The sequence below is a fragment of the Tenrec ecaudatus genome, chromosome 12, assembly GCF_050624435.1.
Source record: "Tenrec ecaudatus isolate mTenEca1 chromosome 12, mTenEca1.hap1, whole genome shotgun sequence".
Taxonomy (NCBI): Eukaryota; Metazoa; Chordata; class Mammalia; order Afrosoricida; family Tenrecidae; genus Tenrec; species Tenrec ecaudatus.
In genome coordinates, this window is record NC_134541.1 from 55,194,532 (window position 1) to 55,266,620 (window position 72,089).

At 42.9% G+C, this 72,089-nt stretch overlaps 2 protein-coding genes and 3 pseudogenes across 2 annotated transcripts; 4 read left to right on the forward strand and 1 right to left on the reverse strand.

The window, feature by feature from the left end:
* Window positions 1-4,103: 4,103 nt before the first annotated feature.
* LOC142422672 (zinc finger C2HC domain-containing protein 1A-like) lies at window positions 4,104-4,919 on the reverse strand (annotated as a pseudogene).
* A 6,947-nt stretch (window positions 4,920-11,866) lies between these two features.
* LOC142423378 (cystatin-8-like) lies at window positions 11,867-28,051 on the forward strand. The gene is made up of 3 exons (XM_075528660.1): window positions 11,867-12,097; window positions 23,005-23,118; window positions 27,968-28,051. Exons 1-3 carry the CDS (start codon window positions 11,867-11,869, stop codon window positions 28,049-28,051), a joined length of 429 nt encoding a protein of 142 aa, XP_075384775.1.
* A 5,916-nt stretch (window positions 28,052-33,967) lies between these two features.
* Window positions 33,968-34,937, forward strand: LOC142422673 (Y-box-binding protein 1 pseudogene; annotated as a pseudogene).
* An 8,704-nt stretch (window positions 34,938-43,641) lies between these two features.
* LOC142422674 (cystatin-13-like) lies at window positions 43,642-53,285 on the forward strand. Its single transcript, XM_075527984.1, has 3 exons — window positions 43,642-43,869; window positions 49,543-49,656; window positions 53,202-53,285. Exons 1-3 carry the CDS (start codon window positions 43,642-43,644, stop codon window positions 53,283-53,285), a joined length of 426 nt encoding a protein of 141 aa, XP_075384099.1.
* Window positions 53,286-68,017: 14,732 nt separating this feature from the next.
* The window catches only part of LOC142422675 (Y-box-binding protein 1 pseudogene), a 4,180-nt pseudogene continuing 108 nt past the window's right edge, over window positions 68,018-72,089 (forward strand).

Here is a 72,089-nt window from a genome sequence, read left to right on the forward strand (position 1 = left end):
GTTGTTTTCTCCTCCAGATTGTTTATCCAGCCTATATTATCTAGACAGACCTGCAGAGATAACAATAAGCAGAAAAACAAGACAAAGCAAAACAAAGCAAAACAAAACAAAATAAAACAACAATAACAAAAAGCCAATACAAAAAAGAGAAAAGTCTGTAAATAGTTCCAGATCTGTTTGTTGACCTATAGGAGTGTTTTCCGATCAAGTCTGATGGGGTGCCATGCCCTGGCCCCCAAATCTACTTTTGGTATTCCCTGGGGATTTTGTTGTTCTGCTCCCCTTGCTGTTCTGTTGCGTACCCTTAGTGTTTGCCTGGGTGTGGTGGGGTCAGATCAAACACAATTCCCACACGGTGTCTCCAATATTGTCTCCTGTAGGGCTATGGGTCAATGAGGTATGTGTCTGTTAGTGGGGCTGGCCATATGGTCCCCTCTGTGCATTGGTTTCTCTGAGCAGGGATATCATCCTCAAGGCTTGGTGAGCCATGTTGTGCCCCACTCTTTCTTCCTCCTTCTTCATTTGCTCCTGTGTGTTCTGATCAGACATGCCCCTCTCCCTGAGCTGTAGCTTTAGTGCTGTCCTCTGAAGTGAATTCTTCTGGTAGAGGGGTGGGTTGGGGTGGCTGTCTATGTAGTTTGGATTGGGGCTGGCCCCTCACACCTCTCTACTGGTTCCCTGTTTCATGCCAGTATGTTGCATTCACATCTTGGAGCACCAAGTTGAAGTCTGGTCCCTCTTTCTCTGTGGAGATGTAAACAATGCTCTCCCCTTGGGTGGGTTAGTGCACTGTTCCCACGCTAACCATTTCTTTTTTTTACTCTCCCCCTCCTTTTTAGTTGGCTACCATATGTATCTCTGGATTTGGTGTGGACCCTGCCATACTACCGGGACCTCATCCCAGGAATTCCCTAACTTTAAACACACACACACACACACACACACACACACACACACACACACACACACATACACACACACACACCAAGCTAATCATTAATAAAACTATAAATTAAAGCAGAAATAAATGTCTCAGTTAGAGAATTCTAAATCACAAATTTCTATGTTGATAATGACAACTGATTAAAAAGTAAAGAAAAAGTAACTGATTGTCTATAATATAAGAGATGTGATGTCTGTACTTTGAAAATGATATCCAAGTTCTTTTAGTTTTGATAAAAAATAATTATTGAATAACTGAATATGATTGCACAAGCAATCAGAAATATCATTACTAAAAAGTACATTATATCGTGACAATGGCTGAGACCTATATAAACCATAGAAGCATGAACGGATTTTGGGCTTGCACTTAATTCTATCATAAATCCAAAAACAATTTGTTCCTACACCACACCACTGCTTGATGCTTGCCTTCAAGAGATCACTCAAGATATAGGTGCCACAGCATAGTGTGGTGAATGGATTTGGGGCTTGCACTTAATTCTATCATAAATCCAAAAACAATTTGTTCCTACACCACACCACTGCTTGATGCTTGCCTTCAAGAGATCACTCAAGATATAGGTGCCACAGCATAGTGTGGTGAGGAAACCAGATGGTGCCTGCCTATCAGAAAGAATAGAGTCTGGGGTCTTAAGTGCTTGCCTTCAAATCAGCAGCCATCTAAGTGAGGCATCAACCAAGTCCACATGGAAGAAGCACACCAGCCTGGGTGATCCAAGGACTGTAAATAATTTAATCCAAATCTAATGAAGGGAATGGTTTCAGAGCTCAAATTGTGAACACTTGGTCTTCAGAAGGCTATGGATGGCAGTGAAAGCACAGAATCCACTGTCAGGGTCCACATATGAGTTAAGTCTCCAGTGAAATCCTTCTGATCACAGTTGAGGATGTGAACAACCATGTTATTCCACAGAGAGCACAGTAAAGTCAATTATAGAAGAAGTGATATCTTATCATTTGATCTTCCTTTTGACCTATTTTCAAGGTGTTTCTGTTTTAAAAAAAGTTCAGGGGAAATCCATGTGGATTAAGTCCCCAGTGAATCCCCTCTGACAAGGGTGTGAAGAGCCCTGCTACCACACAGAGTGCAGCAGAAGGTGGATTTCTGCAGGCGCAGTAAGAATCAAATAGAGCAGCCTCTAATTTCATCTTCTGTATGGCCCATTTCAATTTGTTCAAGTTTTCAATATTTTCTGCTTTCTTTTGGATTGAGGTTTTTATCTGTTTTACTTTGCTGTGGTTAGTTTACTGTTACTTAATGTTTCTCTGTATATTAAATCCAGAACAGGTAAATCTATGAGGGGAGGGGAAGTTGGGGAGATAAGGGGAGCCAATAGCAATGAGTACAAGAATGAATAAAATGTTCTAAAACTGATTGTGCTGATTATTGTACAGCTTTCTTGATGCGATTGAATTATTAAATTATACAATATCTGATCTATAAGCCAATAAACTGTTCAAGGAAATGCTGTATTTTAGTCAAAGTTAAGGAGAAACTATAGTGAAATGTTTGTATGTATCAAGTTATAAGTCAGCTACACATTATAACAATACATTCAGTGACTTTTAAAAGACATTTTAGTAGGAGCTCTTATATATATAATTACAATCCAAAGGTCCATTAGATCAAGCACGGTTGTACAATTACTATCACCATTTATAAAACATTTTATTTTTTGTTTCTTGAACTCCTTGATATCAGCTCCCCTTTATCCCTTCTCTCCCTTACCCTACCACCCCCTTAACCTTAAATACATTATATACTATTATTATTATAGTTTCACCTTCCAATGTATCCATTCATCTAAAATTATGATGTCCGTTCCCCTTGAGTGGGGTTATACAGTCATCATTTCTATTAGTTCTTCATTCTCCCCATTCCCCCCGCTCTTTCTGTATCCTTAGGGAATCATTACTTCCATTACTGTTTCTGAGGGGTTTATTATCTTAGATTTTGTATATCAAAAGACCTTAATAATGCCAATGTACATACTAAGATCTAGCAAGATTAGTGAGGAAAATCTACTAATCATAGTAGTGGGAGGAGGAAATTAAAAAAAAATCTAGAAGACAGTGTTATGTTTCATCAATGCTCTACTGCACCCTGGATATATTGTCCCTTCCATGTGGCCCTTTTGTGAAGAACTGTGGGCTTTGGGTCTCCACTTTGCCTATGCTCCTTCACATCAATATGGCTGCTTATTGTTGACCTTCTGATACCTATTCCAGTCAACACCTCATAATCATGCAGGCTGGCATGCTTCTTCCATGTAGGCTTTGTTGCTTCCCTGTTGTAGATGGACGCTTGTTCAACTTCAAGCCTTTAACCTCAGATACTATGTCTTTTCATAACCGGGCACACTCAGCTTTCTTCACATTTCAGTGGCATTGTAAGCATCTCAGCGGTGGCAGGGGTCTCTATGTGGCTTCTCTGGCTTCAGAGGTCTGGTTGCATTAGGGGTAGGTCCATGTGGCTTCTTCAGTTCAGGGCACTATTGTAGTTCCATGTGTCTTGTCGGCTGCTATGTCTCCCAGGGAGTCATCCTTGTCAGCTGAATGTCTCCAAAGGAGTGAGCCAAGAGAGTAGAATGTCTCCTACCTCCAAGGAAGAAATCCAGGAATTCCCAGGATTCTCTAGAGAAGGCCATGCCCACACAGAGAACTCATTGGCTATGACCTGATTGACAGACAAGACCCCACCCCTTCACACTTAATCCTATCAAGCCCCATATTGACACCAGATTATGTAACTATCACACCATTCTTTTATAATACTATACAAAGATAGGCATCGATTAAAAAGAAGTTTATTCTGATATTTTTTTGCTGAAAGTTAAATTATCCTAAAGACTGGAGGGATATTAGAGTTTACATTTTCAAAAATATACCTAATGATTCTCTGTGAAATTATTTTCTGACATGTATGTGAGCACTTCCTTGAATGGCACAGAACTGAATGTCAAGTATTTAATATACACAATATATACATATATATTCACACATACACATGGCACAAAGAATTATGCTCCAAAACTTACTGGAAAAGGTATTTTGAATATTTTAGCACAACATTTTCTATAGAAGTGCTCTAGTATCCAAGTTGCTCAAGTCATACAGCTGAGAGCCTTGGATTTTGTTCACAGAACCATTCTGTGATTGCCACATTCACAGCAGAACTTCACCCATTCTACGGGGCATTTGATCCACATACATGACAGAATTTTGGTAAATGTCCAGATGAATTTCCTTTACTGCTTTTAAATGTTTCCACCATTAAGTGAAAACAGGTAGTCTCCATCTGGCCTACTTATGTAGTTAATGGTATAATATTTTTTGTTTGTTGGCATTCCAGAGGCAGGATTTTTTGCTACACTAGGTGGTGTGGGATTTAGAGATTTGACATTATCTCCTACATGAGGGGCTGCTATCCCTCTATGGGAGGGAGATAAGGTCTGAAGTTTGTTTCAAGAACTGCTAACTTCAGGCTTTGCATCTGGTGGCACACCAACAAGAGTTTGCTTAGTGCTACTAGGCTGTGGTAATGGTGAAGATCCTGATGATGTGATTCCAAGGGAATTTGATTTTTCAAGTGCAGGCCACTTATCCTGTGCCCAAGAGGTTGGTGTTCCATTGATACCATCAGAATATATTCATTACTAATATGTGCTTCCCATTCTTTACCAAAATTGATATGTCTAAGAGCCACATTTTCATTGAATCTCCCTTGACAATATATATTTGGCATTGTACATAATCAGGATCATTTGGAAGATGGAGAAGGAGGTGAAAGTTTTCTCTTTAAGTGCTTTATCCAGTCCTTTAGCTGCTCTTATGGTATAATCCAAAGATGACAAATAAAATCCAAATATGATGTAGGGAAAGGTATCAGAATTTAAATTGTGAACACCCAATTTGTAGCAGGCTGTAGAAGACAGTAGGGACCCACAATCCATCTACAGTATACCTATGAGGATTCAGCTTCTGGCAGATCCGCTCTGAACACGGTTGAGAGCATGAATCCCCTTACAATCAGACATAGGTGGGCCTACCTCTCAAAATCCGGAATATTTTTCAAAGCGATGTATTTAAAAATTTTTTTTACAAAACAACCTTATTACCTTCAAAATACTCTCCATTATACTTAATACAATTAAGTCTAATTATTCCATTCTTGAAAACACTTTTCAAACTCATCTGTTTGGATGGCTAACAGCACCTCCTTTGTTTTTAATTCCCCTCTTCTAAGTTGTTAAATTGCTTTACTTTCATTTCCCTCTGAATTTGAGAGGTCAGGTGAGTGAAGTGCATGAGGGCAAGAGAGGCATGCTGGGTGTTGTTTGTTTGTTTGTTTTGCCAAAAACTGGCTTACTGAGATGGCCGTGAGCCAGTACATTGTCATGGTAGCAAAACCAGTCTCTCGCCTACCACAAATACGGCCTTTTTTGTCAAACACTGTTGCAGCTTATACAGAATCTCTCAAAAGAAACTTGATTAACAGTTTGATCTGGTGGAATGAATTACAAATACACTCCCCCACCCATAAAAAAACCCAAATGGGCATCGTATTGATCACTGATTTACTTAGCAAGCTTTGCTGTGGGAATAGCACCAGGTCCCATCACCAGTAATGACCTTGGAAAACAAGTCTGGGTCGCTTCAGAGCTCTTCTTTCAAAGCAAGGCGTGTTTCCAACTCAACGCTCTCTTTCCTGGTCAGTCAGAACCCGAGGCACAAATTTCACAGCGACCCTTCTCATTCTCAAACCTTCAGTTAAAATTCGCTGAACTGAGCTCCAAGAAAGTCCAGATAACATTCCCACCTCTTCAACGGTCCGTTTGAGTTTGTCAACATTTTTGTCTGTTTGGGAAGTTGAACCATGTCCAGAACAAGGTTTGTCATCAATCAGCATTTCACCTATTTTGGAAAGAGAAAACCCCTCATACAGTTGAATTTTCCCTATTACATCAATATTTTCCCCATCACAACTGTCCAACAAAACTGTTTTTGCAGCATTTTCCCCAAGTAGGAAACAAAATTTCATAGCCATATGCTGTTCTCTTAAATTGGCCATAATAAAAAATGAAGTTCAAGAGAAACTGCTTTTACAAAAAATTCACTATGACCAGAGAGGATCTTCCTAGGTGACACCACTGGGTACACTAATTCAGAGCTAGTTGCTTGATGCTCGCCTAGTGGGGAAACATAGGAAAACTCTGCCTACCTGTACTTTTTTCCTTTTTTGAAGGATACCCCCTCATAGATTATTATAAACTTAATGATAGTAGATGGAACTATGCTATAATAAAATACCTGGTCATTTGATCTTCTTGACCCATTCTGGGTTTGTTCTAGTTTTAAATATTTCTTTTTTGTTTCTTAATGGAGATTTTCTCTCTGGATTATTTATTTTATACATGGATAAAGTGTTTGTTCTCTCTCTCACTCTCTGTTTTCCAGTTTATGAAGCACAGAAGGGATGGGCATATAGAGAGAATAATTGATGTAATTACTTATAGTGGGTGTGGAGAGCTTGAATGGGATTGGAGAGCAGATAATGGATATGGGAATGGGGAGGATGCACTAGAACTGATTGTGGTGATGTATATACAGCGCTTTTTACATACTGAGCTATGGAAATGTATAATATGTGAATTATATCTCAATAAAACTATTGGGGGGGGTGTCTTATACAGTTGTAGAAGACATTAAGTCCAGTCTGGTTCAAGTCTGTGAGTCAGATGTTAAGCTGATTCATGCAGCTGATGGACTGATGAAATAGGAAGACAATCCAGAAAGCAGGAAGACCATAGACTAGTGGAGGCAGGGACAGATGTACCCAATAGAAACAAATCCAGCTTGTGGCTGTGGAGTTGAAAGAATCTGAGGTTGGCAGGCAATATGGCAAACCACTGACAGCACCCACGGTCCATGGGTTGACGAATCACATGCATAATCCTGACAGTTGCAGTGAGTAGTGGGGAGCCTGCTCCCAGAGTCTTCTAACATAGGAACAGGTTTAAAAAGTGACATAACTATCGAAGTATATGACAGGTGAATTTTATATCAACAAAACATTTCTTTTTAAAAAGAAATTCTACTTTAAAAAATTCATCTGATGCTTACTTTGATCCTCCTGATACTAAGGAGTCCATGGGTTGCAGGCAAGGTCACTCACAGATAGGCTTGGCTCTGAGTTGGCTCACAGAGATCCAGGCCCACCATGTTTTCTTTATTTTAGCCCACTCAAAACTATTTTGAATATGTTATGTCTAGAACTGTAGAATTAATGTGTTGTGTTAAAATACTAAGTGTGTGTGTGTGTGGGTGGGTGGTGATTTGTTAAAAGGAGCAATAGAGAAATGAATACAGATGCCATACACTTTAGGTTACCCAAAGTTACCTCCTTAGGAGTTAAAGGTGAATCTCTCACCCAAACCATTGCTTGAGGGAATGGCAACAGAAGAAGTGATAAATAAGAAAAACAATACAAAGAATGGGATTTCCCAATAGTTCATTATGTTCACATGGGACAATTACACAGATCAAGAAGCAGTCATTCGAGTAAAACAAAGGGCTACTATGCTTTAAACTCAGGAAAGGTGTATTTCTGGGTTGTGTCTATTTGCCATATTTATTCAATGCTGCATATATTCTAGAAGATGAACTATATGGAGAGCTTGGCATCACGATGGGAGGAAGGCTCTTATCAAGCTGTGATATGTAGAAAATACAACCTTTTTTGTTGAAAACAAAGAGAACTTGAAGCACTTACGGATGAGGATCAAAGACTATACAGCCTTCCTATGGATTACAACCATACAGCCTTCCTACGGATTACAACCATACAGCCTTCATATGGATTACAATATGAAGAAAACAGAATTCCTCATTGGAAAAACAGACAACATCATGATAAATGGAGAAAAGACTGAAATTATCAAGGATTTTATTTTACTGGAATCCACAATTAATGCTCACGGAAGCAGCAGTCAAGAAACGAAACCGTGTAATCTACAGATAACTATAATTCCTAACAAGGATGGCACTACTAACTCAATAAAAAAATGGCACAAGCCATGAAGAAACATGAAGAGACAATTTACCAAAGATAACATATGAACTGCCAACAGGCATAAAAAGAAATATTCAAGTTCATTAGCAATAAAAACACAAATTAAAACAATAATGAGATGCTACCTTACACTGACACTTTAGCAAAATTCAATAAACATAAAATAATAAATGCTGGAGAGCATGCAGAGAGATTGGAATGGCTATTCATTGCTGGTGGGGTTATAGAATTATACAATCACTATGGAAATCAGTATGGCTCTTCCTCAAACAAAAGCAAATACATGTACCTTATGATCCAGCAATTGCTCTATTGGGTATAGAGTCTAAATAAATCAAGAATACAGCATGAACAGACATGAACACTCCTTTTTTGCAGCAATTTCCATAATAGCAAAAATATGAAAACAATAACAAATCTCAATTATAGAGGAATGTGTGAACACATACTACTACATTCATACTATGAATATTATGCATCAATAGAAAACAATGACAACTCTCTTAAACACCCAAGACATGGACAAACCTAGAGAATATTATGCTTATTAGCAAACAGTCAATTTCACAAATATAAATATTTAATAGCACCATTATTATAAGGAAAACAAAGAAAAAGAAATGTGGTCTTTAGATCAAAAGGCAAGACTTTGATGCCTACAAGGGAGGCCAGAGATGGGGCTGGGAACAGGAAGAGGGAGGGATAGGACATTGAGGAGGGTAGGAGGAAGGATGCGGGGAAGGAGAAAGCTAACCACATAGGTGAAGAGGTTAACAGACTATAGTGTTGGTTTCATTCCTTGAGATGGGCTTTGTAAATATATACAGTATGTTTCTTAAAACAAACAAATAAAATCCTCAAAAAGTCCTTCCAGATTGCCTATCCCTCAAACCTAAATAGTGGTCTGAGTGCCTAAAAGAAAAAACAAAAAAGCCCATAAATAAAAAGGCAGGAAAAGTAAAACTGAAATGGACTGGAGTCTTTAATGACAAGTTCATCTCAAACAAAGAAACAAAGAAACCAATTAGCGCATCACATTGAGCTAAAGCCCCACTTCCAATGTTAGGAGCAAAGACTTCACTCTGAGAACTAAGGTGTGTCTGACCAAACCCATAGCCTTTTCAATCACCTCATGAGAGACAATGGAAGCTGGACAGTGACTAAGGATGCCTGCAGAAAAATTGATAATTTGAACAATGAATATTGGGCTGCTCACTGTCAGAAGGACAAACAAATCTGTCTCGGCAGAAGGAGAGCTTCAATGCTCCTTAGAAGTAAAGATAGCAAGACTTCATCTCATATACCTTGGAAATAGTATCAGGAGAGACCAGTCTCTGAAAAAAGGACATCAGACTTAGTAACAGAGATGGTCAGCCCAAAGAAGAAGCTCTTGGATGAGGTGAGCTGGCCCTGTGGCTGCAACAATGGGTGCAGGCATAGCAACCATTGTGAGGGTGGCTCGTTCTGTTGCACATTGGGTCACTATGAGTAAGAGTCAACTCCACGGCCCCTAACAGTAGCAAGGGTGCCTTGAATTGGGGGTCCTTGCCTTCTCCTTCTTAAACTTATCCAGACTACCGCCTTAAACCAGGGTACAATTCCAGACAGAGCAGTTTACTCAATATTAACTATTGCCTTGACCGATGTAAGATCAGGGGAACCTCAGGAGTCCTTTCCTGTCTCCTCTAACGAAACAACTCTCCTCATCATGGAGGCAAGATGCAGTTCCTACTTATCCCCAAGCAGTGGCCTTCATTTCTTTACCCCCTTATAGAATTATGCGAACAAATAACAAACATGAAACTACATCCTCTCATGGAACCCGTGTCATGCTTGGACTATCCCCATACCCCTAACTAAGGTGCGTACACAGGCAGCATATTCTCTAGTTAAGCCTGCTCACAGTGCCAATCCAGGGAACTCGCATCTCAAGATCCCTTATCTCTTTGATACTTAGACATGTGGGTGACAACCCCCGTCCATATGCCAGCTGTGTTCTTTGGAAATCTGAGCTTCGCTTCCCCTTTCAGTCCAGATAGCAGCTGCTCCCCTTGTGTCCTACCACCTGGGTGTCCATTTCAGTAGCCTCGAGCTTTGGAGGCAAAGTTGGTTATGCATTGGACTGCCTATGGCAATGTTGGAGAAATATGAGGTTTTCTGCTCCCTCTGAAACTCCAAGGGGACAGGGGCAGGTCTACTCTATCCTACAGGGTTGATGTGAGTCAGAGTCAACTGCATGGTGTGCATTTTGGTAAGTTTGTCTTCAAGTTCAGAAGTCCACAAGAGTCTTTCTCCTTCAAACTGACTGGCACCCTGCTCCTTTGGATCTGATCATTCTCTTTGATAGCTCACAGGAGTCATGGGAGAGGTTAGACCTGTCACAACAGCTTAACTATACACAAAGATACACACACACACACACACACACACACACGTGAAAAGTTCCATTTGTCTAGGAGAGATCCCAGAACAGAACTTCTACTTGTCAAAGAAGATGCACTGCTCTTCTGTGCAGATGCTTGCTCTCTCCAACCCATAAACTCCCTGAGTCCTCACCATGTGGTTGCAACAAATTACATTCTGTTTCAAGAGGCCTAGACCCTGTGAAAGCTCTGTGCTTGGAACTCTCAGGGACCCAGAACAAAGGGATGGCTTTGCTCTCTACCTTAGAGGGAGCCTTAGCGGGAGCCGCTCCTTTGCCAATAGGGTGGTGAGAAGGCAGCCGACACATTGCTGAAATCAGAAAATGTCACCACTAAGTAGCTTAAATGCAAAAGGGTGTACAATATATGCAGTCTCCAATTAAATTTATCCCGTTTCCTGCACATAGCCCTCTTTCAAGATCAAGAACCTATTAATTAATAAACCTATTAATCAAAATGCCTCCTCTAAGTACCCCTAGGAACTTGCTTGACACTACACTATTTAAGACCAAGTCTAGGGAATTAGTGCAGTTCATGTGATCCATGCCCTGTCTGGACTATGCCAAGAGGTGTCCTTGATTCAAATGATTGGAGCCCTGAGGGTAGAAATGTAGATGGCTAGGGTTATAGTGCCTGTGGGCAGGAGGTCCCTGATAGGCTCTCCACCCCGAGGGAAGATGCAGGAGACATACACATGCTGCCTGGGCCCACAGATCATGGGCCTGCAGATGAGTAGTGTCCTCACTGGGGCTGGGCCAGTATTCTATTACATCACAAAGGGACTTCTGTGTGACTTTCCAACAGGAAGTGAAGTCAGGTAAAGATACACCAAAAATCAGGGCTCCTGACTAGACCACAGGTATGAACTGAGAGTATTGGCAAGTCAGTGGGTCAGGAGCAAGTAACAGGAGAGAAGAAGGGGCACAATGGGGTACAGCAGGTTGGAAAGTGCATAGAAGGTCTGGAGCCAAGAGGTTTATAAAGCACTGAGGCTCGAGAGGAGCCTCTCTCCCAGCAGCAACTTCCATTCCTCACGTAGGACGGAGAGACAGCTAACAGGAGTGGATGGTCATCCACACAGCAATCTGCATAGAGACGCCTGCGCTCAGATGGAGAGGAAGTTCCCTAGAAATAAAGCCTACACTTAGTATTAGAGCAAACGAGAGGTGAGCCCTAGAGGCTCTGCATTGAATACAACTAGACTAAGACGGAGATAGCTACACCCAGAATTGGAGCAAGAGAGAGGCGAGCCCTAACAGTGATCCCAGTGACCCTGCCTCGAATACAACTAGAGCAACACAGGAGCCCCCTGTGCTAGTGACCTTTTTGAACCTATTCAGGCAACAACAGTACCCCGCCCCAAGAGGAGGCGGCGGCACATCTGTGTCCCCTTGACAGAAGGACCATGACCAGGCTTCAGCGGCTCTCTCTGCTCCTGCTGACCATTCTGGTGGTGGTGGTGGCTGCAACAGATCCAGCCAAGCATCATGTGAAAGTGCTGAGGAAACTCAAACCAGTCAACTCATCAAACGCTAACGTGAAGCAATGCCTGTGGTTCGCTATGCAAGAATACAACCAAGAAAGCCAGGAGAGGTACATCTTCAAGGTGGTCAAGATATTGCAAGCCCAGCTTCAGGTAAAGGGGTTTTCTCCAAATAGAAGGGTATTTAAACATGTGCCACAGGTTGAATCTAGACTGGAAAGCACGGGCACATAGAAAATTGATTGATAACCAAAAGTCCTAAATAGGTGATCGCTTAAGAACAGACCCACTTGGAGAAGAACCCCAGCAGTGTACATAGGAGAGGGCTTTCAAAAGTTCTTGGACAATTCCACTTTCTTTCCATTCCATTTTCCAGGAATTGTTGAAGTCCTCTTACATGTACTTGACTATTGTCCTAAGGACTTATCATAGTCATTGATTTTCCAAATGGTAAATCAAGTGCTCATTATTTGTATTCACTATTTTTGAGAGAAGACTTAAGTGTTTTGAATATTTTTCAATGATGTTGCTATAGGTAATATTTAAACCTATTCATATAACATGAAATCTGGGGTGGAAGAGAGGCATATGGTACTATCTAACGTATCTGTAAACAAAATACCCAAGCTCATATTCTTTAATCCTTTTAATTCAAATTTTATTTGGAGACTTTCTATTTATAAAAATATATCCATTTTCCAGAGGTAGAGGAACTCAAGGAAGTGTTATTGTACTTAGCTATTATACTACACAATCTATTTCTAAATGCATATTTTGGTGAACCTTTGAAACAAATCTGGCCTGAAAAGCCAATTACAAATAGCAGAATGGTGAACAGTGTTCTGGAGCTTATATGCCTCCGATGCGCAGCTTTAGTATGCATGTTTCCTTCTGGATAGCACTGAAACACTGCTAGACACGGAAGGCTAAAAGAAGAGAAGCAGAATGGTGGCAGCGATAGTGCAAGATGAGCCCCTCGGGTCAGAAGGCCCTCAAAGCTTGAGGAAGAGCTGCCTTCTCAAAGTAAAGTTGACCATACTGATGGGGGACTAAAGCCTTTGGGACATTCATTTGTGATAGTCCATGACTTAAAATAGAAGAAAAAACCAGTTATTAATTAGGACTTGAAATATATAAAGTAAGAAGCTAGGAAAATTGGAAGTCATAAAAAATGAAATGGAGTCATAAAGATCGATATCTTAGGCATTCGTGAGCCGAAATGAACTGGCTTTGGTCATTTTGAATGAGAAAATTCTATGGCTTATTATGCTGGAAGCGACGTAGTGAAGAATACTGGCATTGCATCCACCATCAAAAAGGACATTTGAAGATCTATTCTGAAGCACAATGCTGTTTGGGTTCGAAGCAGATCTATCCACCTTCAAGGAAATCCAGTCCGTACAACTATTGCTCAAATTCACGCACCAGCAATGTCTTCATAGGGTCACTATGAGTCAGAATTGACTCAACAAAACCTAACAACCACAGCAGTATTTGCATATGGACGTTTTTACCCACCTATATACTTTTGGATATTTTGTTATTGTTTGAAAATTAGATGTTATTGTATTAAGTGTCCAACGACTTTTTCATGGAATAATGAAAAAATCCGATTCTTTATTCCAGAACTAAAATTGAAAGACACCAATGTTGTTGTAGGTGCCACTGAGTCTGTTCCCACTTGGAGCAAGCGCCCGGGCAACAGAACTCGCAGCCATCCTCGCACTTGTTGCCAAACCGCTGCGCCAGCCGTCCTGCCCGACGGTTCCTCCCGATGGCTGGTCTGAAGTACACGAGACCATGTTGTGCCATTCTTGCTTTGAAGGAGCATCTTGGCTACCTTTTCCCAAGACATTTGTTCATCCTTCTGGTAGTTAATGGTATACTCAACATCCTTCACCAACACTCTAAATCAAAGGCATCAACTCTTCTTCAATCTTCCTTATTCATTGTCCAGTTTTTGTATGCATATACGTTTATAGAAAAAAAACCCATGACCTTGGATCAGGCACACCTTTATCTTTCATGCACTGGTTCTTTTTACTTGTGTAAACCTTCATCAAGCTGTGCATATGAAGGGACTTCAAAAATTTGTGAGACAATGGAATGAAAAGATAATGAAAAAATATTTTGGGGAACTTTCTGAAACCCCTTTTACATTGTCCTCAGTCAGTCTTAGCTTTCTCATTACTCCAAATAACAAGCAGCAACCACTAATGAATGTACATTTCCTTGTTTGTTATTTCATACATGTGAAAACATTCGATATTTATATTTTTGTCACTCTTTTGGCTTAACATAATGTCCTCCAAGTTCACTCATGTCCCAAGGATTTGGGAACCTCGTTCTTCTTGTTTGCTGAGTAGTCGTCCACAGTATGAGTGTAACACATTGTACTTATCCACTCACTGGTCGACGGCACTGAGGTTGTCTCCATCTGGTTCTGCCCTTGTGAATAATACTTCGGTAACTGTAGAATTGTATAGGCCTTCGTAGCAATTCCATTAGATCCAGAGGTCTGTACCCTAGAATGTAGCTCCATGTCTAGTTTGTTTTTTCACATTTTGCTGTGATTTGGGAGGTGACAGATCAAATTGGGCATCAGTTAAATAATTTATGAACATTTTGTTTTGAGATGTTGACTGCAAATGTAGCACAAGTCCTTCAACTTGATTTTTGTGTTACCTTTTCTATTTGCCTTTCTTTCTCACCCTTCTCACCTCCTGAGCTTTATCCCTGGGCCATCGCTGCCCTTTGGATCTTGTATGGTTGAATGGCCTAAGGAGTGGATACCTCTCTGATGTTATTGCTCCGCTTACAGGTCTATTTGGCAGAAAGTTGGGCAAAGTAAAGTGAAAAATTGGAAGACTCCAGGAGACAGTTAGAATGAAGGACTGCAAACTCCTAGATAGAGTGGGGGGAAAAGAATGGTGATTTTGTTCCAGACTTGAAGGGTGTCGAAAGGTGTAGTCTGTTGGCTTCCATAAGTCTCTATGATACAAACTAAATCTGATCTTTTATATGATTTCGAGTTTTCGATCACATTTTTCTGCCAACCTATCCAGCAAATCCTTTTATGAGCCTTTTCAGAGCAGTCAGCAGGGGTAGCCGGGCATCATCTCTCTCCTTTTTCAGGTCTTAGGGTTATGGAGGCAGGTGCTTGCAGGGTCTGTTAGTCTTTACATGAACCATTTCCTCAAGTCTTAATCTTCTTCACTTTTCTTTGCTCCAGACTGGGAGAGTCTAGTAGTTGAACATTGTATAGCGACTTACCAATCTTTTAGACATTTGTTGGTTCTTCCCAAAGTAAGATGTAGAACATTTTCCTTGACAACTCTTATGCAAATGGACCTTAGTATTCTCCAGGCTGTAGCTTTGAGCCACCAAGTGCAGTGACTCATTCAATATGTTTGGTTACGGCTAAGAAGTTTTCATAACTTTGCCCCTGTATGCAGCACACATGCTATGTAGAAATATCCTAGGTCCAACCTATTTAGTAGGTATAGTCTCACTTGCCATCCTCCACCTGTTGAACTTGCATTTCTATCTATGTATCCGTTCATAGATTATAGCTATTACTGCTATTTCAGGATTGCATATAAGGATAAATAAAAAAGTATTACTACTAGTGTTCCATGAATTTAAATGCATGAATTTATTTCATACAAAATAAGTTTCAACATGTCTCTGCAAACTGTGAGTGGCTGCAGGAAGTTTCTGTCAGTGTTACACTTGTCTTCGCCTGCTATTATGCCTTTAGCAACAAATATCCAAACCACACAGGGGCTTCCCTGGGCAAGTGATGGAACAGTTGAATTCAAGGCAGATAGCTCAGTCAGGGAGGATATGTCCACCAATTATTTTGGATTCCAAAAGTGTCATCTCGATAGATTTTTCTCAGGAAACAGATGATCATGTGCCTTATAAGGAAGAAATATTTAAATCCATTGAAAATTGTTTTGGTGAGAAAAAGGCCAGGAGTGTGCACTGAGGGATGTCTCCCTATTATGGAAAAGCTCCTGTTCCTTCTTCAGGCTAGCAGGACTCTCTTGTGAGAATTCCATTGGGAAACTTTACTCTCACCACAATTTGTCCCTTCCTGACTTTGTTTCCCCCTCCCTTCAAACTCAAAACAGAAAACAAAAAAAAATGCAAACTCACTGCTTTCAAATCATTCCAATTGAGAGGAACCTTTCAGGATAAAGTAAAAGTGCCCAATGGGTTTCCAAGATTGTAACTCTTCATGGGAATAGAAAGCCTCCTTTTCCTCCCATGGAGTGACTGGTGGGATTAAGTTGTTGAACTTATGGTTAGCAGGCCAACTATGCCACCAGGATCTCCCACCCCAAACTCAAAGGACATTGACTTTTCATGATTTAAGTCCCTAGATGATTCCAGAACAGCTGTTTTGATATGATATAAATCAGTGCAAAGTTAGTTGGAAGAGGATTTAAGATAAAAACACCACCTTCAGTCATGTTCAGACCTAAGTGGAGGATGTGATGAGATGCAAGAACTTGACATTTCATATGTTTTATTTTATCTCAAATGGTCGATTGTTCAAACGTGTCGGTGAGTTCAGTTCTCAGACCCAAAAGGTGAGCTAGGGTCTTGAGTGTTCCACCAGTCTTTCCACAACCAATACACTCCATCTCTCTTATGATTTTGAGTTCTGCACACTTTCCTCCCACTCTATCAAGAATCTTCTAATGTGATCCTTTTCAGAGCAGTTGGTATTGGTAGCCAGGCACCATGGGGTTCTTGACTCAGGGTGATGGAGACTGTTGTTGCATGGCTCAATTGATTTTGCTGTCCCCAAGACTATGGTCCTGAGCCCCACAGTACAGTGACTCATTCCATAAAAGTGGACACATTTAAGAAGCTATCATAACTTTCCCCTATGTTTGTGCATTTATTTGTAACAATAATAAATCCCTACCCCAACCCACTAGGCAAAGGTCCCAACACACGCTAGTACCACTGATCCCATGGAGAACCAACAGGTGCTCAGCCTAAACTTGGTTACTCTGAGATTACCAGTAATCACAGACTTTCAACCACACATCCACTACCCATTACTAAATCCATCAATAGACACGTCACCACCAGTTCCAGAGTTGCCAAGCTAACAACCAGAGAAGCAATCCTCTCCTGTTTCCCAGATATATTAGAACAAAAGAAAAAAATCAGGGTGAATCAATCCAATATTCAATTAATAAATAAAAATAATGGCAATATAATATATGAAGCATTACATACAACTTCAAGTTACATGCAAAGAAAGAAAGAACAGGATGACTCAAACAAACTGACCAAATATATGGAACGAGAATATTTTCTAGAGTAAGCTATGACATTGAAACTGATAATAAATTAATAATATTTATATTTATGTCCCTAAAATAAGTTAGGAAAGAGATCAGGAAACCACAGACCAAAATCTAGAAGAATTCAGGAAAGCAAAACAAGTATAAATGGATAATATAAACGGAAAATAAGAAACACATATAAAAACAGCAATACAAATCTAGAAGTTGATAGCAAAAGTTCAGAAACAGCTATCACATTGGAAAGAGTGTGAACTGAATACTTGATACTTGGAAAAATATTAGATAAATTGAAGACAAATCTCTTAATACAAATTGGTTAGGGGAACAACGAGGAAAAACACACAACAAGAACAAGAATGAATAAAGACTAAGAATTATGGAGGCTATCTTCAAGAGGAATGATTTACTTCTCATCAGAATTCCAGAAGAGCATCATTAACAACAACACAAAAGCACCGAGAAAATCATCAAACATTTGTTGGGAAAAAATCTTGCTACTATCATGAAAGACAAAGAGATGATTCAAGAAGCTCAAGCTGCATAGACCCCAAGAAAAATCACTGAAACATATAATAATCTAACTTTAAAAGCCAAAGACAAAAAAATAATTCTGAAAGCACATCAAGAAAAAAAAAAGAAAAGTTAACCACAAAGGAAAATCAATAAGACAAAATTCTCTTTTCTCACCAGACAAGCAATGACATGGCATCTATAAAACCTTGAAAAAAAATGCCAGCTAAATTTATATTTTCAACTAAACTGTCTCTCAAATATAATGGCAAAATTAGGACCTTTCCAGATAAGCATACATTAAGGGAATGTGTAAAAATCAGATCAAACTTATAAGAAATACTCAAGGGTATTCTTCGGACAGAGAATGAACAATTGGGAGACAACAACATGAGATCTATATGAAGCATTACCTAGGGATCAACCCAGATCAGATGGATGACAAACAAAATAAATGCACATATTTGAAATCCAAAGGCATCATTGTAAAAATTGTGATAACTACAAAGCACAAGAAAGCAATAAAGATGTAGTTATAGGATTTCCAAACAGAGAGTAAGTCAAGACAATATTAAGATAGACTGGACTATTTTAAACTTAGAAATTTAATGGTAAATGCAGGTTAACTTCAAATAAAAACAACTAACTTTCCCTTCAAAACAAAAGCACAAAAATTTAAAGAGCTGGTAGACAATTAAACAGTAGCAACAAAGGACCTAATAAGAAAACATATATGTTAGATTTGTGTGTGTTTACATGTATATTTAAGATTGTTTGGTACATGAAAGTCAAGATAGATAACCCTGCAGAGACAGTAATAGGAGTAATGGTTCCTTGAGAGTAGGGGAAGAGAGAGAGGGTGGGGAGGAGAAGGGGGTCTGCATGGGGAGCTGATAGCATTGATGATTATGTAACTCCATTCCATGGGATTGAACAACAGAATTGTATGTGAATGGATATTTCAGATTGTGTAAGATATGTCAATGAAACTATTATAAAAATGTATGTTAGGCTGGGCTCTCTCAAGAAGGAAAACCAGTGACACTTATAGGTGTATGTATATAGAAAGAGATTTATATTAAGAAATGGCTCACATTGTTGTAGAAATTACTAAGTACAATCTGATTCACATCTGTGGGTCAGACATAAGCTGAAGGCTTCTCCTGACTCCTATAGCTGCAGGGGCTGACAAGGAAGCAGGAAGTTGTAGCAGAAAGATGACAGGCTGGTGGATGCTGAAGCTGAAGGAATCCGAGATCTTCCCAGTGAATCCAACCAAGGTCAGCATTACACTGATGGCTCCTGGGATCAGTGATTGACACAATAGGAGGGTGACAGACCAGATGCCATATTCAAATTCAGCAGTAGAAACCAAATAGCTTCCACACTGCCAATTTATACAAAGATAATGTCACACTCTGAATTAAACCTCTCTCAATTCTGTGAAGGTTGTGACCAGATTAAGAGGTCTATTTTCCCCATGGAGTCCTGGTGACATAGTGAGTATGCATTGGATTGCTAAATGTAAAGTCAACAGTTCAAAACCACGAGCTGCTCCTTGAGAGAAAGAGTACACTTTCTACTCCCTGAGAGCTATAGTCTTAGAAACCCACAAGGGAAGTTCTACCCTGCCCCATAGCATCTCTATAAGTTGGAATCATAACTTGATGGCAGTGAAATATATTGTTTATTCTCTCCACAACTTGTTGGCTGCTTCATAGAAAATCTAATCATGGAATTGCCTATACCATGTTAGATAACATAACGGAAGAATTCTGGCCCACCCAAGTTGATATAAAGCCTATCAATGTAATCACAATGAACTTAGCACCAAATAATACATAAAACAAAGAAAATAACAGTCCTACAAAAATATTACAAAACAAAATAAGACAGTACCTTCATACTTGTTGATAGTTACACTGAATTATTAATGGTTTAAATAACCAGTCAAAGGATGTAGAATGTATAATAAAACAGCACATGATTATGTTGTCTATAATAGACATAACTTAGAGATAAGGATAAAAAAGAAAAATAAAAGTATAAAATCTATAACAAGCAAATGGAAACAAAAAGGACCAGGAGTGAAAATATTAATTTTGATAAGATAGATCTTATTGACTACTGAGTCAAATTAACATGCAGACATAACCAATACTTCCTCAAACAATTGGGAATAGAAACATCATATGCGCCAGTGTTCCCTCTAGTCTGGCACATGCCCTAAAGAACCAAGGAACAAAGTGTGATAAGCAGACCCATGCTGGTTGCAGCACTATTCACAATAGTGCAAGACTATGAAAAACATGCCCATCAGTGGAAGAAGGGGTACATTGTGGTGCATTCACACAAAGGAATACTACACATTACTAAACAATAAAGATCAAACTGTGAAACACCTCACGACATGGATGGATCTGGAGACTATTATGCTTACCGACATTCATCAAAGAAAAGTAAAAATCCTGTATGAGACAAATCTTATGTCAGAGTTAGGATACAGGTTATGGTGTCAAAATGATGGTGACCAGGATTAGCGAGGCAGGAAAGACTGTGGAAGTCACAGGACAGAGAGTTGACAAGTGTTAGCTTCATGAAGGGGAAGATAACATCTGACAACAGAGGATGGGAAGGCGGGGAGCAGGGCAAGCTCTTGGGAGTGTCGATAAATCATTAAAGCTGTTGATCTGGTATGCAAACCTCCATCTCATTAACAATAAAAAGAAACTACTGGGTAATAGAAGCTATTTCAAAATTTTCTTGATTAAAGGAAAATGAAACAAGCATATATATACCTTTTGTACACAGCAAAAGTAATGTTCAGAGAGAAATTTATTTCAGTAAACATACATTGAAAATGAAGAAAGAACCAAAATCAACACCTGTAGTCAATGTCTCCAACAATTAGAAAAAGAACAGCAAATGAAGCCTATAGTAACCAGAAGAAAAGATGATAATTATTAGCACAGAAATACATGAAACAAGAAAACAATAGAAAGTGTGAACAAGACTTGAAGCTGGTTCTTTGAAAATATTAATAACACTGATAAACTACTGGCAAACATAACAAAATAGAAGATGAATATCATACAAATAAGTGACATGGGCAATGACACAATAGAATCAACTGAAATAAAAATATAATAACAAAATACTACAAAGAAGAGCATAACAATCTTTCAAAATACAATGTCTACCTAAGATAACATAGACGGAAACAATACATTAAAAAATGAGCAGAACTATAACAAAAGGAGAAAATGATCAAGTAATTTTAAACTTCCACTAAAAATGAATTTGGTGAGCAGCTATCTAAGGTTCAACTATTAGCTTCTCCCCATCCAGAGGAAAGAAAACGGTGACAACAGAAAGACTTATAGAAACATTTAGTCCCATTGAAAAATGAACCTCCATGGTCCTGAGACCAGAAGAACCAGATGATTCTCTGAACTGCTACCAACAGCTCTCAAAATGAGCCTAATAGAAGATATGGGGAAAAAACCCAATTTAGGAACATGACCAGGCTTACTGGTCAGAAAGTGACCAACAGATCCACTGAGACTATGGCCATGTTAGATCTCTCGTGGGGGCAATATACCTCGGTCCTTGGCTTTGCACGAGAAAGAATTCACACCGAAGACTGGTTTGTGATCCAAGTGAGTTTTGTGAAAGTTAGAAGCAGTTTCAGGTTTTACAGTAAATGACACACTAGCCAGACAGGCCTCAGCAAGGTTGCAGAACTGCTCCAGAACTGCTCCAGACCCCAGCCCGGCTGTGCTGCCCTGTGAAACAGTTGCTGGGAGAGAGCGCCAGAGCAAAGCCTCTGGATTTTCAGGGACCCATTGGGAGGTGAGGTGGACGATACAGGTCAACCCGATTGGCTGAATCAAATTCACCTGCCTTAGATGGGCCAATCCAGGTGCAACGCCCACCTAGGTGTACCACCCCTTCCTGGCCAGAAGCTCAAACCTCTGAGCATGTATAATGGACACCCCAGTCCCTATGCTAAGTTACCTGTGTTAGTCTACGTACATTGCAGAAACTAATCCACAGAAACTCATGTATAAGAGAGAGTTTTATATAAAGGTTAATTGGGCATCAAGAAAACATCCCAACCCAGTGCTGCCCAAGCCCACAGTTCCAACATAAAACCGAGTCAGTGTGCGTGTAAACATCTAAGTGCTGGCAGGGATCTCCACATGGCTGCTGCAGCACCCAGGGCTGCATCAAGATAAGTCCATGTGGCTTCTCCCCAGGGATGTCTTGCAGGAAGTGAGCCTTGCCAGCTGAAGCAGGGAACTGGCTAAGGCAGCTGCACCCTGGTCTGAACATCACAAAGCAAGAGACCCCAAAACTCGAAAGGTGAGGCTCACGGAGCCATTTATACCTCTGCCCTTCAATTAACCCCACAAGTGTTTATCAGCCAGGTTGGCACAATAAACTAACTACCTCACTACCTAACAGCTCTTAGTCACCTGGAAGTGAATTCACTCCTGTGTTAGAATAATCATCCACTTGAAACCATGGGGCAGCATTTAGCCAAAGACAAAATGCAGAGGACTAGGTTAGATGGAGGGGATGGAAACAGGAAACAGAGGAAGGAAGTTGGATAAGTGATGCTACATTTAGAGGGCTGTAATTGATAAGTTGAAACAGAGTGTAAAAATTGTTTACTATGAAACTGATGCTTTGCTCTGCAAACCTTTACCTAATTCACAATACAAAGTTTTAACAGAAAAGAGAAAAGGTAGAAGACGTGAACAGGTGCTTCTCCAGAGAAGACATTCAGGTGGCCAAGGGAGTTGACCCCTGTCTGGCCCATGTGAATCTGTAACATCTTGGCATCTGCTGACGTTATCCTTCATCAAGCATGGTGGTCTGCTCTGTGCTTGAGTTAAAAAGAGTAAAAATGAGGAGGTCTTGTCTTCAAAGAAACTCACACTAGAAAGGGTCTTGGTAGTGGTTCTAGGTACTGGCTACCATGTTGTTAAGCAGGTCTCTGTAAACCCTGCATTCAAAGCAGTGAGTGTTCCTCTCCTACCTAAGATACGTCTGGAGAGCTATAGCTACGGGGGGTGAAGGGGGGTTGGTCAAGAAGGAGAAGGCATGAGAAAGGAGGAAATAGGAAAATAATAAGAATAAGTGCTAATTTTAGTATTTGTTAAAACTAAAACAAACATTTTTTATGAATAAAATTGCATGGTTGTTAACCAACAGGTCACAGATCGCATGGAATACTTCATTGATGTGGAAATTGCCCGCAGCACCTGTAAAAAGCCTTTGAACTACAATAAAAACTGTGTCATTCAACAAAGCAACAAATTAGGAAAGGTAGGTGACAAACCAGCGGACAGTGAAGGCATGGTTGTTCTGAGACTAGACAAAGAAACTTGTGGTATGCACACCTCTCTGAGGTTAAACATGTGACTTTTAGAGCTGAGATTAGGAGGAAATACTGAAGGTACTAGGATGCTCTGAGCCCTCTTTCACTGAGACCACGTGTGGCCAAGTTCATTCTGAGAACAAAAGTTCCACATCTAAGGACGTTGACAAAGCAAGTCTTTGCTATGATGGTTGCACGTTCCCCTTGGATTTGAACTACATCCATTGGCCCTATGCTAGCTCATTGCTCAGGGAAGGCACAAAGGATGAGCTCATTCACTCCATTCACTCATCTGCTCATAAAATACTTTGTGTCAGCCGCTATTCCTGTAGCTGAAGGCTCAGCAATGACTAGGTCAACAGTGGCCTGTGCTCCCAAGCACACATTAACATGTTTTGCTAAGCTCAACTAGGGTTTCCATGAGGATCAGAAAACAGCCCAAGCGCACTGGGCCCAGGGGTTTTTAGTCTTAAGCCTGCATTTCCTGACCACAGAATGGAGAGAACCTCAGAAAATCCACAGACAGCTGCTTAGTCCAAGATGGAAGGACTCAGACTTCTGGAAGTTTGTCCACCAGGGAACTTCAGTGACTTTGCCCTTTTCTTTAGTCTGGTGGATCTCACACTTGAGCTGGCATGAGAATCACCCGGAGGCTTTGATTAAACAGAGACAGTTGGTTTCCACTTACGTTTCTGATTCAGTGGGCCTGAGTGAAATCCACGACTCCAATGGAGAACTGGTTTACATATTGCATAGCACAGAGAATTAATTGAAGTTAAAATGAACAGAGTTGGCATGCTCATTATTTTTTGACTAAATCTGCCTACCTTGCTAACAATAGACAAGTTCTATCCATTTCAAATTAATAGTAGATACTCCAGGAACTAACTTAAGCAGAGAGCTTGCCACCTGATCATTTATATTTATGCTTTTTCTGTCTTATGTTTATATATATTGTTATTAGGAGTGCGTCATTGTTAGGTGCCTCTGGTCAGTCTGACTCACAGTGACTCTATGCACAACAGAACAAAACACTGTCCAGTCCTGTGCCATCTTCACAATTAATTGCTCCTGTGCATGAATCCATTGTTGCTGCCACTATGTCATTTCATCTCATTGAGGGCCTTCCCCCTTTCCACTGTTCCTCCATGTTACCAAGCATGAAGTTCTCCAGGCAACTAGTCTCTTCTGACAATGTGCCCAAAGTATGTAAGGTGATGTCTTGCCATCCTTGCCTCTAAGTACCACCCTTGCTGTACTTCTTCCAAGATAAATTGGCTTGTCCTTTCAGCAATTCATGGTAATTTCAATATTTTTGTCTAGCACCACAATTCAAATGCATCGGTTCTTCCTTATTTATTCAAAGCCCAACTTTTAAATGCATATGAGGCAATTGAAAATAACATGGCTTGCATATAGGGCACAAGTTTGTCCTTGATTTTTCAATACTCTAAAGAGGTCTTGTGCAGTAGACTTACCTAATACACTCCGTCTTTTGATCTATTGACCGTAAGACCTTTCAACCCAAGTTTAGAGCCTGGTTATACATGTTTGGGGAAGAATAAGATTAGTGGAACGCAAAACATTATAAGTTCAAATATGCCAGACAGGGGGACAGGCCCCTTGGCCATCTGAATGCTGCTTCAATGAGCATGGATTGTGGATCCAAGCAAGACAAAATCTTTGACTACTTCAACCTTTTCTCCATTTATCATGATATTACCTATTGGTTCAGTTGTGAGGATTTTGGTCACCTTCACATTGAGGTGTACCCTATACTGAGGTGTAATCTTTACTTGCTTGATCTTCATCAGCAAGTGCTTCAAATCCTCCTCATGTTGAACAGGCAAGGTTGGGCGATCTGCATATCAAAGGTTATTAATAAGCCCTCCTCTAAACCTGATGCAACATTCTCCATATAATCCAGCTTCTCTGATGATTGCTCAGCATACAGATTGAATAAATAGGGTGAAAAGATACAACCCTGCCACACCCTCCTCTGCTGATTTTTAACCATTCAATATTCCCTTCTTCAGTTCACACAACTGCCTCTTGATCCACGTATAAGTTCCACACGAGCACGATGAAGTATTCCGGAATCCCCATTCCTCTCAAGGTTGTCCATAATTTATTTATAGTCCACATGGTCAAATGCCTTGGCATAGTCCATATAACACAAGTAAACATTTTTCTAGCATTCTCTGCTTTGAACCAAGATCCAACTGACATCAGCTGTCTTCCAAATTTTCTGGCAGAGATGAGTAAGTACTTCCAGTACTTCATCAGTGTGTTGAAACATCTCAGAAGGTATTCCATCGATTCCTGGACCCTTGTTTTTGGCTGATGCTTTTAGTGCAACTTGAACTTCTTCCTTCAGCAACAATGGTCCTTGTTCATATGGTACCTCCTAAAATGAGGGACTGTAGACTCTTCTGTGTTGGTGTAATGACTCTTTGAATACTTCCTGCATTATTCCATATTTATCCCAAAATATCTTTCAATGTTCTAACTTGAGAGATCATTTTGTTTCTTGAATTCTTGCAGTTCAAGATATGGTGAGCGTGCTCTGCCTTTTTGATTTTCTAACTTTTGCTCTTTTACACATTTCATTATAATATTTGACTGTGTCTTCTAGAGTTGCCCTTTGAAAATTTCTATTCAGCTCGTTGACTTCATCATTCCTTCCTTTTGCTTTAGCTACACTACTATTAAGAGCAAGTTTCAGAGCCTCTTTTGAAGCCCACATTGCTCTGTTATTTCTACCCTATAGTTTTAATGACTAAACACGTTCTTCCTGCATGCTATTCTTGATGTCCTCACACAGCTCAAGTCTTCTACCATGAGTGTTCAATGAGGCACATCTGTTCTTGAAATGTTCTAGATATCCAGGTGGGATAGACTCAAACTGGCATTTTGGGTTTCATGGACTTGTTTTAGTTTTTCTCAGCTTCAACCCGAACTTCCATATGAGTTATTGATGGCCTGTTCTACAGTCAGACACTGGCCAGATTTTAGCTGCCTCTATTGAGCTTCTCCACCATCCCTTCCTACAAATGTAGTCAATTTTATTTCAGTGCACTCCACTGGGAAAAGTCCATGTGTATAGTCACTGTTCATGCTTGTGAAAGAAGATATTTGCTATGCACAAGTCGCCTTGCAAATTTCTGACATATCGCCCCACCTTCGTTTCTATCACCAAGTTCATATTTTCCAACTACTTTTCTTGCCTCTTTGCTTCCAACTTTTGCCTTCCGATAACCAGTAACTATCAATGCATCTTGGCTGCATGTTGGATCAATTTCTGACTAATTCAGTGGTAGAATTTTTCAATTTCTTCATCACTGACTTTTGTAGTTGGTAAATACATTTGAATAGTAATTGGATTGATTGGATTTCCTACAAGGTGGATAGAATCTTGAAATGTCTTTTTTGAAGATGAATGCAACTCCATTCCTCTTGACTGTTTCATTCCCAGCAGAGTAAATCGTATGATTTTCTGATTCAAAATGACCAATACCAGTGTCAGCTCACTATGCATCCCGTTTCTTTTTTTACAACTTCTAATTTTCCTAGATTCATACTTCATAAATTCTAAGTTCTGATCATTAGCAGCGTTTTGCAGCTGTCTCTTCTTACATTGAGTCATGTCCCATCCGCAAATGAAGATCCCAAGTCTCCACTCCCAGAGTCTTTATTCCATTCAAGTCATCAAGGTCGATTTCACTCCCAGAAAGTAGCTCTTCCTCAGTCACGTTTCAAGTGCCCTCAGACCCTGGGAACCCATCTTCCAGTCCTGTCTCTGACAGCATTCTGCTTCCATCACCTCTGACAGCGTTTGTAAGCTATGCAGAAGGTTTTCAGCAGCTGCTTCCTCTGCAGGGACAGCAGGTTCCTTCCTCGTTTTCTGTGCTTAGTCTGGAGCCTGCTCACTGTGGGTGACCCTCTGGACACTTGGAAGACCAGGGACATAGCTCCCAGCGTCACAGCAGCACAAACTGACAGACAAGTGGTGGCTGTCTTTTATAGCGCGTATATTTCCCCTTATATTGGTAGTGTTTATTTCTTGTGTGATGGTCCTTAATTTTGTCCCTATTTTTTTGTTGATGGTCTTTGTGATTGTGTGCTTTTCATTTAGGTCTTTGATCCAGCTGAGTTTGTCTTTGTACCTAGCGTGGGTATGAGTCCTGTTACATTCTTTTGCACTGGAAAACTCAGTCCCCCCTATTTAAGAATGTGGTTTTTTAAAATTTAATGTTTCCTGATTATTGTTTCACTATAAGTTATAACCAACTCAGTAGCCATGATATCTATATATGTATCTTACACACATGACAATATTTTATTCACCAGTTCAATAGTATTTTGAAAGAAAACCCACAGAATTCTCTATATTGCTATTATCCTGACACATTTGTGGGAGCAAAAGTAGTCATTGTTACTAAAATAACATATATTTGCCTAGATGTACCATAGAATTATATCATTTGAATGATAGAAAATATTAAAAGATAATTGAAAATGAAAATAAGTTTTGCATGTCATATTCCACAAAATATTATTATTTTTATCATTGGTTGTCCCTCCGTGATGCATAATTAAACAAGCATTCCTCTGGGACTGCTGATGACAGCTATAAAGCTCTGAAGCCGCCAGCCCAGCATATGCCTTAGACTATTCTCTATGGGTCACAGCACACCTTCCAGAACATTGCTAAATGGAAGTCTGGAAAACAGGAAGCCTTTTTTGACTTTATCGTGTGACACTGACTTCAGTTGTCTTTGTCATTGTCTTTTTCAGAACTTAACTTGCAGCTTTTTTGTACGAGCGCTTCCTTGGAATGGAGAATTTACCGTGGTGAAGAGACAATGTGTGGATGCCTAGGACGCACCTCTCCCCCTGGCTCTGTTTTTCTTTTGTGAGAGAAGGGAAACGCTGTACACAGGCTGATATCAACATGACTTCCTCACACCTTCTCTGCTTGTCTTTTGTTTCTGGTTTCATATTGTGTAGATATGCCAATTCCTATTTTATGGAATCAAAGGTGAGGAACAGCTTGTACACCACCGGGGATATTTTTCACCAGATACAAAGAATGGGGTGAGGGTCTGATTTTATTCCCCACAGATCTAAATATGGATTCCATTTGATTAATGACACTGAGCCCAGTGGGTACTAACTGTTAGATTTTTTGGATGCCTCCCTGGTGTAAGGCTACTTCCTATCTGCTAGTCCCGAGGGGACAAGTGATGTGTCTTCCCTCTCCAGTGGGGCCTCTGTGAGGGGAACAGATTTGTGTGATTTCTTAAGTGAACTTCAGCAATGGTCACAAACCGAGAAGGGTTCAGGCAATAGAACTTCAAAAGCAAGTTGATTCATGATGTGTGTCTGTGCGGGCATGCACACGTGCCTGGAAAAGAAATTGAAATTGTTGAACTTATGGGAATAAGGGGAAGGAAAGAGGTGCGTGAACAGAGAGGAAAGAATGAGGCAAAATTCATGGAAACAATAATTGTTGAAAATGACGTGTATATAAAAGGACAAATACGGAATGAGACTGCTATTATGAAAGTCAAGAATAGATTTTCACACGAGAACACGTGCTCTGTGATGTTTCCCAGGGATGGGTGGTGAGGAGGGAGGGGAAGTCATGGACTAGGGGGTAGACAAGTATTAGCTTTGGTAAAGGGGAAGGCAATATACAATAAAAGGGAGGCTAGGACAAAATTGAGGAGACAGGGAAGAGCACTGGGAGGTTTGCAAGTGTTAGAAGACAGACAGATATTATATGCAATCCTGCAACAGCAGGCATCTGTGAGTAGATACTTGGATAGGTACACTGAATGAAGCAGAGGGAAATGGGGGTGAACCATGGCTATTTATAGGTCTACTAAAGGACATTTTATATGTGTTTTTACTTATATATTTTACATATATCCATGAATGCAGTGGAGCATAAAAGGAACAAAGTTATGAAAACTTCTTAGATATAACCAGACACTATGAGGGAACAAGTTGTTGACACTTGGGAATCAGGGTCATAGTCTCAGGGGACACCAAGGTCAACTACCATAACATCATTCAAAAGGAAATGTTCTGTATCCTATTTGGATGACTAGTGGTTGGTGGAGGGTGTTTGAAAAGCTTGTAAGCACCCTATCTAAGGTGCAGCTGTTGGTCTCTTCCCATTTTGAGAAAAGAATATTGAAAATTGAAAGATATATGGAAACAATTAGTCCAGTGAACTAATGAATAAGAAAACACATCAGTGCCCACAACCGTGAGACCAGAAGAACTAGCTAGTGCGTGGCTACCATGTTCTGCCAAGGTTCCCATTAATAGGTCCTGGATAGCCTGGGAGAAAAATGTGCACCAACACTTCAAAATGACAAGACAAATAGAGACGGGTGGGCCTACTTCCCAGACCCTTCATGTCTGGGACTGAACGCACCTCCAAGTCAGAAAAATCCATTTAAAATGAAAAGGGCAGCATTTACCCAAAGAAAAACTTCAGAGGTTTGGAAAGAAGGAATTAAATCAGGAAACATCCGGAGGAAGTGGGATGATTGATGTTAAATCGAGAGGATTACAATGGTGAACCGAATCAGAATGTTTACAAATTGTTAAATGTAAAACTGATGATCTGTTCTGTAAACTTTCACGCAATTAACAATAAAATGTTTTAAAAATTACTTGTCTGTTTCATTGAAGAGATCCCTGGTAGCCTGGTGGGTTAGGCATCGGGCTGCTAACCAACAAGCTGGTTTGCACCAGAAGCTTCATGGGAGAAAGATAAAGTAGTTTGCTTCCATAAATATTGCCAGCCATCAGATCCTAAGGATCAATTCTCCACTGTCTTAGAGGGGTCATTATGAGTTGGAATTGCCTGGATGGGAGTGAGTTTGGATTCTGAGTATTTTAAATGTAGTGTTGGCTATCATTTAGGAGGCCAATTGCATTTTAATAGTACATACTCTTTTATATTTATATAAATCATTTTACTGGGGGCTCTTACAGCTCTTATAACAATCCACTCATCAATTGTATCAAGCACATTTGTACATATGTTGCCAACATTTTCTTTCTATTTGAGCCCTTGGTATCAGCTCCTCGTTTTCCCCTCCCTCCCACACCCTCCCACCCTGTGACCCCTTGATAAATGATTGTTATTTTCATATCTTACACTGACCCTTTACCCATGTTTCTTCTGTTCATCCTCCTGGGTTGGGGTGAGTGTGTGTTATATGTTGATCCTTGCAATCGGTTGGTTCTCCCTTTCTCCCTCTTCTCCCTTCACCTTCCCCCTACCCTCATGGTATCACTACTCCCATTACTGTTCCTGAGGGTTTTGTCTGTCTTGGATTCCATGTGTTTAGAATTCTAATTTGTACCAGTGTACATGCTCTGGTCTAGCAAGATTTGTAAGGTAGAACTGGGTCATGATAGTGAAGGGGAGGAGGCATTAAAGAACTAAAGGACTGTTGTGTGTTTTGTCCATGCTACACTGCAGCCTGGCTGACTCATTCAATTGTCCACAGATGAGCTTTGGGTCTCCACTCTGATTCCCCTCATTCAAATTGGTATAATTGTTTGTTTGGGGTCCTCTGATGCCTGATCCCTGATCCTGTCGACATCTCATGATCACACAGACTGGTGTGCTTCTTCCATATTAGCTTTGTTGATTCCCTGTTAGATGGCTGCTTGTTTATCTTCAAGCCTTTATGACCCCAGATGCTATATCTTATAATAGCCGGGTACCATCAGCTTTCTTCACCACATTTGCTTATGTACCCATTTTGTCTTCAGTGAGTCTGTCAAGGGGAAGGTGAGCATCACAGAATGCCAGGTTATTAGAACAAAGTGTTTTTGTGTTGAGGGAGTACTTGAGTAGAGGCCCAATGTCTGTCTGCTACCTTAATACTTAACATTTCAATACATGCAGATAGTCTTATATCCCTATTGTTATATGTTAATATATTTACATATGCAGTAGCATATAATCTTGAGCCAAGCTATACCTCACATGATCTCTGTAGGTAGTGGGGATTTCAATATTTCTGCGTCAGACAGGATAAAGCCACAGAACCCTATGGATGTTACATTTTTATCTAGTTTATCAAATTTAGCCTTTTTGATTTTTTTGCTTCAAAATTTGAAGACACTACTTGAGACAGCAGGGAATGAATGGAAACCACATTTTCAAGGCCCTTGCTTTCCTTCTGACTATGTTGTCTCTTTCCTTCCTCAACCTTTACCTATAATTCTCATTTCTTGGCCATTGGCCATTTAATGCCCCCTGGGGTTTTATCTGTAATGAGGCCTCTGCTTCCCTCCTCTGCACCTATGTTTGCACAACTTGAAGTTAGTTCATAGATTGTTAAAAACTTCTATTTCTTGTGACTCAATGGACTCCCACCACACCTCCATCAATACATCCTGATGCACTGATTCACATGGGTGTAACAGGGAGAGGAGACTACAAATAACTCTACAAGGGCTTGCACATACTGAAGCAGCTCTTGGTTTTGTATGCCTCTCTAGCTTTGTTGTATGTCTTTAAGGTAGTTAACTGATTTAGGGAAAGATGAGATTTTAGGTCAACGACTTGGAACTGTCTTTATTGACTTCTGTGTGGGAATGTCTGAAGAAGGCATGTGTTTGGCAATGTAACCTCATGAATATGCAGGAAGTGATTGCCCACCTGTGGTTTGCATAATTCTACTTCCCACGGCTCCTGAACACCTACAATAGCATGTTTATACACTGTCTCTTTCAGAGTAAAATATTTTTACATCAAAACTTTAATTTAGCCCTATTGCTTTTCAATCTGCCTCTCCAAAGTGCATCTCTTTCAACTTCTTTTTCACTAAACCTGGCCCAACTGTTTCTTTCTTTATTGAAAATCATTTTATTGGGAGCTTGTGCAGCTCTTATCACAATTCATACATAGATCCATTGTGCCAAGCACATTTTTACATATGATGCCATGATCATTTTCAAAACATTTTCTTTCTTCTTGAGCCCTTGGTATCAGCTCATTTTCCCCTCCCATCCTCCCTTACCCTCCCTCCTTCATGAACCCTTGATAAATTATTAATTATTTTTTCATGTCTTACACTGACCAATGTCTCCCTTCACCCACTTTTCTGTTGTCTGTCCCCATGGGAGGGAGTTACAAGTAGATCATTGTGATGGGTTCTCCCTCGTTCACCTCCCCTTCCCCTCCTGGGGTCACTGTGCTCATTATTGGTCCTGAGGAGTGTATCTGTATTGGATCCCTGTGGGACCAGCTCCCATCTGTACCAGTGTATGCTCTGGTCTAGCCAGATTTGTAAGGTAGAATTGGGATCATGATAGTCGGGGGGGGAGGGGGGGGAGGGCTGGGGGAGGAGAGGAAGCATTAAAGAACTAGAGGAAAATTGTATGTTTCATTGGTGCTATTCTGCACCCTGACTGGCTCATCTCTTCCTTGTGACCCGTCTGTAAGGGGATGTCCAATGGTCTGCAGATGGGCTTTGGATCTCCACTCTGCACTCCCCCCCATTGACATTATTATGATTTTTTTGTTTTGTGTCTTTGATGCCTGATACCTGATCCAATCGACACGTCATGATCATACAGGCTGGTATGCTTCTTCCATGTGGACTTTGTTGCTTTTCAGATAGCCACTTGTTTATCTTCAAGCCTTTAAGATGCTATATCTTTTGATAGCATGACCCCACTATTTCAACAAGTGAATGAAGCACTTATTCATCTGTGCTAAGAAATTTGCAAGACAGTTACTTGGCAAACTTACTTGTAAAGACCCATATTTTCACCCATTCCAAAGAAATGTGACCCAACCGAATGCTCAGATGATAAAACAATATCATTACTATCACATGGTACCGAAGGAAGAAGTCCAATCTGCACTAAAAGCATTGGCCCGAAACAAGACTCCAATTTGATCAGTAGTGGAATAGTGTGAATCTCAGAGAGCCCTGAGAAGCCCCACTTCCACCAGCTTAGCTACCATCACACCCCAGGAGGAACAGCAGCTGCTACAGCTGTCCCCACTAACCATCACCGCAACCACGAGCAATGAGGTGGAGACCCAGCAGCCACCCACCACTCCACTGCACCCCCTACTCTCAGCTCCTCCACACACAGAGACATGCACACCAAGCCTTGATCTATGAAACTAAGTAGCCAAACTGTCCCATGTGGGGGAACTAGTAAGCTCCCAAACTGTGGTTGCTAGGATCCAGAGATCGGCTGCACACACACCCTCGCCACGACCAGCAGCAAAGAGTTAAGTCAGTTTTATTAAAGCCCAGAGTCACTGCACAAGAAACGAAGCAGGTCCCTCTTGTGCGTTGAGAAGTACGTCTTAAGCATAAATAGCTACACTTCTCGCTGGAAGCGAATTCCCCTTGACAGGTGAGAAGGGACCTTGTTTATGTTTCTAGTTTTCAAATGGTGCTTTCAAAGGAGAGGGTATTGCCACTCTGCAGACCATCAGGCGACTTTGCGCTTAGTTGTTCCGTTCGTCCGTGGGTCTCATACATTGTTTCTTTCTAGTGTATCTAGACTGCAGCTCTGGGCCAGCCTGTCTTCAAAGGATCTTCAAGTACAGTCCCATGTCAGGATTTTCACTAGGGCTTGCATCAAGGTTAAGGTGGTTTCTGTCTACTCAGTTCTCTTTTTTTTTTCTTTTCGTGTGGTGTGGTGTGTGGTGGTGGTGGTGGTGGTGGTGGGTGGGGTGGTGGTGGTGGTGGTGGTGGGTGGGGTGGTGGTGGTGGTGGTGGTGGGTGGGTGGTGATGTCTGTCTACTCAGTTCTCACAGAGCCCTGTGTTATAATTTGTTTGCCAAGGCCCTTTGTTCATTCCCTGAGCAGGCAGGGCAGGCGCTCCTGTTCCATCCCACGCAGCACAAGGACAGCAGCCAGCAAGTGCAGTTCAGGCAGCCGCACATTGGTGGCACCTGCTGGTGGGGACAAGAAGGCCATCCCAGCAAAGATTTGGGGAACAGTAAAACAGTTCAATGTAAGAAACGGATGTGGTTCCATCAAAGAAGATGTGTTCGCACACCAGACTGTCCTAAAGAAGAACAGCCCCAGGAAGTAGCTTCACAGGGTAGCAAATGGAGAGACTGTAGAATGTGATGTTGAAGGAGAGAAGGGTGTGAAGGCAGCAAATGCTACAGTCTCGGCGGAGTTCCAGTGCATGGCAGTACATATGCAGCAGACTGTAACCGTATACATGTGACCCACGTCGTAGGGCTCCTCCCCTCACTTACCAGCAGAATCACCAGAATAAAAACAGGGGGGAAAGAGAGATTGGAGCATGCTCCTGAAGGCCAGGCCCAACAGCACAGGTCCTACAGCAGGTGACAGTTCCCACCTTCCTACACGCAGAGGCCCTGTGGGCATCGACCAGAGCTTTCCAACCTTCCTCCCCTTCAGGAAGAAGTGATGGAGGGTGCTGACAACCAGGGTGCAGGAGAACAAGCAGACCAGTGAGACAGAATATGTGTCACGGTTGTAGAATATGGTTTCGCAGGGACCCTCCTCACCAACCTCATCGCAGAGAGGACAATAATGAAGAGGATAATGAAAATCAAGGTGAGAACCAAGGTCAGAAACCATCAGTGTTGGTACTGCACAACTTTAATTACGGATGCAGACACCCAGATAAACCTAGACCACAAGATGGCAAATAGACAAAAGCAACTGGTTCATGAGCTGAGAATTAGTCTGCCTCTGAGGGTGAGCAGGGCGGTGCTGAGTAAGTGCCCCTTTACTATCTCTACCATCATCCGTTTTAGTTGTCCAACCAGAAGAAATGTATATGAAATATCAGCAACAAGACAATTTGGAGCTGCTGAAAATGCCGGAGTCCCCACTTCCCTGTACTCCAATGTGCATGAATGTAGTGTTCCAGTCCCAGAAGCCCATTATGGCCAGAAAGAAGCTGCCCAGGAGGTGGGTGCAGTTGCTGCGGCTACGCCTCTTAGACACGGAGTAACCGATGCAGAAACCAAATAATCCCTCCTGGATTTCAGCTCAACTAACTTGTCCTATGGATCCCAACATCAATTACCAAAAATTTAAAACTCAATGGGTTATTTTGTATTAAAAGAAATTATGAAACACCGACATTTCTCCACCCCCCAATTATACAAATCCATCCTCTGGGCTCTGCCATTGCCTAGATAATATTAACTTACTTTTCTATTATGGGTTTTGATATCATCCTCCTGAAATTTTTCAAGATTTTCTTTGATGTAACTGAGTCTTGCATTCCTCAATAAATGAATAAAGAACACATACCTGAGGTAAAAAGGAAAGACACTAGAAATTGATGGAATACCCTCAGAAATATCTCATCAAGTTGATGGAACACTGGAAGTACTTACTCATCTATGCCAGGAAATTTGGAAGGCAATTAGTTGGCCAACTGACTAAAAGAGATACATATTTATACCTGTGCTAGGCTGGGTTGATGAAAGAAACAAATCAGAAACCCACATATGCATATAAGACAGCTTTATATTAAAGAACAATTTTATATTGAGAAAACACCCAGTCCAGATCAAGTCCCTAAGTCCTATATTAGCCCATATGTCCAATACTAGTTCATAAATTCCTCTTTTGCCAAATGCAGGAAGATAACAGGCCCGTCGGTAGAAAGTCTTGTGGATCCAGTGGCGGTGGAAGCATCTCAGCGCTGGCACGGGTCTCCATGGGGCTCCACTGACTTCAGGGCTCTGGCTGCCGTCCTCAGCAGGCTCCGTGTGGCTTGTCAAAAGGAATGTGAAGCAGAGAGAGTATGTGGTCCACCTCCAGTGAGGAAGGGCGGAAGTTCCCAGAAGCCTCATGAGAAGGCCACGCCCACAAGGAGGGGTCATCAGGCTTTCACCTGATTGACAGGCTTGACTCCACCCCTACACTTATTTATCAAGTTGACATGAAATTATGTAACTGCCACAATAGCTATTCCAAAGAAATGTGACTCAACAGAATGCTTAAACTACAGAACAATACCGCTGATATCACATGCAAACAAAATGTTTTCTGAAAACAGTCCAATAAGCATTGCAGCAGTATATTGATAGGAAAATGCCAGCGATTCAGGCCGGATTCAGAAGAGGACATAGAACAAGGGATATCAATGGTGATGTAAGATGGATCTTGGCTCAAAGCAGAGAATACCAGAAAGCTGTTTACTTGTGTTTCATTGACTCTGCCCAAGCACTGGACTGTGTGGATCTTAACAAACCATGGATAGCCTTGGAAGAACAGGGATTCCCGACACTTCATTGTATTTATGTGGACTTTAGAGATGTATCAAGAGTTACTGTGTGAACAGGACGAGAAAATACTACGTAGTTTAAAATCAGGAAAGGTGTGGGTCAGTGTTGTATTCTAGCACCGTATTTATGCAAGCTGCATGCTGAGCAAATCATCAGAGAAGATGAACTGCACGAAGAAGAATGTGGCATCAGGATTGGAGGAAGGCTCATTAACAACCTGGGATATGCAGATGACACAACCTTGCCTGCTGGAAGTTAGGAGGACTCAAAGCACTTGCTAATGAAGATCAAAGACTGTAGCCTTCAGCATGTTTTCCAACTCAAAGTAACACATCAAAAATCCTTACAAGCGGGCAGTAGGTGTGGTAGGTACAAAATCTCCTGTAAATTTGCGGGTGCTAAGAGTGAAGGGGTGAAGCCTAGCCTGTCAGGTCACAGTCTGATGATCCAAACTTGTGGGCGTGTCCTTCTCATGAGGATTCTGGTAACTCTCTTTTGATTCTGCCATCAGAAGAGGGAGGCCTCTCTCTCCATCTCTCTCTCTCTCCTATACATTCCTGTTGACAAGCCACATGGAACCACACTGATGGCAGCCAGAGCCCTGGAGATCCATCCACTGCCATTGGATTCACATGACTTTCTACCCACCGGCCTGTGATCTTCTTGAATTCAGCATCATTGCATGTGAGTCTGAAGAGGAATTCGTGGGTTAATGTAAGCCATATGGGCTAATGTCAAACTTATCGACTTGATCTGGACTCAGCTGGGGTGTTTTATTGATGCATAATTTCTTCTTGATATAAAATTCTCTCTTGCACATATATGAATGTCAAGAATTTGTTTCTCTAGTCTACCTGTACTACCACAAGAGGTAACATAATGATAAATGGAGAAAAGTTTGAAGTTGTCAATGATTTTGTGTGCTTGGTTCCACAATCCATGATTATGGAAGCAGCAGTCAAGAGATCAAAACACGTATTGCACTAAGTAAATCTACTGCACAAGACCTTTCTGGAGTATTGAGGACTAAGATGTGGCTGACCCAAGCCATGATATTTTCCATTGCCTCATATGCATGTGAAAGTTGGACATCGATTAAGGAAGAGCGAAGAATAATTGATGTCAATTTGAATTGTAGTGCTGGAGAAGAATTCCAAAAGTAACGTGATGGCTAAAGAGACACACACATTTGTGGTAGAAGGCCATAGTGCTCCTTGGAGGAAAGGATGGCAAGTCTTTATCTTATGTATGAGGGCGTCCCCCCCCAAAAAAAAACAGAAAAAAGCTCCACTGGGCGGATCTTTAGTAGTATGCATTTGTATCTGCTAGGCAAGCATCGAACAACTCATTTGGATTTTGTGTGCCCTGTGGTGTTTCCTGGAAAGGTTCTCTGTGGTCACAGTGAACCTTTTAGTAAAAGCAGTTTCGCTTCAGCCTCTTTTTTTTTTATGATGGCTGATTTAAGAGAACAGCGTGTGTCTGTGAAATGTTTCTTGCTCAGGAAAAATGTCGCAGAACTGTTGAGATGTTGAACACAGCTTAAAAGGGCAGCGCTATGGGAAAACCTCAAGTGTACAAGTGGCTTTCTCATTTCAAAAAAGGTGAAATGTTGATTGATAACAAATATCATTCTGGACAGCCATCAACTTCCCAAACACATGAAAATGTTGACACAAATCGTGCACTTGTGCTCAAAATGACGACAGACCATTGGAGAGACAGGGATGTTATCTGAACTATTTTGGAACTTGGTTCAGTGAATTTTAATGGAAGGTTTGGGAATGAGAAGGATTGTTGAATTTGTGACCAGAAAAAAGAGCATCGAGGAGAAACATTGCTGTGCTTTGGAAGAACAGCTCTGAAGTGATCCAGACTTTTCCCAAGGTCATTACTGTGACGAGAAATGGTGCTTTTCTTATGACCCTAAAAACAAGCACCAATCAAGCCAGTGGAAGATGCTATCGTCACCCTGCACCCCCAAATCTTGTCCAATGAAATCAATGATCAACACAATGCTCTTTTTTTATAAATGTGAGGGGGATAGTGAAAATGGAGTTTGTTCCATGTGGTCAGACTGTTAATCAAGCTTTATTCTAAAAAGATTGTGTAGCAGTGTTGTGACAAAAAGGCCTGATTCATGGCAAATGGGGGACTGGCTTTGCCCCCTCGACACTGCACCTGCGCACGCAGCCATCTCAGTGCACCAGTTTTTGGCAAAAAGCAGCATGCCTTTCTTGTCCCATGCACCTTACTCACCTGACCTTGTTCCTTACAAGTTCTTTTTGTTCCCATGAATGAACAGGGACATGAAAACACAGCAATTTGATGACATAGAAGAGGTAAAGAAATAACAAGGGAGGTGCTGTCACCAATCCAAACAGATGAGTTTGAAAAAATGTTTCCAAGTATGGAATCACAGATTTGACAAATGTACTAAGTGTAATGGAGAGTACTTTGAAGGTGATGAGATTGTTTTTTAAAACAATATAAATACATAGCTCTGAAAAGAAATTCTGTTGTTTTGTGGGGAGGGATACCTCCTTGTACATTGGACATATTGCTAGGAATGACTATTCCCCAGAGAAGGACATCATGCTTGGTAAAATGGTGTGATAGTTGTTGGTTTTTTTTTGGGTGCCAACATGGCTTCTGCAAGAACATGTGGGCAGAGCTTAGCCTGTCAATCAGGTTGCAGCCTGATTGAAGGGTGACCGAGATAAATGGCTCTCTGGAAGCCAGCCTCCTTCTCTTTCTGCTTTACCTTCCTGTTGATGAGGCACTTTGAGCCAAGCTGATGGCAGTCAGAGCCCGGGAAATGCATCGATAGCCACTGCATTTAAAAGGCTTTGGACCCACTGCACTGTGATCTTCCTGCATTATGAATCATTGCATGTGTCTGCATGAGTCTGAAGAGGGATTTATGGACTAGTGTCAGACATGAGGACTAGTGTTGGGCTTACAGAATTGATCTGAACTGGGCTGGAATATTTTCTTGGTATATTTTTGAGCCTGTGATTTAGTGCACATTGCTGCTAACTCTAAGAATAACTTTACCTGATTTGCCTTTGCTCAAAGATGTGGACTTACAAGGCTCCAACTGGAATAAATATTCTTCACATCAAAGAACATGATTGTCTCCTCAGAGCACTGGGTTGATAGAAATGTGCAAGTTGGAGATTAGATACTCCAAATGGGGAGAGATAAAGGCATGAAGTCGCTGGCTTTCATCTAGCTTTCTTGGATAGTGGAAGATGTTGATAGGATTACAGGATTAGGTCTAGGTATTCACATAGCAACAATTTTTAAACAGAATATCTTGGGCTTATGATTTTCAGTTGTACACACATTAGTTGTGTCATGTTAGGCACAAATAAAATTCACTATTGTCTTTGTTTTACGATTGTGGATGCATTTAGAGTTGTGTACAGTTGTCAAGTTGACAAGGGATGACCAGTCTGTCCTAGTTAGCTAATTATATGTCAACTTGAAGATTTATGAAAGTGTGAAAGTGGAAATAAACCTGTCAATCAGGTCACAGTCTGATGGTGCCTCCTTGTGGGCATGACCTTCTTATAAGGAGGGTTCTGGCAACTCCCTCACTCTGCCACTGACCCTGAATTCTGCTGGGACCTGCCCTGTTTCCACTGACCTTGGATTCACATGACTTTGTACCCACCAGCCTGTGATTTTCCTGCATTCTGCATTATTGTGTCAGGCTGTGTGTCTGGCTGAAGAGGGTCTTTTGGGCTGGGATCGGACTTAGGAACTTTTGAGTTGAACTAGGCTGGGATTTTTTTTTAGTAAAATTCTTTATTATTATTATTATTATTTACAATGAAATATGCAGTCTTTAGAGTGCCTAAGTCAGGTATTGGAGGAACTCCTCATCTTACCAGTGTAGGCTGCTTTAATAACCCTGTCTAGCTTGTGCTCTGTTGGAAGTTGCCCCTGAGGACGGTGTCCGTAGTATGAACTCTGTTGAGGATCCCAAGGAAAGAAGCTGGGCTCATTCTAATAGATGCCCTTAAACAAGACGTTCAAAATATCACAACTCAATTGGTGAAATATATTGTCTGTAATATCCCAATTCTCTTGTAATTATATTTCATATTTTATTATCATATAAAACTTGGAAAATATTCCAAAGAAAACTTGAGGTCAATGGAATAAATGAGGACTTCACATGTTTTATTTTCATTTTCTCACATTAGAGTTCTTTAAATGCCAAAATACTAAATGAGTAGCACATCATTAGTCTTTAATTTCTTCTATAACTTTTTTACAATTATGATCAAAGTTCTAACTTGATGTGCTAGTGGCTGTGTTAGTCTGGGTAGACCAATTAGAGAAATAAATTCATAGACACTCATATGTATATAGGAAAGAGCTTTATATACAAGAGCAATTGAATATTGTTAAAACATCCCAGCCTAGACCAGATCTAACTAATAAGTCTGATTTTAGTCCATATATCCAATACCAATCTATAAAGACCTCTTCAGACGCATGAAACACATGAAATGATGCTGAATGCAGGAAGCTCACAGGACAGTGGGTGGGAAGTATTTTGAACCCAGTGACAGTGTAAGCATCTCATGGCTCCTGCAGTTCCCAGGGCTCTGGCTGCATCAGGGTAAGTCCATGCGGCTTCTCCTCAAAGACACCTTACAGGGAGTGAGCCTGTGTCCCGCCTCCAATGAGCTATTTATCTCCTTAGTGGCTCCAAATGAGGTCATCAAGCTGTGACTTGATTGACAGGCCAAATTCCACCCCTTCACACATAAGTCTCAGATTGACAACAGATTATGGAACTACCACAGTGGTACAAGTAGGTTATTCTCCTGGATGGCCATGATCTCAGCAGTCAGGTCCCAGCACAGCACGGGCCAAGAGGGCAGGGGAGAGTGAGCCGGAGAGAAGGATTTAATGCTAACCAAGGTTTATATATCTTTGGGCGTGTGCATGCCTCCTAATTACAGGTAAAGGCACACGTCACACGAAGGGCTGCACAATAGGCAATACAAGCAATAGGAGGGGATATTCAATGGAAATAAGCATAACAGGAAGGGCAGCGGGGCTTTTCTTAATCTATAATTACATATGCCCATATCCATATCCATATCTATCTATCATCTATATCTATAGCTATCTATATTTGTTTCTCTAGTCAACACGACCTAGCACAGCTGTTTCGGCACACATCAGGCCCAAAGCTCGCTGAGGCCAGATGTTCACTTTAAATGGAAACTGATAAGCCATGCAAGCTCCCGTTTTCAGTAACTATGGAATCAGTGGTAACAATCCTGTCTTCCTTCTCGAGTTTCTGCGGTCCAGACACAGTTTCATCATTTATTGAAGGTGAGATAGTCTCTCCTTTTTTTGGGTCATCTTTGAAATCTTCCTGATCTTCCTTCAAATACTTGATTTTACATTTAAAACCTGTTGTTTTTCTTGTGGAGCTGTATTCACGTAAACTTCTTGCAAAGTTTCAATAATTTACGAAGATATCCACTCGAGTTTGATGAAAAATGTGCTGCCCTCAGGATCCTTTTTGCCATGGCACACAAATGACCATTTTTTGAAGGCCGCCTAATAAGACTAGGAAAGCACATTGCTGAGAAAAAATGTTTCCATCCACCCACCTCTCAGAAAGACAGGTTTGGATACATATTCTTTTTAATAAACCCATGCATGTACAAAATGTAACCCAAGTAGCAATAGCTTGTGACTTATCCTTATATGTAATCCATGCCTGACTTTTTTTTCTTATACCACTTTTAGTATGACAAAAACAAGTATGTATATGCTTTCATTTCAACTACGTCAATCCAAAGCCCAGAAATGTGTCAAGTCATTGGGGTGGAGCCAAGCTGAGGGCTTCTGTAAGGGTGGCAGATACAGTCATTCTCTACAAGCCAACATTTTTACAGTCTGAGGCACCTGGTTTAAGGTTACTCCTCTGCTTATGCAACATCACAGGTGCTGGGCTTACCTCATAAAGGGCCTAAGCCATGTCTACCCTGGAGAGCAGATTGAGAGGGCAGAAACCTCCCAGAGCACAGCCCGACAAAACAGTCAAGTGTAGGAGCAAGAACGGACTTGGCTGGAAATAGTGAATAAAGGGGTGGAACAGCCTGAAGTACAAGGTCTAACGAAGAAAGATTCATTTGTTTCTGGGAAACCAACTCAAGATACACCACCACGAGAAATGTGGCAAAACATTTGATTCTCAGGTGGGTCTATGGTGTATCTGTCTTGTGTGGGTAATTATCTGGAAACAACGGGTTCCCTACAGGTACGCTCTTGGCATGCTATTTAAGGGATCATGGCACTATTACATAGCAGAAACGGTCATAGATCAAAGTTAGACGCCTTAATCAGAGTTAAAGCAATTTAGAACATGGAGTGAAAAGCAAGCTAATGAGATGGGATAGGTAAAAACATGTAAGCTCCAGGAATAAGTGAGGTGAGTGGAAAGGTCACAGCACCTTGTTCTCAAGTCTGTGGTTCTCCCTTCTTTCTTCTTTGTCAGCCTCCTCAGTGTCCTTCGGAGGACTGGAGTGGAGCAAGGTTGCCCCAGGTTGGAAATGCGTTGAGACAGTAACATGGACTTGCTCTACTGGCAAAACGCAAGCGTGTAGGCCTGGCCACAGCCGTCATAGCTCACTGAGAAACTGTCGCACAACTGGGGATCTATTTGTGTTTCGGATCACCAAGAGTAGCCAAATTAAGACCCCAGAAGTCTCCAAGATACTCAAATAGATGATAGTGTGAAAATTCACAAACCTGATAGGAAGGATAAAGGTGTTGGAAGTGCAGCCTTGAGGCATGTACAAAGGTCTAGGATACTGGTGGAGGATTTCCATACATTCCCTGGAAAGCTCTGGGAGAATAAGGTGCGGTCTAGGATTGATGTTCTCCAGTAGAAACATAAATAGAATATCCTATCTTTGTGTCTGCTGATGCAGGCCTACATGTTTATGTAAGTATGTGGAGGTATGGATTCATCCCCGAAGGAAATTTGATTTCAGCTTTCTCACTCATTTTCTTTTCATGGGAGGAGAAGTTGTGAGAAACACATTTACTAGTAGCCCCCTTTTCCTCCCCAGGAGTGTTCTAAGAAGGTGTGGCAGAGAGCTTCACCCAACCTACTCCTGGCCCTGACCCTAGGAGGACAGCCATGGCGATCTCCTGCCAGACTCTGCTGATTGTGGGAAGCCTCATGGCCTTCATGTGCAGGAGTGCCCAAGCTTGGGGCTCACCACACATAGTGAGAAAATTTCAAGACATCCCCGAGACTTATGTCTACGTGCAGCAGGCTCTCTGGTATGCCATGAAGGAGTACAACAAGGCCAGCAAGGATGAGTACAACTTCAGGGTCATGAAGATTCTGAAGTCCCAGGAACAGGTGAGTCACATCTTTCCCTGCTCTCACTCCATGGCCTCTGTCTGAGTAAGAGAGTTAGGATCATGAACATAGGAATGGGAGACATAACAGAGAGGCCTTTATTCACAACAGTTTAGTTTTATTTTTAGGAGTTTTTGAAGAAAAAACCAATTATGTTTTATCGCTCATTATTTTGAGGTAGAGCTGGAATAGAAAATATTCATTAAAATAACTTATGATTGGTCTTGTCACATAAAAGGTCAGAGCAGAGATGCCTGCTGGAAGGTGCACTGAGATGCCAAGTTTGGGACAATTTGATTGTCAGAGGAGAACTGGTCGGAAGCAAGCGAGGCTACTGTGGGTTTACCAGACACGGAGAAAGGGACAGGGACACAGGAATGACTCTTCTGTAAAGAACAAAAGAAAGATATATTTGAGATAAGGGATTTAACTAGAAAAAAATCACAATTTGCAATCACATGTGGTTGGATGTTAGTGAGCCAGTTCCTCTCCTAGATGTGTCAGAATAGAATTCCCCCAAAGAGTGTCTAGCTCAGGAACTTTATAGAAGCACATTGCCGGTCTCTCTCTTGCAGAGTCTTTGGGTGGGTTCACATGACTAACCTTTGTAACAATTTGGGTGGATTCAAGTTAATTTAGATAAAGGTCATCATTTTTACACTCTTCAGTTCTGGTTCTTTCCCAAGAAAAGCAAGGGACAAGGTCAATCTTACAATTCCTGTACAGTTCTGTACAGTGCCATGAAGGTTTCAGGATGCACTCCAGAGGAGTGTCCAAAAATATTGAATTTTAGATCCCCATAGAGAGAGTCGAGGAGATCACGGAATGTATAAGGTTTTCCATTAATATACCCAATGTCTGTCCCTGAGGCTCTCGAGTGGCATAAGGACCGTCCTGGTTTGGCTCAAGAGGCTCTAGAGTGGCGTAGGGACTATCGCCCTGGTTTGTCTCGAGGCCTTTATGCTACACAGAGAAGGGAGCACCTGTTAGAGTGGAAACGTTCTTTTAACGTCAACTTAGAACTTTCACTTTTCCATTGTCCAGTTTGTTTTCTCCTCAACAATTGCAGGGGGCAGTTTGTGTTCATTTTAAGAATTCAAACTTCTATGTTAGCTGGCCCTTGCACCTGATGCTACTGAAGGACTCTAATTTATTTAATTTTCTAGGTAAATCAGTCTTTCATTCTAAATTTGGGTAAGCTCTGGGCTTAGAGTGGTTAATTATTCAATGGGAGCAGCCCACTTGTCTAAACAATGTCTTTCGACTAAGGGTGAGTTTTATTGTTTGAGGTCAGAAGTATATATATAAAGGTTCTTTATATTCTTGAAAAATTGTGGAATATTCAAGATTGACAATCATAAATATTCTTAGCTTTTATATGTAGACAAGAATACACTTTTGTCTAATCTATTTTGTGGGGGAAGGCTTTAAAGATTGCTTTATGTACATCATTGTCCTAATTTGGGGCTTTTGGGAAGAGAGTGTTGGCTGCTTGTGTTCAGAGCTAACTCTTCTTTAGCATTTGTTCACCTAGAATGTTCTAACCATAACTTGGCTTCCCCATGGCCAATTCTTGCATGAGTTGGCACAAATGCGCCTCTGGGACCATGTGAAAATGGACAGGCCCAACAGGACTATGTATACTGGAGGGTTGGAAAGAGTTAGCTGGCTATTACAATCAAAATCCTAAAAAATAGTCTAATTTAAGATCTAGTATAGAAATGTAAATATATTTATACATAAGGATGGGGTTCTAGATCTATGTAGATATATTTATATGTTAAGTATTAAGGTAGCTGATGGACTTTGGGCATCTACTCAAGTACTCCCTCAATGTAAGAAAACTTTGTTCTAATAACATGACATTCCATGATGCTCAGCTCCCGACATGGTCACTGAAGACAAAATGGGTCCATAAGCAAATGTGGTGAAGAAAGCTGATGGTGCCTGGCTATCAAAAGATAGAGTGTCTTGGGTCTTAAAGGCTTGAATATAAAAAAGCAGCCATCTAGCTGAGAAACAACAAAGTCCACATGGAAGTAGCACACCAGCCTGTGTGATTATGAGGTGGCGATGGGATCAGGTATCAGGCATCAAAGACACAAAACAAAAAATCATATCAATGTAAATGGGGCGAGTGCAGAGTGGAGACTGAAAGCTCATCTGTAGAAAATTAGGCATCACTTACAGAAGGGTCACAAGGAAGAGAGAAGTCAGTCAGGGTGCAGTAAAGCACCAATAAAACACACAACTTTCCTCTAGCTCTTTAATGCTTCCTCTCCACCCCCAACTCTCATGACCCCAATTCTACCTTACAAATCTGGCTAGACCAGAGCATATAGCTGGAAGCACAGGGAATCCAGGACAGATAAGCTCCCTCAGGACAATAATGAGAGTAGCATTACCCATAAGGTAAGGGCAAGATGGGAGGAGGAATAGGGAACCGATCACAATGATCTCTATATAGCCCCCTCCCAGGGGGACAGACAACACAAAAATGGGTGAAGGGAGACATCGGTCAGTGTAAGCCATGAAAAAAAATACATTATTAAGGGTTCACGAGGGAGGGAGGGTGGGTGGGGTAGGGAGAGTAAAATGAGCAGCTGATACCAAGGGCTCACATAGAAAGCGAATGTTTTGAAAACGACGATGGCAACAAATGTACAAATGTGCTTGACACAATGGATGTATGTATGGATTGTGATAAGAGCTGTACGAGCCCCCAAAATTATTTTAAAATTTGTCTAATCATCGCCACAGTACATTTTAGAACTTGTTCTTTTCTTGTGCTCTTTGTTATTGCCTTCCCCCTTTCTCCCTGTATCCCCTGCCATATCCCCAAGAACCCATTAATTCAGGTACTGTCTATAGATTCACCTGTCCTGGCTTTCTTATACAAAAAAAAAAAAAAAACACACAAAAGCATACAACAAAGAGTCAGAAGAACTAATAACAATAAGAAAATAAAATGGAAAAAAACCCTAGTTCAAAAGAAAACAGAAAATATTAAAAACTACGAGCTTTAAAATGGGTCCAAAGGGAGGTGAAACACTAAGGTGTGAGATTTTCACCTAGCTGTATCTGTCACGGTCTGCTTTGTTAACTATTCTGCATGATAGCAATGCATTTCCCTCCCTGATCTTTCTGCAAAGCGGATTCACCAGCGGCTTCTTCCACATGTATATCCCGTTCCCTTTTTATTTTTTTAACTAATAGAAATTTTAAATGGGTCAAAGGGGGATCAATTCAGACTTTGAATTTTAATCATTCAATTCAGATATTATATTTTAGTCTACTATACTCCTCTCTACAATATTCTCTGCCTGATAACCCGGTTATTAACATCCTTTGACTGTTTCATAAGGAAATCTCAGGAGGCTTAATGTATGAATAGATCTTGCGAATGTATTTTGGGTTTCCACTGTCATGCATGGCTTTCTGCAAACCTGGGGTTCATAATTTAAGGTAGAACATTACTCCCTCCGTTGGATTTGGATTATATTATCTACCATCCTGGGATCACAAAGGCTAGTCTGCTTCTTCCATGTGGAATTTATTGACACTTCACTTAGATGGCTGTGTGTTTTAAGACAAACTTCTTCCCATACTATTCTTTCTGATAGATAGACCCATCTGGGTTTTCACTACATTATCTTCATGAGATCGATATCAAGCAGTGACTGCCACTTTAGAATGAACTACTATCATGAGGGTCTCCTGGTCTTACTCTGTTGTTTTGTTTTTAATTCTGTTAATGCTGAGCTTGAAGATTTTTTCTACATGTGTTGTAGAATGTGGCCTTTTCTCTGCATCCTCAATTTTATTGGATCCATCTGGTTTCTATTCTCTAGGATCTCATAATTTCTTATTTCTTAATGACATCCTTCATTGATTATACATTTTCAACATTTTTATTATTATTATGTTTCATAACACATTTCTAATTTTAAGTGAGTTTGTCACTAGTGGTGCTGTTGCTCATGCAACATTCTCTTGGGCTGATTAAGAATAACCAGGTGGGACTGAAGTTTCCACATGAGCAAGCGTTTATTAAAAAGAAAGAAGATTGTTAGTGTTAGTGGAGATGAGGAGGGATTATGCAGTGCCACCCCCACCTTTCTGGAGTGAAGGGGTTTACGACGTACATTCATTTTCCTATACTAGTTAACCCTGGTGGCATTGTGGGTATGCCTTAGGATGCTGACTGCAAGGTGGAAAGCACAAAAGCACCAGGCACTCTGCAGAAGAAAGAGAAGGCTGTCCACTCCTGTAAAGAATTGCAATCTCGGGAACCTCCCGGGGCATTTCTACCCTGCCCTAGTTCATCATGTGTCTAAAGATTCTCAACAGTAGTGCATTTTGAACTTTCTAAAAGGTCTTGCAAATAATGATTGAAACTTGAGAGAGAGGTGGATTTTTCCTGAAATAATCTTCCCTGTGATAAGAGGGAATCTGAACTGTCGCCCTTCACGATGGAGTCCTACCACCAGGGCTTCTGGGTGGAGTTAGCAGGGTTTGATGGTGGCCCATGCACTCTAGTGGAGGTCATGCTGCCAGACAGGATGACTGGCCCAGACTGGTTATTTCTGGAAGACGGCTTTCAAAGAAGAGTTTATCTCCATTATTTAGCAATCCAGGAATTGGGGGCCATGGTATGCAAGGGTATGGATCCATCTCACTGGAGCGTTCCCGCCTAGTATCCGGTCCTGGTGTTTTCCCATGACATGAAGACCTCCTCCTTTTTGCTTTCTGTGTTTCAAGCTTTTGATGAGAATGACTGCTTCGAGGACTCTTCTCTGGGAACCCACTATTCCTTGTCTCAGTTTGTGGGTAGATTTACTTTGCCACTTTGGTTTTCACTCTTTTTGTAATAAGAACAAAGCCTTTGTAATTTTCCTCTGAAAACAGTAATCAAAATGTAATAGAAAACTAAGTAAGGGTAATGTTTGGATAAAAGACTATAAAAGAGAACCTCATCTTCAAGAGATCCAATCAGAGACCCTTCTGCTTTGTGACAGACAGACCCTGTGCCCCATGTCACTATTGGGTCATGAAAGACTATACCCTAGTTCAGTGTTCTCAGAATGGGTTCTTGGGCCAGTAGCATCAGGATCCACCAGGAGCTTGTTAGAAATGCACTTTCCCTGCTCCTATTCACCGAACTAGACCTACGGAGAGAGAGCAGTAAAGGGAGGGGCCCTCTGCTGTACAAGAGCACCAGGTGATTCTGATGCAAGCTGAAGTATGGGCACGACTGCCTTCACCACGGATGAATGTGTGTACATGAGTGGGGGTTGGTGGAGGAGAGATAACGAGGTCAGAACACCATTTACTCCAATAGTGTTCAGAAGTCAACCATAGACAAGAGGACTAGCGGAAGGGAGACAGGATGTTCTTTGTCCTACTCAGTTAATGGCATGCCTCTTTTCAGATGTGAAAATTGATGCTATAGGTTGTTGAGTCCTGGTGATGTAGAGGTTACACATTGGGCTGTGATCCACATGGTAGGCAGTTCTGAACACTAGCATCTCCTTGGGAGGAATACTGGACTTTCTACTCCCATCAACTGTTAAAGTCTCGGAAACCCACTTTGAGTCACCATGCACTGGATGACAGTAAGATTGTATGTAACTTAAATGTACATTATTAACATTTTAAATTATTCATTGACAGGTCACAGATAGTTTGGAGTACTACATTGAAGTCAAAATTGCCCGAACATTGTGCAAGAAAATTTCAGGAGAAAATGAAAACTGCTTATTTCAAAATGATCCCAAAATGCAAAAGGTATGTGCTTGACATCAGGGGGTGTGGTTGCTCTGGGTTAGGCTTTTGAACCAGATAGAGGAAACCAATAGGATCAAGTCATCTCCTAGCTTTTGGTTTTCTTTAGAGCCATAGAAATAACCAGTTGACATCAAGCCCACTCTGACTCAGGGCTCTGTGTGTACTCCATGAAGTTTCAAATGGATGAGGTTTGGAAGCAGGCCACCAGGCTTTCCCTCTGAAGCACTTCTGGGTAGACTAAAACTTCTGACCCAGTAAGCAGCTAAATAGATTAATTTTTTGCATCACACAAAGACCCTTTAAAACCATATTTTGCTTGAGAGAAAGAGCCCACCGACTTTGCTGTGGTGGCAAGCTACTCAGGTTTCCGGCAGCGGCCCAGTGTAGACTTGGAGACCAGCATGGGGATCATTGTGCCCAGAGCGAGCTGAACTGGAAGCCTTGCTGAGCTGGCTGCTTGGGATTATTCAATGGCAGCAAATTCCACAGGCTCATCAAAGAAACCAGGCTCCAGGGAGGTGATCCAATAGGGACAGTTTGAGGTGCTGCAGCTATCTATGGCAAGCAGTTTGAAGATGAACTTCCGACTTGAAATTCACAGGGGCTGGAATTCTAAGAACGACCAACACACCAATGGCAGTCATCTCTTTGTGACCCTGACTCCCACCTAATGACTTGGCTGCAAGCGTACCACTTTTGGCCAGGTGGACCAAGGCACAGGCAGGGTGAATTGAGTGGGAATGGCGGAACCAAATTCTCAGGACCATCCTATGGATGACAAAATCATCATGGCTTACCATTTTGGGTAGACTTGCTGCCTGCTTGGGTACAGCCTTGTCTTTGGGTCCTCTAAGATGGCCCCAGAGAATCAGCTGCCACATGACATAGACTGACACATAACTGAAAACTTCATTCTGAATTTTCAAATTATAGAACTAAGGAAACCTGGGGTCTTGGGTAAGTTTGAGATGGAAATGTACCTTATATTTTAACTAGATGTTTCTTTTATCTCTCCCAAGTGCTGAGATGAGCAATGCATTTGCAGAAAGACCTTTCCATGTTCAAGCACAGGTTACATCCAGTGCAAATGACCCACATTGCTCCTGCTTGTGTATGTCTATTCTGACACAAGGAGAACCACATGAACCAGAATCTCTGTCAGTCCAATTTTTAACCAAATCTCTTCGGGATAATGTTGTGATAAAATTCAGGAGAGTCTTCCTGGGGATCACATTCAAAACCAAGTAGTCCTTCAGCCTTCTTTACTCCACACACACATGTGTGTGCATCGTGCTCTCTATTTTCCCTCAAACCAGAGGATTCAGGTGGTTGTTCCATGCAAAGCCACATTGAAATTTTGCCACATGTAAAATGCATCCAACAATCACATTTCTAAGAAAATGTCAAGTGGGGAATTACAATGTGTAATAATTGAGGAAAGACTACATGGTGAATACAAGAAAGACAAAAATGTATTAAAAGGAAGAAGCAGCAGTAACCACTCTCTCATGCCCCCATAGGAAAGAGCAGAAATCTGTAGTAAGCACAAGGAAAGACCATTCTTCTCATACAAGAAGAAGACACCAATTAAGCTTTGTTTTTTGTTCAACCCGAGACTTTAGAGAAACTAGGTCAGAGATTTTATATGCTGAGATAATTATGGTTTTGGGGTTTTGAAATTTTTCTCTTTAGTTGGAGGGTAAGGGTGAGAGGGGCAATGTTGATAACCTGTGTAAATACTTAGACATTTCCAAAATAAAATGCCATGGAGCGTTAAAATTAAAGAAAAAATAAAGAAAACTGCATTCTGCTTATATTCAGGACTATGAGTGGCCAAATGTAAATAAAGAACACCATTCCCATTTCCTACTGCTGATTCTGTTCTCAACCGCCTTTTCCCTCCATATGAACACATGCTGAGTGGCCAACAGCACTAAGAAGTCATTATTTCTCACTATTCTGCAATATGGTCTGGGACAGTGGTGTTCCAAATGTCTTCATTTCCTACCTGTGGGTTGCCTCGGCTATGAGTTGAAATAATTGGGCCTACTTAGCTAGCCTTCTGTGATAGGCAGGCTTATTGTGCCAAGCTGGCCAATGAACACGCGTGGGATTAATTGAAGGGTAGAGAGAGAAATGGCTCGGCGAGCCTCGCCTTTCTTGTCTCTTGCTCTTTGATGATTAGACCACTGTGTGGCTGCCTTAGCTGGTTCTCTGCCTCAACTTGCAAGCTATACTACTGGTAGGAAACCTAACCTGTTGACTGTGTCACTGTGGTTTGAGGTTCCTTCAAGACCTGCCTTGCCACACTACTGGAGTATACATCACTTGAACTGAGGACTGTTGGACCCTGTCATATGGCTGACTGTTGGTGACCTGCCTTGCTGTTTACTGCCTGTGGTCAGATTGCCTAAATTGTTCTACAGAGAACTCAGTTGTCTGCTTCCTTGACTTGCACCTGGAAGCCTTCCAGACTTGAAGGCTTCTATTTGTGTATTAGATGTCTCACAGAAATGGCTGAGTTGCACTGAGCCATATGTACTGCTCTATAAACTAATCAATTGCTTATTTCATATTTATATATATATATATATATATATATATATATATACATATATACCTATATTGGTTTTGTTTTTCTAGATAACCCTGTCTAATATACCTTCTCACCACCAATGGTGTCTCTCTCTGGGTTAAACTTGTAGGGCAGTGGTTCTCAACCTTCCTAATGCTGTGACCCTTTAATATGGTTCCTCATATTGTGGTGACCCCCCCCCCCAACCGTAAAATTATTTTTGTTGCTACTTCATAACTGTAATTTTGCTACTGTTAGGAACCGGGCAACCCCTGTGAAAGGGTAATTCAACTCCAAAATGGGTCGCGATCCACAGGTTGAGAACTGTTGCTGTAGGGTGACCCACATCCTAGTCTGTCCAGGACTTGGGTTTTCCTAGAATGTGAGACTGTCAGTGATAAAGCCAGGAAAGTCTCAAGAAAACAGGAATTATTTGGCCATGCTATCCTTGGATTCTGTTGGGCTCTGGGAATTAATCTATGTATCTTCTCCTAGCCCTCTCTACTGCAAGCTTGTCCTTGATATTTCTGGCCAGATTCTGACCCCAAACCCCAGGTATGCGGGATTCTGTTCTATCTTTGTTATGGTGCCTCACCTGGGCAATTCATGCTGGGTCATTATGCAGTGTAGATTTTCCCAATGTGAAGTTGGCATAACTAGCTGAAGGCATTACCAGGCATTACCTAGGCATTACCAGGACCTACCCTCTCATCACTTCTCTCTTTGCACAGACATGGTGGATTGGAGGAGATCGATGGCGACTTAACCAGAATCCCCTTTGGTGATTGAGGCTGGTTCTTCCACCATCAGTACTATCAGCATTCTAGGTCAACAGTTCTGTTTTCTCCTGATGACATAGTGGCCTCATACCACATTATGTCCCTAATAACCAAGCTCAACACAGGGGTTGGTTTTTTAATTGAATATTTAATATTTAATACAGGCTGATTTTTCTTTTTGTCTCCTTTAGATGTTTTTTTGCACCTTCATTGTTGCATCTAAACCATGGGAATTTGAACTCAAAATGCTGAAGAAACAGTGCGAAGATGCCTAATTCTCCTCCAGCACCTTCTGCCACTCTCACGTGCATTTTTAAGAAGCAGTAAAGATACTTGCAAGATATTGAAACAAAACAGTTGATCTATTTCCTTCATTTTTTGTGGCCATTTGGATCCTGTATGCAGTCTACAAGGCTACTGATGAGAGTGTGTGGTACCTTTGACAGCACTGTACAGCCTCTTCTGGTTGGCTAATTCATATGCTAGAAGGGACCATCTCCTAGTGGTAAATTAAAACAACGAACTGCTTTCACCACTCACAAACAGAGCATATATCCTCAATCCCTTTCTGCGCAGTAAATGGAGGACTGCACTTTCAATTGCTTCCCCATGGTGGGTCCTTTTTAGGAGGTCCCGAAACCTGGTTGTTTGAGTGTGTGCTTCCATGAATTTTATAGACAACTCCTTGCCCAGAATCTCTGGAAAGCCATGGCCTAATGCCTTAAGAAATGTTTGAGTTTTAAATCCCAGATGCCCTCAGTGAGACTGTTCTTTCTTAAATTAAGTTAGGTCATTGGGAGCTTGCTGCTACATCTTGGCAGAGAACATGCAGGGGTGATGGTGCATGGAGAGGGTGCATAGACTGCATTTGTGCAATGCGTTTCTATGTGTGGGTGTGCAATGTGTGCATGTGAGTTACCGTGTCTGCTTATGTGTATGTTTAAGGCATGTCTATGTTTGTGTGATATGTGTGTGCAAAAGTGCATGCATCTGTGTATAGTGTATCCATGAATAAGTGTATGTGTTTGGTGTGTCTATGTGTGTGGTATGTGTGGCATGTTTATGTGTGTGTATGAGAGGTTACCACAAAAAAAGAAACCCACTGTCCACGAGTTGATTCAGACTTAATAAAACCATATGTAGGGTTTCCGAGGCTAGAAGTCTTTAAAAGAACATATAGCATAATCTTTATCCCAAAGGGGGGCTGGTGGGTTTGAACTAGCGCCTTCGTGGTTAGTAGGCAAATGCGTACATGGTAGTGCTAGCAGGCCTTCTGTGTGAGTAGTGTTGTTATGTGCCATCAAGTTGTTTTCAACCCTTAGCGACACTAAGCCCCAAAGCATGAATCCCTGCCTGGTGCTGTGCCATCCTCACCATTGCTCCTATGCTTGGGTCCACTGTTACAGCCACTGTGTCAGCCCGTCTGGTTGAAGATCTTCCTCTTTCTGTTGCCCCTCTACTTTGCCAAACATGATGCCCTTCTCCAGGGACTGGCCTCTCCTGACAACATGTCCAAAGTATGGAAGGTGAAATCTTGCCATTCCTGCCTCTAAGGAGCTCTCTGGCTGAACTACTTCCAAGACAGCTTTGCTTATTCTTTTTTGGCAGTCCATGGTGCGTTCAATTTTCTTAGTCAGCACCACACTTCAAATGTATAGATTCTTTTCGATCACCCTGAACCAATGTCCAACTTTCACATGCATATGAGGTAATGGAACCATGACTTGACTCAGGCAAGTCAGACAAATGGACAGACCAGCAGTGTCTGAGTGTTAGTGAGAATGTGTATATGGGCGCGTGTATGCGTGTGCCTTTGTTTGTATGTACACGAGAGTGTGCATGTACACGAATGTGTGAGCACAGTGAGTATTTCAGCTATCAAATGCTGCATGACAAACCGTCCCAGCATGAAGCATCTTAGAGCAGCAATGGTTATCTCTCGTGATGTTGTTGGTCAGGATTTCAGAGGTTTGATAGGTTCTGGAGGTTCCAGTGCCCCTACATGTCTGGTAAATTAGTGGTGATTGTTGGTGGAAGGTCTCTCTTCTTTTCCACGTGGTCCCCCCACAAAGCTGCTTGAGTTCTTATCGTGGCGGCTGGCTTCCTCTGGAGAAAGTCTCCTACCAAAGTTGGAAGATGTAATACCTCTTGTGACGCAGCTTCAGAAGTCTCAAACCATCATTCCCCCCTAGTTTAGACTCAATTTGGGAAGGGAAAGTATGAGGTGACAGGACCCATTGGGGAGCATCTTGGAGCTGATTCCCCAAACATGACTGTTTGTGTGTGTGTGTATATGTGAATTCATATTCACATATGTCCATGCACTGTATGACTACGTGTGAGTGTGTGCATGTGTGTAGATAACGAAGACTAGCATGACCCTAAAGGAGGCACTCTCCCAAGTCAGAATGTGGAGTGACGGACTGGTGTGCACGCAGAGGCCGCACTAAAATGTGAGTAATGACCTACAGGCGGGTTCCAGCGTCGGCTCCCAACGTGCGGGGATGCTTGCAGGGCACTAGGGCTGACAGATGAACAGTGGTGGTTACGCTCTGCCACAGCTTCCTACGTGCCTCTGAGGCCCATTCCTGAGGCTTTCTTCCAGACAGGGAGGGGCAGGAGTTATGGAGTGTTATGGACTGACACACCTGGGAGGAGCCTTCAGCCAATGGTGGAGTTGGAGGATAGATATCCCAGCTCTCAGCCCTGGAGAGAGAACACCGAGGAATGCTCTGTCTAAAGTGCCCATAGCATTGAATCCCAGTTGCACACATTGATGCACCCAGTATTGTGTACTGCGTCTGTCCCTCCCATTTCCACTGCCCTGCGGGTCATGTTCAGGATCACCGTTAAGCACATCACTTGCCCTTGTGTTTTTTGCCTCAGGCTGACTTCTGAAGGGATCAGTATAAGGGGAAGCTCAGATACACTCCGCAGGGAAACTGGGTGCCAAATTCTGGGTGTGCCTGGGTGACAATAACACCAGCGCTCACTCTGCCTCTACCTGCCTACCTGCGCTGGCTACCTGCCATGACCTAGGCAGGATACACTCAGAGATCATCTGCCTGAGAAACCCCTAGTCCCCCGCCCCCCATTCCACCAGGCCTTCCTGCTCTTCATGCTTCTAGAGCTCTGAGTGCACATTGGAGTGGCTCATAGCTACCTCTGCTCCACCTGGGGTGCTAATCTTTATGTTGTTATTTGGACAACTTTCAGAATTCACTCCTCCCATCATTTTAATCTTTTAATCTCATGTAACAGTGGATATTCAACTGTGCATTTCAGGTTCTCTCACAGCCGAATGGACCATGTTTACATGGACAAGCAGTGGGGAAAGACGTTGAACTCTGAGTCCTGATGGCACCACTGAGCTCAAACAATGATGGTGTGTGGACAACTGGATTTATTGGTCTCATCTCACCCATCTGATCTAAGGTCCTGGCACATTTTATTTCCCATATGAAAGGTCAGCTGAGATCAAAGAACAGCCTAAAACAACGGGGTTAGAATCAGCCATGCAAGACCCCAAAATGACCCTGCCCTGCTGACCCTGATATTGCTGAAGACTTAAGCAGAAGACAGATATGTGGACTGAGGAAAACAGGACCATGCAGCAAGACATTGGCCATTAAACAAAGCAAGCTACTCCCTGCCTCACTTAGACTGTGCCAGCAGGTAGCACATGGTTCTGTGCACCGGAAAGAACCCAAACATGTGGACATCTCATGTGACGTCCTCACATACTCCCTGCCTTTTCTTCCAAGAGTACTGATTCTTCAGGGGACCAATGGATGGCTGGGTCCCTGTGTACAATTATGGGACAGCTTCCCATTCCCCATGCTCCCTGGCACGGACAGAGAAGACAGGGTATGTGAGAGCTAACAAGGATGCTAGACACACTTGGAGACACACAAGCTTCCGTCCCTGGAGAGAGAGTGTCCATCTCACCGCTGAACATATGGACGTGCTCGTCAGTGGGTGCAGACCCTGAAGCACACTTCCTAATCTAAGTGAGCCTGCCACTAGTGAACTGCACACAGGCCCAATGACTTGGGCTCTGGTTGTGTTGTCCTGAGGCCTCCCTAGGCCCCTATCAGGGAGGGAAGGGCTCACATCAGGTCAGAGACCACATTTGGCTGTTGAGTAGACTCCTGGGACACCGTTACCCAGGGAGCTCCCAGGACATGGCTGCAGATGAGGACAGGTAAAAGGGGGACCTTTGAAAAGCCCATGCTGAACTCAAGAGGACTCTGCGCTACAGTGCCTTCTGATGGTTGAGCAATGACTGAGCAAGACGAGAGGGGAGAGCAGACAGGAAATGGACTGGAGAGTTCTTGGTGGGGTACTTTGGTTCCAGTTGGAATGAGAGAGGCCCAGGCCTGTCTTCCATCCCACCCTGACTGGAGGTCGCCTTTCCTGTCCCCCGCTGCATGGGACAAGCTCCAGGAAGCTGCTCTGAGATAGCACTGTGCATTGCTTCTGTTCCCAGAAGCAGCTCCAGAAAAAGAACTGGGAGCAGAACTTTATTTGGGATACAGTCCTGGGCAAGCAGAGCAGAATCATGAGACAGAGAAGGAGGGTAGCATGATGACAACGGATTTGTCCAGAGGGGGCACTGAGAATCCCGTGGGACATGATGCTATCATGCTCTGAGGGAGGAGTTGGGGGGATTCCCCCACCATAAAGCCTTCACATATCACATACATGGGTTCTGTCCCATCTGCTGAGGAAGGCCAAGGGACAGCTCCCAATGAGGAGGGAAGTGCCGGTTCTTGGGGGAGGAGAAGGGTATCTGCTTGTGGGTCATGGGTGCACAGGTGAGAGGGCACTCAGCGTGCTGAGTCAGGGTTGCTAACATTGGCCCCTCTTCCACAACTTTTCTCCAAAACACCACACAGAGAGCTGCTTGCGTGCTGACATTTAATGGCCAATTCTACACAAAGAGACTGCAGAGGAACACACGTGCTTCCACAGGATCCAGGGCCCTGTGAGAGGCCGAGACCCTGGGATACGGGGACTGTTGCCCATGAAGAGTGCTGCCCACAGAGTCGCTGGCGGCTGGCAGGAGCAGCCGTGGCCCGGTGCGAGCTCAGGTGTTTGGGCCACCACCACTGCAGGTGCTATTCAGGAGGTCAAAGTTGGTTCTCCAGGGCTGGGTGCTGATGGTGAAGAAGCAGCTGAGCATCTGTGGGGACATGATGTGAAGGAACGGGGTGAAGGAGGCCTTGAGCTCTGACAAGCTGCCCCCTCCCTGCTAGCACCGGTGAACGGGCTGCGAGAGGAGCCACCAGCTCAGGGCTGTACCCGTGTCTTCAGATGAGGACTGCTGAGTGCTGAGAGGTCCTGAGCTCTGCATCACCCAGATTTCTCCTGTCCTACAGCTGCCTGTATCTCCCATTGCCCACCCTGACCCACCCACCCATCTGTGACCTGCAGGGAACACCAGGAGCAAACCCTGGACCATGAATCTCCAAAGACAGCTGCACAACCCCCACCCAGGGCACCTCATGCTCACCCTGAGGATGCCCAGCACTACTCCCAGGGAGGCCATCGCAGTTCAGCAGGGTTTCTCCTCCACACAAGCCCCTCAGTCTGGGTGAGGGGTAGGCAGGCCAAGAGGGCTCTGAGCACAAAGGTCAGCTTTGAGCAGGAACCAGTGCTCCTCCCCCACGGAGGCAGAGGCAGGATTGGGTGAGACAGAGAGGAGATAAGCTGTATGCGGCACGCCTCCACCTTACATGCAGCCCTCAGCAGCAGGAGCAGAAGGAGGCCCATGTAGACACTGTGGGTGGGAGCCGCCTGCTGCCTCTGCACCCACATGGCCACCAGCAGGTGGCGACCTGAGGCCACTGTCACCACTGGCTCTGCCCTTAGAATCCCTGGGTCCTCTGGCTCCATGCCCAGCTTGCCCTGCAGTGTATGGTGACCCCTCTGTGCAAACCAAGGGGCAAACTGCTCCTGGTCGCCATTGCTTACCTCTGTGCTCTCCTGGAACGGGCAGTTTTCAATGTCCTCCTCAAATTTTCCACACTTGGTTCGGCCCAGCTCCAGCTCCATGGAGAAAGTCAGCGTGGTCTCCCTCTAGGGAGCAAAAGCAATAAGACAGACATGGGACATAGCCCTTTTGGCCCTCAGGTGGCCAGTGCAGGTGTGCACAGTGGAGGAGCAGTCTAGCTCATGCACTGGCTTCCAGGCTTAGGTAGCAGATCAGGCTCTATCCCTGGAGTTCAGACTATGGGGGTCTTCTCTAGTCAAGGGCTAAGGGAGAGAGTCAGGCTCGGGTGTAGGGGACCTGGGAAAGACACAGGCTGAGTCTCACCTCAGCATGTCACCCAGTCCTTTTCCCCAGAGGAGAGGCCTCCCTCACTGTCCTAAGCATCCAAAGTCAGACACAATCCAACACATGAGCAGCCTCCGCAGGTGCTGCGCTGCCTGCCCTACTGGATGGCTCTCCAGAGGTGGACCCAGGGAGGGACCCTTGTCCAAAGCAGATTGGTCAAATTTTTCACCTGGACCCACAGCAAGAAAATTCCCACAGAGAGCCACCTAGCATGCATGTGAACGAGTGCGTGAGCTCACACACACACACACACACACACACACACACACACACACACACTCGCGTGCACATATGCAATAATGGTGTAAAAATTCATTGGCCCCCAAAAGACACTCTGAAATTGTCTTCATTTTTCTGACTCCGGTCCGTCTTTTCCATTCCTTTCATAAGCTGACCTCCAACTATAAGCTTTTGTCTCAACCACCGACCCTACAGTCACGCAGAGGCTGTGAGCCTCAGCTCCAACCCCAGGACACAGACTGCCTCCCTGGGAGCACTGGCCTCAGAGCCATGATGACTGGCAGGACCAGCTGCTTGAGAAACCTTGCTTCTCCCTCCTGTGGGTGCAGGGAGGCCCATGGACTCTTCTCCCTTACTTGCAGACCCTGGGCATGGAAGCCAGGGAAGCACTCCCAGGTGTCATGCACCCATTAGGGTCCTTGAGAGGAGGATTCCCCTGTGACCGCCGTCCAGGGAGTGCTGTGGGACTCTGGGTGAAAGGAGACCCTGTCGGTATCCATGAGGTGGGTGTGAGAGTGCAATCGCACACAGCCCCCTGGTGACGGCCTGGTTGTGGATCCCAAGGGTGAACGAAGGTGTACTCCACCAGGAGACCCTCCCCTGTCCCTCGGGTAACAGCAAATGCGGGAGGGCAGGGCAGGAGGGATGGCTGTTCACCCACCTGTTCCCTCCAGGCGTGCAGGATGCGCACCAGCTTGTAGGCGTGAGTGTCTGTGCTCTGCAGGTTGAACGTGTGCAAGGCGTACTCCACGGTGGCCGGGAAGTACAGGGCCATCAAGCTTTGGTCAGCGCGGTCGTTTTCCTCTTTGGTGTGCCACTCACGAGTCACCAGGGGCAGGAAGACCAAAAGGAGCAGGGGCACCCAGGAGGGACAAACCCACCTCTGAGGCTGCCGTGGCATGGCTGTGATGACTAGCTCCCTGTGTCTAGCAGCAGCAGCAGGGCTCAGCCTCCCTGGCAGCCTGCCCGGGCATCAGTCCAGGGCTCACACTGTCCAGGCTAGGAAAACTCCACCCTCCTGGCTTTCTCTGCAGTGAAAACCTCCTTCTAAATGCCAGTCTGCAGACTCCACCCCAAACTGATAAAGTCGTCTCTCCTGTGGGGAAGGGACAGTGTCTGCTGGTGTGACTGGGAAGGACCCGCTTATGAGGGTTGCTCGCTGTGGGTCCCTGCTAGCCACAACCTTCCCTGGGAGCCATCAAGGCTGAAGAGGGGAGTCTTTGACGTGGATGCCCCAGAATTAGAGGCTGAGAGGGAGAAACCAGTGCAGGAAGAATATGTGGAGACCCACGAGGCCAGGGCCACATCCAAGGACAGGGGCCGAGGGTGGAGTTGCAAAGTGCTGCCTTGTGGGTGAACAGGAAGAAGACAAGGCTGCCAGGGGCATGTGAGGCATAGTCCACTCCTGACTTCTGATGGCCGCCCCGTGGCCGTGGCAGGGCCCTGGGGGCACTCTGAAAGCTGGCTGTGGGATTACCCCTGAGAACTTGGGCCAGTTCACCAGTGTCGCCTCCTTGTGGCAGAGAAGAGAATCAAGGAAGGGCGTGTAGAGGCTGGCTCTTGGAGTGGCCTGGAGGAATCGATGAAGACACGCATAGCCCCCCACCCCCCAGGATGCCATATGCTACTGGGGGGAAATGGCAGATGGTAAGATGCAGAGATTTGCCATGTGCCGGCACCAAATGACCCTTGTTTCAGCTGGGTGGACCTGGGAGGGGGTGGGGCTGTGAGAGACAGCTTGTCCAGTGGAGGATGCCCATTCCTCATGTGCTCTGCTTGTCCTCTGTTCCAAGCAGGAGCACAGTGGGGAGGACCTGTTGGGTTCCCAAGCCTCTGGAAGCGGAGCAAAGGGGAAGAAGGGAGAGAGCGCGGGGGTGGGGGGGATCCTCAACTATGGGCTCTGAGGAAGGCTCCCCCTGGAACGGGCGCCCACAGCACAGGGTCCTCACACCCCGAAAGATCCATTCCCTTAGGTCCTAAGTGAGAAGCGCCCCTGTGTGAAAGGGGTGGTGGTCGTATCATCTTGGGGTTCACATAAAGGGAGGACCCAACCTGCCCTCTAAGGCAGGGTGTCAAACTCAACTAAAACACGGGCCATTGGTGCAAAAGGCAAGGTTCACGCGGGCCGCATTTCATTGACAGATTTTGTTAAATTTATATTTTGAGGTGAGGATTCAGGATTTTGGATAGGATAATTCAACACTAGTTGAACACAGCACTAGTTATCATTTTTAGAGGGCAGCCATTATGATTGTGCATCACCTTTGTCAGCTGTCCAACATTTTGTGTCTTTTATTAGTTACTTTGTTATATTTTCTGGTCACAACAGAAGAGGTAAGTGAAAACTAGTAGGAGGAAAGTGCTGGCAAGTTTCAGGTAAAAAGAATAATTTGAGTTTTATAAATACATTAAATAGAATAAATGCTTAAATAAAAGCAATTATATAGTGCTGAATTATCCTATCCAGTGGAGGAATGGGCACAAGGTATTTTCTGGGGTTTTCATTACTCTGCTCCCCCTGCTGCTCTGCTGCATGCCCGCAGTGCCTCGCCCCAGAGTGATGGGGCCAGACTGTGCACTATTCTGCACGGTGTCTCCAGTGCTGTCCCCCACAGCGTCATGGTTCAGTGAGACGCGTGTCCCGTGGTGAGGCCAGCCCTATACACTGGTGAGGTCCTCCCTGTACACTGTCTGCTCTGAACAGGAACACCATCCTTCGGGAATTGTGGGCCAGGATGTCCTCTCCTCCCTTTCCATCCCTTTGGGTTTCTCCTGTGTTCCCTAATGCAATGTGCCCCTCTCCCCCAACTCTAGCCCCAGTGCTGTCCTCTGAAGTACATTCTTCTGAAGGGGAGGGGGTTGTCCACATAGTTGGGATTGCGGCTGGCCCTGCAGACCTCTCTGGTTGTTCCCTGATACATGCCAGTATGTTGTATTCACATCTTGGCACATCAGGTTGAAGCCGGGGCTCTTTCTCTCTCCTTGTCCTGTAGAGATATAAACAATACCCTCCTATTGGGTGGATTAGTGACCTGCTCCCCCTCACCCATGTCTTTTCCCCCCTCTTTCTTTCTCCCTCTTATTTAGTTGGCTGCCATATGTATCCCTGGATTGGGTTTGGCCCCTGCCCTAGTTGCTGGACCTCACCCCAGGGATGGAGGTATATAGCAACTTTTCCTCTATGGCCTGTTATTTTTAAGCTTACCTCAGTGGACTCATGTCCTACTTGTTCTTTTGTGCTTGACTTACTTCACTTAGCATGGTTTCCTCCAATTCTTCCCATGTGGCAATGTGCTTCAAGTGTTCATCACTGCATTTTAGGGATGCATAATACTCCATTGTACGTATGTAACACAGTTTTTTGACCCTTTCCTCTGTTGATGGAAATTTGGGTTGTTTACAACTCTTTGCAATTGTGAACTGTGCCACGATGAACATTGGTGCACAGATTTCTGGCCATGGTTTGTTTCTTGCCTCTTCTGGGCATATGCCCAGTAGGGGGATTGCAGGGTTATATGGTCAATCAGTCGCCACCTGTTTTAGTTATCGCCAAATTGATTTCCATAGTGGCTGTACATACCTACAGGTCCACCAGCAGTGGATGAGAGTTCCTTCAACACTTTTTACTTTCTGATTTTTTTAATTGGGCTATATTTGACGGTTTTAGGTGGTATCTCATTGTTGTTTCAATGTGCATTTCTCTTATGGCTAATTAGGTAGTTAGTTTATTGGGCCAACCTGGCTGATAAACACATGTGGGATTAATTGAAGGGCAGAGATAAATGGCTCAGCAAGCCTTGCCTTTCCTGTCTCTTGCTCTTTGATCATTGGACCAGTGTGCAGCTGACTTGCTTGTTCTTTACCTCAATTTGCAAGCTGCACTTGCTGTGGGACACCTAACTCATGGATTGTGTTACTGTAATTTGAGGTTCCTTCAAGACCTGCTTCACCACACCATTGGAATTTTCATCTCTTGAGCTGGGGACTGTCGGACCATGTCATCTGGCTGACTGTTAGTGACCTGCTTTGCTGTTTGCTGCTGTGCCCCAATAGCTGAAATTTCTCTATAGAGTACTACCTGGTGGCCCTCAAGACTTGAAGGACTGCCAGTGTCTCACAACTGTCTCATGGGAGTGAGTTGCACTGAGCCATTTGCACTGCTTTATAATTTAATTAACTGTTTATTTCTTACATTATATAGCTATCTATCTGTATAAATATATATAAAATTATTAGCATTCAGGTTTTGTTTCTCTAGCGAACCATGTCTAACACAGCTAACCCTGTCTAACACAGTCCTTTGCCCACCTCCTCAGTGGGCAGTTAGGTTTTTCTTATTGTAAGCTAGCAAAGTATTGTAGATTTTAGTAATAAGGCCTTTGTCTGCTGTGTCATTGATAAAGGTGTTTTCCCAGTCCATGGGCATTCTTATTACTCTCTTGGTGAATTCTTTTGATGTACACAGGTGATTTATATTCAGTATATCCCACTTGTCAATTTGTGATTCCTCTGTATTTGTATCCTTCCCTACTTCTGATAGCCTATGTATTCTCTGTGGTTTGTCCCAATTCCCTTATTAATGGCCCTACTTATTTGGGGGTTTACCTCAACATCTGTGATTCACCTTGAGATTATTCTTGTGTATGGAGTGAGGTAAGGGTATTGCTTAATTTTTTGCAGGTAGATATCCAATATTTCCAGCACCGCTTATCAAAGAGGGCACTCACTTCACATTTGACATTTTTGGGCACTTATAAAAATAATCAGTTGCCTCTATGCTTACATTTTTATTTCTGAGTCTTCACCTCTTTTCCCTTGGTCCGAATATCTCTCATTATAATAGTACCACACTCTTGACTACTGTGTAATTCATGCTAAAGTCAGGCAGAGCAAGCCCTCCCACTTTGTCCTTCTTCTTGAGGAGTTCTCTGCTAATTCTGGACTTATTCCCTCTCCATATGAAGTTGGTAATTAGTTTTTTCCAATTCTTTGAAGAAGTATGGTGGCATTCACATTGGGATAGCACTACACTAATATAGTGCCTCGGGCAGAACTGACATCTTTCCTATACTAAGTCTTCTAATCCATGAGCATGGGATGTTCTTCCATTTGTTGAGGTCCCCTTGGTTTCTTGTAATAATGTTCTATAGTTTTCCTCATACAATTCTTTAGATTTTTTAGTGAAGTATATCCCTAGATATTTCAATTTGTTCTTGGCTATTGCAAAGGTACTACATTTTTAATTGCCTCTTCTGTTGTCTTGTCTGATGTGTATAGCAGTCTGATAAACTTCTGTTTGTTGATCTTGTATCCTGCCACTCTGTCATATTCTTCTATTGCTTCCAACATTCCACTTGTGGAGTTTCAGATATTTTTTATGTATAAAATCATATAGTCTTCAAATAATGATAGTTTCACCTCTTCCTTCCCCACATGAATTCCTTTGATGTCATTTATTTGTCTTGTGTTGTTAGCTAGGACCTCCAGTACAATGTTAAATTGGAGCAGGGACAAGGGGAATCATTGTCTGATCCCCTTTTACTGTGGAATTGTTTTTTGTTTTTCTCCATTGACTATTACATTGGCTGTTGGTTTTTCACATATAGCTTGTATAATATTGAGGAATTTTCCTTTCATTCCTGTCTTCTTGAGTGTCTTAAACAGGAATGGGTATTGGATGTTGTCGAATGCTTATTCTGCTTCTATTGATATTATCATGTGGTTCTTATCATTTTTCATGTCAATGTGGTGAATAATACTAATGGTCTTTCATATGTTGAACCATCCTTGCATCCCTGATATGAATCCCACTTTGTCATGGTGAATTAATTTTTTATATGCTTTTGCATTCTATTTGCCAGTATTTTGTTAAGAATTTTTGCATCAATGTTCATTAGGGATATTGGCCTGTAGTTCTTGATTCTTGTGGGATCCTTGTCTGCTTTAGGTATCAGAGTTATACTAGCATCATAGAAAGACTTTGGGAGTTTTCTTTTTCTATTTTCTGGAAGAGTTTGTGTACAATTGGTGTCAGATCTTCCTTGAATGCTTCGTGGAATTCTCCTGTAAAGCCATCTGGCCTGGGGGATTTTTTTTTGGTAATCCCTTGATAACCTTGTCTATTTCTTCCATTGCTATGGGTCTGTTGAGGTTCTTGACATCCATCTGGGCTAGTCTAGGAAGGAATTGTTTATCCAAGTATTTGTCCATGTTCTCCAAGTTGTTGAATTCGTTAGAATACAGGCCTTCATAGCACTGTGTAATTATCCTTTGTTTCATTAGGGTCCATTGTAATGTCCCCTGTTTCATCCCTCATCCTTGCTATTGAAACTTGTTCTTTCCTTTCTGTGTTTAGGCTTGCAAGAGGTCTATCAATTCTGTTTATCCTTTCAAACAAGCAACTTTTAGCTGCCTTAATATTTTCCATAATTTTCTTGTTTTCCCTCTCCTGTATTTCAGCTCTGAATTTTATTATTTCATTATTTTTGCTATTAGTAGGATTGTTCTGTTGACTCTACTCTAATTGGTGTAAATTTTGTGCCAGCATATCAAGCAGAAGTCTCTCTTCCTTTTTAATACATGCATGTATTGCTATCAGCGTTCCTCCATACATGCCTTTGCTGTATCCCAAAGGCTTGGGTACGTTGTATTTTCATTCTTATTGCTTTCGTGAAACTTCCTGATTTCATCTCTGGTTTGGGCCAATACCCACTCCTTTTGCAATAGAGAATTATTCATCCTCCAAATTTTTGCCCTTGTTTAATTCACCATCCTTCTGTTGATTTCCAGCTCAAAGTCATAGTGATCTGAGAGAGACGTCTGTATAATCTCTCTGGACTTGAATTTACTCAGGTTCGACTTGTGTCCCAGCATGTGGTCTATGGTCAATTATGTGTCATGTGGACCTAAAAAGAATACATTTTTTGCATTTGGGTGGAAAGCTCTGAAAATATCTATGAAGTCAAGTCATCCAATTGTGCTGTTTAGATTTGTAGCCTCCTTATTGTTTCTTTCCGAGTGATGTATTTTTCAGAGAGTGGTGTTTTAAAGTCACCTACTATAATTGTTGAACCTGTGATTTCTTTTTTCATCTCTTGGAGTGTTTGATTTATGAATTTTGCAGCTCTCATTGTCGCATACTCATTTATTATGCTCAGTGGTTCTTAGTCTACTGTTCCCTTGAGCATTACATAGTGCCCCTCCTTGTCTATTTTTATAGCTTGTACCTTGAGTTCAATTTGGTCATAGATTAAGATTGCCACCCATGTTTTATTTGCATTGCCATTTGCTTGGTATATTTCTCTCCAGCCTTTAATTCTCAACCTGTTTTTGTCTGCAGGCTTGAGATGTGTCTCCTGTAGGCAGCAAATCAATTGGTTGTTTTCTCAGCCAGTCTGTTAGCCTCTGCTTTTAATGTAAGAGTTCAGTTCATTGATATTCAGTGTTATCTCATCCATCTGTGGATTCTGTGATGTCATCTTGCACCTTTTGCGTTGGGTGTTTCCCTATCTACCTATGTTATGTGGGTTTTGTGTGTGTGTGTGTGTGTGTGTGTGTGTCTGTGCCTTCTTTCTACTATTAAGCTAATTCTATATTGGGGGCTGTTTTATCTTTGTCGCCCTCTGGGTTGAGTTGTTCTATGTAATGGCCTCCTATTTGCACTCAGTGAGTGTTGATCTTCTGGCTATATTTGGTGGGCAAGGATCCTTTGTAGGGCTGATTTTCTTTTTATGTGTTCTCTGAGTTTTTCCTTCTCTGGGAAGATTCTTACTTCTTCTTCTAATTTAATAGGTAATTGGGCTAGGTATGCATTATTTTCCTCAATTTTTGGAATATGTTACTCCACTCCCTCCTCTTCTTCATCATGTCTGTTGATAGAGCTGAACATATTCTTATTTGGAAACCTTTATAAGTGACTATTTGTTTTTCCCTAGCTGCTCTTATAATCCTCTCCATTTCCTCATAGTTAGATAACTTAACTATTATGTGTCTTGGAGACATCTTCTTGGGTTTTAGCCTGGTTGATGTTCTTTCAGCCTCCTGAATGGTTTCCTGGCATTCATTGATTAAGCTGTTGAAACTTTCCTCTAAGAATTCCCTCGCTATTTTTGCTGCTGAATTCTTGGTTGGGTCTTGTTCTGGTAGTCCAGTTATTCTAATATTTTTCTTTTTCATAGCATCAGACATGGCTCTCAAGTTTTCTTCAGTATCTCTGCTTGTCTTATTATTTGACAGCTTTTCCAATTTGTTGAGGTCTGATTGGTTATCCTCTAGGTCGCTGGTGTGATTCTCTGCCTCCTCAAGTCTGTTAATTTGCTACTGGATTCTGTTATTTCATCACTTAAGTCTTATATTTCCCTTTTGTGCATTGCTTTTATCTCTTCTATCATTTCATCCTTTTCCTGTATTGCTTCCCTCATGCCCTGTATGACTGCAAGCAGCATTTTGAAGATTCCTTTCTCTGCCAGGTAAGTATCTGCTTCTTCTATGCATATCATTAAGTTAATGTCTTCTTCCAACATTGTCTTCTGGTTCTACTGCTTTTGCATTGAGATTTTGGGGCTGGTTGCTGTATAAATGTTGCTTTAGAGGAGACCAGCACCATCCTCTAGAGTCAAAGAGCACTAAGTTCTCTCTTGGGGGACTCGTATGAGTGCTTTTATGAACAACCTGCAGGTAGCTGCACTGGGGTTCAGGCTACTGCTGTATCTTCATGTGGTTTCACGAATCCTAGCCTACCAGTATTTTGTTATTTGAAATGTGAATTGGATAGTCCTCTCATTGGACACTGGTTGTGTGGTTGTGGGTCCACATGGGTGGCATTTCACTGGCTGATCTGTCAGTAAGCCATAGTGGTGTGTCATTGTGCCTGAAGCATCTCATATAACGTGTGGTGCTTCCCTTTGCAAATGGACTTTCGTGGAAGGTGAGTGGGTGTACCCTCCGTGGAGTAGAGCACCGTAGCTGGCAGGTGGAATTACTTTAGTAAGAAAGATTGCTGTTGAAGTTGAGCGGATGTACCTACAGCAGCGTGGAGCACCACCAACTGTGGGCAGGAGTTCCCCCAGTCACTTGTAGTGCCTTGGGGTGTCGGCTGAAGTTACCCAGCTGTTTGAAGGGGAGATTCCCCCAGCTACTTGGGGTATGGTGGAGGATGGGCATGTACTCCAGCTGCATGTAAAGCCAACAAGGGCAGACAGAACCTCCCCCAACTGGGCTGTTAGAGTTTCCCTAGGTGCAGGGAGTGGCCTGAAGGCCAGTAGTGGTTTGTGAAAGGAAAAAGAGGGAGAATAAAAGAAACAGAGAGAAAGGAGAAGACAAAGACAAGAGCAAAAATAAAAAACCAAAGAACACACACAAAATGGAAAGAGAAAACAGAAGTAAAAACTGTAAAAAAACAAAAAAGGAAACTGAGTCTGCTGAGACTGTGGAGGGAAAGAGAGAAGACATAGAAGAAGGGGGAAACAGAAGAAGAAAAGTAAGAAAAAAAGAGAAGAAAAAATAGATAAAGTGATAGCTGCGCCCCATATTTTGCCGTGTGTAGCACTGCCTCATGACGTGCGCAGCACTGTCACAGAGGGAAGCCTGTACCTCTCCCCACTGGGTGGGCGGAGCTGTCCTAGGCAGCTGGTAGGGTATTGGAACCAGCAGTGGTATGTGGAAAGAGAGGGAGAGAAACAGAAAAGAAGAGAGAAAGAAGAAGAGGAAAAAAGAGAGATAAAAGAAAGAAAAAGAGAAAGTGGGAGGAAAAATCCACAATGGTGCTCGCTTAGATTAACTGTGGTGGGAAAGAGAGAAGAAATAGAGAGGACAAAAATAAAGGGTAAAGAAACAGCTGATTCCTGATTGCCTGAATGTAGAGCCAGAGTGGTGTAAACCCTACCCCAAGGTGGCAGGTTGGCATGCCCTTTTAGTGAAGGGTCCAACTGGTGTTGGGTGGAAACACCCTAGGTGGCAAGATCACCTTAGAGGCCAGTCAGAGGTTTCTTCAGCAGTGTGAAGTGCTGTCGAAGGCTGTCACAGCTGCCTGTGTGGTGTGCGATGCTCCCACAGAGGGAAGGCTGGAGTTCCCCTGCTCTTTGGGTCGACTTGCCCTAGGTGGGGGGGGGTAGTGTCCCAGAAGCCAGCAGTGATATATGAAAGGAAAGAGAGGGAGAGAAGAGGAAAAAGAGAGAAAAAGAAGAAATAAAAGAAAAAGAGAAAACAAAGCAAAACCAGTCTGGGTCCGCTGATACCAACTGCGGTGGGGAAGACAGAATGGCAAGAGAATAACGTGATATAAAAGAGTGGTAAGTAACGAGACAACTGAGGCTTGATCCCCTGACTGTGGGGCTAGAGGCGTTCCAACCCTGCCTCAAGTTAGCAGGGTGATGTGCCTGCTTTGGGTAGGGGCCCACAATGCTGTGCAAAATTACCCTCAAAGGCAAGATCGCAGCAGAGGCCAGTCAGCGGTTCCCACAGCACTGTTGAGCACAGGTATAGCCGCCTTGTGCTGTATGTACCAGTGGTGCAGGCGGGTTGGGGTGGGGGGTGTTCCCTCAGCCCCGTGTATGGCCCTGGGACAGTCAGGACCTCCCCAGCTGTGTGTCGGATCACTGAGAGCGAGCTGGGCTTGTTGTCCTAGCTTGTGCCAGGACCGCTAATGCACTAATAGCTCAGAGGTTCACACTCCCTGCCTCACCCGCCCTGCTGTGAGCTGGAATTAAATTATGTTATTCTGAAACCGAGGCTTGCTTTAAAAGGTCTTGTTATGTTGAAAGCCTCTGTGTTCTGTAGCTAATTTCTGGCATTCCTTAGCATGGGCTCCCTTACTATGCTAATGTATGTTAATGGACTCATTCTATCAGTTGCTTTGGAGTTAAACAATGAAGCTGGCATTTGCAGTTTTTACCAAGAAAATATATTTTCTCTTTTATGTTGGGCTTCTGGGGTGCCCTGATTTGGGGCCTGCCACATTGACCACCAGAAGAGGAGATCCAGCTTTTCAGAGAGGTTGCTTTCTTCTCAGCCAACTGGAACTGAATTTGCCCCTGGGCTATGACCATCCGCTATTTTCTGTCACACCACACCCGGACTCATGTACATTTCCTTACTTTTTTTTCAACTGCTCCAAATCTATTGCTGCCCGCCAACTCTGATCCCCCGGATATGAATTTAAGGCAGCTAACAGCGCAGGAAGCTCTAGTGTGGGGTCCTGTGACTAACTCTCAGAGGTTCTCCTGTGTCTGGGATTATGTCCCCTTTAGGGTGTCAGCCTGGGGAAATTGCGACTTGTCTTTAAACTAGGGCACATGTGGATACTCAGCTGGGCGCATGAACTCAGCATACTGACCCTAGAGCGATTGGGTGCTTTCTTGGTTCACTTTGTGAGTGGAAATAAAAAAAGCGGGGTTCAGGACAGATCCTGGTACCCTGATTATAATTTCAGGACTCTGCCCTCAGTCTCCTTCACCTTACCTCCTAATTTTCTGATCTGGCTGTAGAGCTCTGGGTGGGTTAATCTAACTAGATGTCATCTTCCCGAATTGCCTCCACAATAAAGACTCTTAATGACATGGATTGACATGGTGTCCGTTTGTCCGTGGGTCTCATACATTGTTTCTTTCTAGTGTATCTAGACTGCAGCTCTGGGCCAGCCTGTCTTCAAAGGATCTTCGAGTACAGTCCCGTGTCAGGATTTTCACTAGGGCTTGCATCAAGGTTAAGGTGGTTTCTGTCTACTCAGTTCTCACAGAGCCCTGTGTTATAATTTGTTTGCCAAGGCCCTTTGTTCATTCCCTGAGCAGGCAGGGCAGGCACTCCTGTTCCATCCCACGCAGCGCAAGGACAGCAGCCAGCAAGTGCAGTTCAGGCAGCCGCACATTGGTGGCACCTGCTGGTGGGGACAAGAAGGCCATCCCAGCAAAGATTTGGGGAACAGTAAAACAGTTCAATGTAAGAAACGGATGTGGTTCCATCAAAGATGTGTTTGCACACCAGACTGTCCTAAAGAAGAACAGCCCCAGGAAGTAGCTTCACAGGGTAGCAAATGGAGAGACTGTAGAATGTGATGTTGAAGGAGAGAAGGGTGTGAAGGCAGCAAATGCTACAGTCTCGGCGGAGTTCCAGTGCATGGCAGTACACATGCAGCAGACTGTAACCGTATACATGTGACCCACGTCGTAGGGCTCCTCCCCTCACTTACCAGCAGAATCACCAGAATAAAAACAGGGGGGAAATAGAGATTGGAGCATGCTCCTGAAGGCCAGGCCCAACAGCACAGGTCCTACAGCAGGTGACAGTTCCCACCTTCCTACACGCAGAGGCCCTGTGGGCATCGACCAGAGCTTTCCAACCTTCCTCCCCTTCAGGAAGATGTGATGGAGGGTGCTGACAACCAGGGTGCAGGAGAACAAGCAGACCAGTGAGACAGAATATGTGTCACGGTTGTAGAATATGGTTTCGCAGGGACCCTCCTCACCAACCTCATCGCAGAGAGGACAATAATGAAGAGGATAAT

Excerpts from the sequence above, each read along its gene's own strand:
- LOC142423378 (XM_075528660.1), top strand. The coding sequence starts at position 11,867 with ATGACCAGGCTTCAGCGGCTCTCTCTGCTCCTGCTGACCATTCTGGTG. Across the intron at positions 12,098-23,004 it reads TATTGCAAGCCCAGCTTCAG|GTCACAGATCGCATGGAATA; the intron begins GTAAAGGGGTTT and ends GTTAACCAACAG. Across the intron at positions 23,119-27,967 it reads AAAGCAACAAATTAGGAAAG|AACTTAACTTGCAGCTTTTT; the intron begins GTAGGTGACAAA and ends TGTCTTTTTCAG.
- LOC142422674 (XM_075527984.1), top strand. The coding sequence starts at position 43,642 with ATGGCGATCTCCTGCCAGACTCTGCTGATTGTGGGAAGCCTCATGGCC. Across the intron at positions 43,870-49,542 it reads TTCTGAAGTCCCAGGAACAG|GTCACAGATAGTTTGGAGTA; the intron begins GTGAGTCACATC and ends ATTCATTGACAG. Across the intron at positions 49,657-53,201 it reads ATGATCCCAAAATGCAAAAG|ATGTTTTTTTGCACCTTCAT; the intron begins GTATGTGCTTGA and ends TGTCTCCTTTAG.